Genomic DNA, 70,468 nt, shown 5'->3' with positions numbered 1-70,468 from the left:
TGAAAAAGAAATTCACAGAGGTAAGCCTCTCCCAGTTCTGGTGCAGCACTGTTATGAGTGAGTGTTCTTCCCTAGGCTCTCGAGCAGTAAAAATCCTCTTTGCATTCAGGGCTACCTATGAGTGTGGCTTCTCAGCTCTGATTTAGCTGAACACAAAACACAGAAACAGACTGGACACTGAGCATGACCTCAGAGTTAACTCCCATAAACTCCTCCAAACTCGGGTCTATGATCAGGTCAGAGATACACTTATGGTTGAAGTGAGCGCTGCTTAATTTTCTTCAGAGCACGATGTTTTCCAGTATTTACATGCTCATAAGATAATCAGAAGAAACATTCATTTTGCATACTTGAATCCTTTCAAAATGCACTTTTTTGTTTGATCTATTTTGAGTTTGTTGATATAACTGTTTTTTTCTCATTGGGCAGTGTTATTCTGTCAAAGATTCAGTGAGTGAGGATTTGCAGCCAAAGCTTCATAATTTGAGTTTTGTTGAAAATACTTCCCAGTAGTTGCACTTTATTTGTTGTATTTTGCATGAAACACCAACTGAGTCTGTTAAAAATGGTTGTTTCTGAAATGTTCTGATCAGCCTTATGATTGATGCTTGAATAAGTGACTGAATAGTTTAATTGGACATTGTTTGTTATATATTCAGAGTTGGTTGTCTGCTAAAGCTACACATTCTGAGTCTAGTTTAAACCACTTATCAACAGTTGGACTTTTTTTGTCCAAGTTAAAAATTGGCTTGTCAGTAAGGGGTGATGGTGGGTCCTGAAGCCAGACCAGTTGAGAAATGCGCTGTAGGATACCATAAGCAGCAGTACACTGAAACCAGCACTTTTGCCCTTCCAGCTATGACCACTTACCATCACAAAGCAGACCACCAAGACCATTACCTGCACAAAAACATGGTGTGTTTATTCACTTGGCTTTTTTTTAAGCTTGTAATGAACAACATATTAGGAATGTTCCCTTTGGGTGACTGTACCTAGATATAAATGCAATTTTGATTTTAAATATTTCTCAGCCTGTAACAGAGTCAAAGCTTCAGAGAGGGCATCAGTGCCATACAGAAAATATTTTTCTGCTGCAGGAAAAAAAGATGAGCCGACACCGAAAGTGAAACTTTATTTGAGAGAGGCCATTTAGGCAAGGGAAGAGAAACCAATCAACTTTTGCAAGATCCATAAAGTAGATTGGGCCAAACCACCCCACTGCAGATTGAAAAAAGAATGATGTTGCCCCAAAATGACCACTTATTTACTTCAGTTGCCAAGTTATAGAAAAGTCCCTCAAATTCAGCACACTATGGCCTCAAATGCAACTATGTCCGTTATGTTGGTTAAAACACATTGTTTATTTACTTTTTCTGTCAGATGATGGGTGTGAAGCGCCATTTCTTCAGCTAAGTGACGCACACGTTGCAAACTGGATTTTTCAAGGATTTTGGCAAGACTTTTGGACCGAGTGCGATGTTGTTCATTTATGTAGCCCTCTATCACAAATGAGTCACATAGGTCTTAAAACAGATCTGACAAATGCTGGACAAAAAACATTTCTAACACAGAGGAGCACATTTTAACATTCCAACCTGCCTACTCTATGCTGCCCAACAAATCCAGCAGAGTGACTTTTTTAAGATGGCAGGGAGGATGATAGCTCATCATAGGGCACTCTTTTCTCCTTGGCGGACCTCTTCTAACAAGTCTCAGCACCACAGTCTTGCATCAGTTGCCAGGTGGCTCCCCAGAGACAGCAACCATGATACTGAAAGACGTGGCATAGATACTAGAGCTAGCATGTTTAAATTACAATATGATGTATGTCCTCATATTAAAATTGACGGACATGCCTATTATTTTTACTTTGTCAGGCCTTCACTAGCTTAACGTCATGAGTAAGCTAGTGAGGCTTGTCAAGAAATTACAAAGGCAGCCTTTCAGGTGGTGCAGGAATTTATTAGAGTAGCTAAGGATCAATAAAGTTCTATCTATCTAAACCACAGTAAGCATGCATCCTTCCAGTGTTTCAGTTAAAAACAGACACCTCCATAGTGTCTAGCACTGGTTTTTGTGTCTTATTCCCAGCTTACACCACCCAATCTTTACTCCTTGATATGATTTTAAAGACTAACACAAAAAAAGAAACCCCTCTAAAATCTTCGTGTCGGTGCTCAAGCAAACCTCAACATTTTGGCCACTGTTGGAAGCCAGGCGAGATGCATCTGTCACTGCCAAAGTAATATGGGCCCAGAGAAGTCAGTTAAAAGAGTAAAAGGTTTGATGAACCAATGTAAGTGTACAGGAGACTCTGGGAATCCAGAAAAATAGTTAAATCACAGGGTTTGAGTCACTAAATTGAGTCACTCAGTTGTCTTATCTTTCAGGATTACTCCCATTTGAATATTTTGAAAGGACCAGGAGTCAATCAGTGGGGTTACATGAGTGCCATCAGATCAGATTAATGGCTAAATTACAATAAGACTGAGTTAGTCAGTTTATGTAGACACCTTAATCTGACAAAAAAATTGGATCGGGTTAGTCGCGAATATTAAATGTACATGATTACGCAATTATTAAATGTACACTAAACGTGCACATAGAATCCTTCTGTCAGGAACGTGCTGTTGAAGGGAGGACCCAGATACAGACAAAACTTGATTTATTAACAAAAAACGAGAACATAAGGCACGGCTGAGGCGGATACCAAGAATCTTAAACTGTGGAATAACTGTGGAATAACTGGAGGCTTGGAGGCTTGGAGCGAGGTGAGGACTGGGGAAACCTGGAAACTAAATACCAAGGGAGGTGATTGGTGATGGAGTGCAGCTGTGAACAAAAACAAGTGACTTGGGTGAACCTAACATGACAGGGGAAAAAACATAACCGGAAATTAACCTAAAACCTGAAAACAAGACAAGACAAAACAAAACTCAAAATGTGACGTGACAGTTCCATTGATTTCTTTTACAATTCTTGGTGGGATAGCTAGGGAGTATGCTGGATTAATCTGGATAATGATTCAACCTTGGTCAACATTGTTCTACCAAACTGAGTTAAAACCCTTTGCGGACAATTATTTAAAGCTTTTTTGCATTTATCAATAGTATTTTGAATATTCTTTTTTTCACCAATGTCTGCACATTTAGTTATCTAAATTCCTAGATATTTGATCACATTTTTTACAGGCATATCATACAGTGAAGAGTCAGAGCAACTATGGATATTCACATTTCTCCAGATTCAGGTGCAAAGCGGAGGCTTGAGAGAAAAACTTTGTTTCTAAGGCCAGAGGAATTTGTTTTTTGTTTTTTTAGAAAGATTGTTGCGTCATCAGCAAGCTGACTTATAATTAATTTGTGGTTATTTATGTCTAAACCTTTAATATCTGAATTTATAACAGTTATGGCTAGTAATTCTGTGGCTACAATAAATAAAAGAGGCAGCCCTGCCTGATGCCTCCATCTTCCCTGAATCTGGAACATGTACTTTCTGAGAGGGAAACAACTATTAATGTCAGTGTATAACACAGCAATCATATCAAGAAATGTGCTGCCAGACCCAAAGTGCTTAAATATGTTAATAATAGAAGAATGTTCGATTGAGTCGAACGCTTTGTGGAAGTCCAGGAACAACATGAAACCATCGTCCTTAATGAGGTGATTATAATCAATGAGATCCAGAACCAAACAGATATTATTATGGATAAGAAATCCTGATTGTATTGGGCTAATAACTTAGAGATGCTTGTTTTTAATCTTGTTGCCGAGCCTTTTGTAAAAAGCTTGTAGTCTGCATTTAAAAGTGTTATAGGTCTTAGGTTGCTTAAAATGTTCTAATCTTTTCCGGGTTTTGGAATCGATTTTATTGCCCCTTGTTTCATTGTTTCCATGAGTTTTTTTTTTTTACTTATACACTCAATTAAAGCTTGGAACAACATGAGTTTAATATGTTCCCAAAAATTTTTATAGAAACTTGTTGTTCTTCCATCTAGCCCCGGTGAGCGGTCAGATGGTACTTTTAATAGCACAATTCATAGTTACGTCTTCGTCACAGATTTCAACAGAAAGTTGTCATCAGAAAGTTGTCATCAGTTACGGGAATCAGATTATTAATTTTGTCAAAGAAGGTTGTGACATTTTGTTCTGAATATGAGGATTTATAAAGGTTACTGTAGAAATTAAAGATTTCATTTGAAATGCGTTTACGATTGATTATTAGACCACAAACGGAGTTATATTCTGGTCTGCGTTTTTCTAAATTGCAAAAGTCAGCTGTATTTTTTTTCTCCCCCTTCTATCCATCTGGCTCTGGACCTCACATAAGCACACTTGTCTTTATTCAAATACATCACATCTAGTTGGGACTGCAGGTTATTCTCTCTTTCTCTTCCTCAGTCCAGTCACACTCGCTATAAAGGTCTTTAACCACATTTGTTTCTTCTTCTCTGTTTACTTATTTAGTTTTTTACCAAATACAATTAAGGATTTTCTAATGCAAAACTTTAGATATTCCCATTTGGACATCGGTGTACGAATGGAGTCATCACTTTTAATATCCACAATTAGTGTTTTAATTAAGTCACAGTACTCCACATTTCTCAGCAGCTGAGTATTGAATTTCCAATATTCTTTAAATGTATTATTTTGAACTCTGTTTTTTTAGTCTCAGATTAATAGTACAATGATCACTCAAAGGACAATTTGTTACAGAGACAATGATCTCTGTAACATAGTTTGAAATTGAATCTGATACCAACCCGTAATCAATACGTGATTGTCAGAACCGGGCAGGACACAGATGCAGGATCTTTCAGTATAAGACAATTTATTAAATAAACCTCTTATGGGTCTCCTGACAGAGAAAACAAGGGGCTATTAAATCCTAATACACTATCCTCAATAATTAGGCTTGAGGCTAGTGTAACTATAAAACTTAATGAAAATCAAACTCACTCCACGCCAGGAGGAAAACAAACGACTATAAAAGATTATCTTTAAACTCTACGCACTCGTCTAACGAGGCGGAGCAAACAAATGACGCTCTCCCGAAAACGGAGGCATTATGAAACTTTACAGAAAAAACACTCTCCATCTAATGGAGGCTCTATGAAATTACAAATCACTAAACGTAACCGCTCCTTTAACGGAGGTGCTATGAAACATTATGAACAAAAGATCACTCCCAAATGGAGGAAACCAAAACAGACCATGAACTTTAAACCAATCTAAACTATGACTATGGTTCAAAACTTTACAAACAAAAGATCTCTCTGAAGGAGGAACGCTCAACTTCAAAGGACAAGGTAATCACGACTATGGAACACTGGAAATGGCTACGATGACGAACTCTCATAAGATTGAAGCGACACACTGGCACAAGACAAGGGAAACGCAGACTATTTGAACACACGGGGAGCCAAGGGGAACAGGTGGAAACACGGGAATCAGGGAAGACAATCAGACATTTGACACGGGAGGAAGGCCAAGAAACCTGACACGAGAGGGAAGTTAATATTTCAAAATAAAACTGGAAATGACGAGACAACACCTATTTCAAAACATAAAGTTTGTCATTTCTAATCTCACCATCGGTAAATTGTTTGACATCTTTGTTTAAGGTTCTTCTCAGAAAAATTCTCTCAAAATTAGGCTCAGAATCGCTGGATACGATTAACACAAAACATTTATTTCTTGCAAGAAAGAGACAAGTCCGCACAAGCTGTCAAGAAGCTGGCTCAGAGTTGTCTGACTAACAAAATGGTGCTATTGCTATTTATATTGTTTATGCTTGCTGGCCACACAATGTTATGGGAAAGGGATATTCAATGTTATGGGAAAAGGCATTACTAGCTATTTAATGTTATGGGAAGACGAGTTCAGACAGTAAAACCACTTTTGCTTGCTACATAGAGTTATGAGAACCAAAAGACAGGAGGAGGCCTCCCCACATCACAGAAACTGTGTAAACTAGTATAACTCCATAATTTTTCTAACACTTCCCTCCTCTTTATGCTTCTCTCCCTGTCTCCCGCTCACTCTTCTCTCCGTCTTGTCTCCCTGTCTCCCGCTCACTCGTCTTGTCTCTCTGTCTCTCACTCACTCATCTCTTCGTCTTCTCTCCCTGTCTCCCGCTCACTCGTCTCTGAGTCTTCTCTCCCCCTCACTCTTCTCTCCGTCTTGTCTCTGGCTCACTCTTCTCTCCGTCTTCTCTCCCTGTCTCCCGCTCACTCTTCTCTCCGTCTTCTCTCCCGCTCACTCGTCTCTCCGTCTTCTCTCCCTGTCTCCCGCTCACTCTTCTCTCCGTCTTCTCTCCCGCTCACTCGTCTCTCCGTCTTCTCTCCCTGTGTCCCGCTCACTCTTCTCTCCGTCTTCTCTCCCGCTCACTCGTCTCTCCGTCTTCTCTCCCTGTCTCCCGCTCACTCGTCTCTCCGTCTTCTCTCCCGCTCACTCGTCTCTCCATCTTCTCTCCCTGTCTCCCGCTCACTCGTCTCTCCGTCTTCTCTCCCGCTCAATCTTCTCTCCGTCTTGTCTCCCTGTCTCCCGCTCACTCTTCTCTCCGTCTTGTCTCCCGCTCACTCTTCTCTTCGTCTCGTCTCCCTGTCTCCCGCTCAATGGTCTCTCTGTCTTGTCTCCTTGTCTCCAGCTCACTCGTCTCTCCGTCTTCTCTCCCTGTCTCCCGCTCACTCTTAACTCCGTCTTGTCTCCGTGTCTCCCGCTCACTCGTCTCTCCGTCTTCTCTCCCGCTCACTCTTCTCTCCGTCTTCTCTCCCGCTCACTGTTCTCTCCGTCTCGTCTCCCTGTCTCCCGCTCACTGGTCTCTCCGTCTTGTCTCCCTGTCTCCCGCTCACTCGTCTCTCCGTCTTCTCTCCTGCTCACTCCTCTCTCCGTCTTCTCTCCCTGTCTCCCGCTCACTCTTCTCTCCGTCTTGTTTCCCTGTCTCCCGCTCACTCGCCTCTTCGTCTTCTCTCCCTGTCTCCCGCTCACTCGTCTCTCCGTCTTCTCTCCTGCTCACTCGTCTCTCCGTCTTCTCTCCCTGTCTCCCGCTCACTCGTCTCTCCGTCTTCTCTCCCTGTCTCCCGCTCACTCTTAACTCCGTCTTGTCTCCGTGTCTCCCGCTCACTCTTCTCTCCGTCTTCTCTCCCGCTCACTGGTCTCTCTTTCTTCTCTCCCTGTCTCCCTGTCTCCCGCTCACTCGTCTCTCCGTCTTCTCTCCCTGTCTCCCGCTCACTCGTCTCTCCGTCTTCTCTTCTGCTCACTCGTCTCTCCGTCTTGTCCCCGTGTCTCCCGCTCACTCTTCTCTCCGTCATCTCTCCCTTTCTCCCATTCACTCGTCTCTCCGTCTTGTCTCCCGCTCACTCGTCTCTCTGTCTTCTCTCCCGCTCACTCGTCCCTCCGTCTTGTCTCCCTGTCTCCCGCTCACTCGTCTCTCCGTCTTCTCTCCCTGTCTCCCGCTCACTCGTCTCTCCGTCTTCTCTTCTGCTCACTCGTCTCTCCGTCTTGTCCCCGTGTCTCCCGCTAACTCTTCTCTCCGTCATCTCTCCCTTCCTCCCACTCACTCGTCTCTCCGTCTTGTCTCCCGCTCACTCGTCTCTCTGTCTTCTCTACCGCTCACTCGTCCCTCCGTCTTGTCTCCCTGTCTCCCGCACACTCGTCTCTCCGTCTTCTCTCCCGCTCACTCGTCTCTCCGTCTTCTCTCCCTGTCTCCCGCTCACTCTTCTCTCCGTCTTGTTTCCCTGTCTCCCGCTCACTCGCCTCTCCGTCTTCTCTCCCTGTCTCCCGCTCACTCGTCTCTCCGTCATCTCTTCTGCTCACTCGTCTCTCCGTCTTCTCTCCTGCTCACTCGTCTCTCCGTCTTCTCTCCCTGTCTCCCGCTCACTCGTCTCTCCGTCTTCTCTCCCTGTCTCCCGCTCACTCTTAACTCCGTCTTGTCTCCGTGTCTCCCGCTCACTCTTCTCTCCGTCTTCTCTCCCGCTCACTGGTCTCTCTTTCTTCTCTCCCTGTCTCCCTGTCTCCCGCTCACTCGTCTCTCCGTCTTCTCTCCCTGTCTCCCGCTCACTCGTCTCTCCGTCTTCTCTTCTGCTCACTCGTCTCTCCGTCTTGTCCCCGTGTCTCCCGCTCACTCTTCTCTCCGTCATCTCTCCCTTTCTCCCATTCACTCGTCTCTCCGTCTTGTCTCCCGCTCACTCGTCTCTCTGTCTTCTCTCCCGCTCACTCGTCCCTCCGTCTTGTCTCCCTGTCTCCCGCTCACTCGTCTCTCCGTCTTCTCTCCCTGTCTCCCGCTCACTCGTCTCTCCGTCTTCTCTTCTGCTCACTCGTCTCTCCGTCTTGTCCCCGTGTCTCCCGCTAACTCTTCTCTCCGTCATCTCTCCCTTCCTCCCACTCACTCGTCTCTCCGTCTTGTCTCCCGCTCACTCGTCTCTCTGTCTTCTCTACCGCTCACTCGTCCCTCCGTCTTGTCTCCCTGTCTCCCGCTCACTCGTCTCTCCGTCTTCTCTCCCGCTCACCTGTCTCTCCGTCTTGTCTCCCTGTCTCCCGCTCACTCGTCTCTCCGTCTTCTCTCCCGCTCACTCTTCTCTCCGTCTTCTCTCCCGCTCACTCGTCTCTCCGTCATCTCTCCCTGTCTCCCGCTCACTCTTCTCTCCGTCTTGTCTCCCTGTCTCCCGCTCACTCGTTTCTCCGTCTTCTCTCCCTGTCTCCCGCTCACTCTTCTCTCCGTCTTGTCTCCCGCTCACTCTTCTCTCCGTCTTCTCTCCCGCTCACTCTTCTCTCCGTCTTGTCTCCCTGTCTCCCGCTCACTCGTCTCTCCCTGTCTCCCGCTCACTCTTCTCTCCGTCTTGTTTCCCGCTCACTCTTCTCTCCGTCTTGTCTCCCTGTCTCCCGCTCACTCTTCTCTCCGTCTTGTCTCCCGCTCACTCTTCTCTTCGTCTCGTCTCCCTGTCTCCCGCTCACTCGTCTCTCCGTCTTCTCTCCCTGTCTCCCGCTCACTCTTAACTCCGTCTTGTCTCCGTGTCTCCCGCTCACTCGTCTCTCCGTCTTCTCTCCCGCTCACTCTTCTCTCCGTCTTCTCTCCCGCTCACTGTTCTCTCCGTCTCGTCTCCCTGTCTCCCGCTCACTGGTCTCTCCGTCTTGTCTCCCTGTCTCCCGCTCACTCGTCTCTCCGTCTTCTCTCCTGCTCACTCCTCTCTCCGTCTTCTCTCCCTGTCTCCCGCTCACTCTTCTCTCCGTCTTGTTTCCCTGTCTCCCGCTCACTCGCCTCTCCGTCTTCTCTCCCTGTCTCCCGCTCACTCGTCTCTCCGTCTTCTCTCCTGCTCACTCGTCTCTCCGTCTTCTCTCCCTGTCTCCCGCTCACTCGTCTCTCCGTCTTCTCTCCCTGTCTCCCGCTCACTCTTAACTCCGTCTTGTCTCCGTGTCTCCCGCTCACTCTTCTCTCCGTCTTCTCTCCCGCTCACTGGTCTCTCTTTCTTCTCTCCCTGTCTCCCTGTCTCCCGCTCACTCGTCTCTCCGTCTTCTCTCCCTGTCTCCCGCTCACTCGTCTCTCCGTCTTCTCTTCTGCTCACTCGTCTCTCCGTCTTGTCCCCGTGTCTCCCGCTCACTCTTCTCTCCGTCATCTCTCCCTTTCTCCCATTCACTCGTCTCTCCGTCTTGTCTCCCGCTCACTCGTCTCTCTGTCTTCTCTCCCGCTCACTCGTCCCTCCGTCTTGTCTCCCTGTCTCCCGCTCACTCGTCTCTCCGTCTTCTCTCCCTGTCTCCCGCTCACTCGTCTCTCCGTCTTCTCTTCTGCTCACTCGTCTCTCCGTCTTGTCCCCGTGTCTCCCGCTAACTCTTCTCTCCGTCATCTCTCCCTTCCTCCCACTCACTCGTCTCTCCGTCTTGTCTCCCGCTCACTCGTCTCTCTGTCTTCTCTACCGCTCACTCGTCCCTCCGTCTTGTCTCCCTGTCTCCCGCACACTCGTCTCTCCGTCTTCTCTCCCGCTCACTCGTCTCTCCGTCTTCTCTCCCTGTCTCCCGCTCACTCTTCTCTCCGTCTTGTTTCCCTGTCTCCCGCTCACTCGCCTCTCCGTCTTCTCTCCCTGTCTCCCGCTCACTCGTCTCTCCGTCATCTCTTCTGCTCACTCGTCTCTCCGTCTTCTCTCCTGCTCACTCGTCTCTCCGTCTTCTCTCCCTGTCTCCCGCTCACTCGTCTCTCCGTCTTCTCTCCCTGTCTCCCGCTCACTCTTAACTCCGTCTTGTCTCCGTGTCTCCCGCTCACTCTTCTCTCCGTCTTCTCTCCCGCTCACTGGTCTCTCTTTCTTCTCTCCCTGTCTCCCTGTCTCCCGCTCACTCGTCTCTCCGTCTTCTCTCCCTGTCTCCCGCTCACTCGTCTCTCCGTCTTCTCTTCTGCTCACTCGTCTCTCCGTCTTGTCCCCGTGTCTCCCGCTCACTCTTCTCTCCGTCATCTCTCCCTTTCTCCCATTCACTCGTCTCTCCGTCTTGTCTCCCGCTCACTCGTCTCTCTGTCTTCTCTCCCGCTCACTCGTCCCTCCGTCTTGTCTCCCTGTCTCCCGCTCACTCGTCTCTCCGTCTTCTCTCCCTGTCTCCCGCTCACTCGTCTCTCCGTCTTCTCTTCTGCTCACTCGTCTCTCCGTCTTGTCCCCGTGTCTCCCGCTAACTCTTCTCTCCGTCATCTCTCCCTTCCTCCCACTCACTCGTCTCTCCGTCTTGTCTCCCGCTCACTCGTCTCTCTGTCTTCTCTACCGCTCACTCGTCCCTCCGTCTTGTCTCCCTGTCTCCCGCTCACTCGTCTCTCCGTCTTCTCTCCCGCTCACCTGTCTCTCCGTCTTGTCTCCCTGTCTCCCGCTCACTCGTCTCTCCGTCTTCTCTCCCGCTCACTCTTCTCTCCGTCTTCTCTCCCGCTCACTCGTCTCTCCGTCATCTCTCCCTGTCTCCCGCTCACTCTTCTCTCCGTCTTGTCTCCCTGTCTCCCGCTCACTCGTTTCTCCGTCTTCTCTCCCTGTCTCCCGCTCACTCTTCTCTCCGTCTTGTCTCCCGCTCACTCTTCTCTCCGTCTTCTCTCCCGCTCACTCTTCTCTCCGTCTTGTCTCCCTGTCTCCCGCTCACTCGTCTCTCCCTGTCTCCCGCTCACTCTTCTCTCCGTCTTGTTTCCCGCTCACTCTTCTCTCCGTCTCGTCTCCCTGTCTCCCGCTCACTGGTCTCTCCGTCTTGTCTCCCTGTCTACCGCTCACTCGTCTCTCCGTCTTCTCTCCTGCTCACTCGTCTCTCCGTCTTCTCTCCCTGTCTCCCGCTCACTCGTCTCTCCGTCTTCTCTCCCTGTCTCCCGCTCACTCTTAACTCCGTCTTGTCTCCGTGTCTCCCGCTCACTCTTCTCTCCGTCTTCTCTCCCACTCACTGGTCTCTCTTTCTTCTCTCCCTGTCTCCCAGTCTCCCGCTCACTCGTCTCTCCGTCTTCTCTCCCTGTCTCCCGCTCACTCGTCTCTCCGTCTTCTCTTCTGCTCACTCGTCTCTCCGTCTTGTCCCCGTGTCTCCCGCTAACTCTTCTCTCCGTCATCTCTCCCTTCCTCCCACTCACTCGTCTCTCCGTCTTGTCTCCCGCTCACTCGTCTCTCTGTCTTCTCTCCCGCTCACCTGTCTCTCCGTCTTGTCTCCCTGTCTCCCGCTCACTCGTCTCTCCGTCTTCTCTCCCGCTCACTCTTCTCTCCGTCTTCTCTCCCGCTCACTCGTCTCTCCGTCATCTCTCCCTGTCTCCTGCTCACTCGTCTCTCCGTCTTCTCTCCCTGTCTCCCGCTCACTCGTCTCTCCGTCTTCTCTCCCTGTCTCCCGCTCACTCTTAACTCCGTCTTGTCTCCGTGTCTCCCGCTCACTCTTCTCTCCGTCTTCTCTCCCACTCACTGGTCTCTCTTTCTTCTCTCCCTGTCTCCCTGTCTCCCGCTCACTCGTCTCTCCGTCTTCTCTCCCTGTCTCCCGCTCACTCGTCTCTCCGTCTTCTCTTCTGCTCACTCGTCTCTCCGTCTTGTCCCCGTGTCTCCCGCTAACTCTTCTCTCCGTCATCTCTCCCTTCCTCCCACTCACTCGTCTCTCCGTCTTGTCTCCCTCTCACTCGTCTCTCTGTCTTCTCTCCCGCTCACCTGTCTCTCCGTCTTGTCTCCCTGTCTCCCGCTCACTCGTCTCTCCGTCTTCTCTCCCGCTCACTCTTCTCTCCGTCTTCTCTCCCGCTCACTCGTCTCTCCGTCATCTCTCCCTGTCTCCCGCTCACTCTTCTCTCCGTCTTGTCTCCCTGTCTCCCGCTCACTCGTTTCTCCGTCTTCTCTCCCTGTCTCCCGCTCACTCTTCTCTCCGTCTTGTCTCCCGCTCACTCTTCTCTCCGTCTTCTCTCCCGCTCACTCTTCTCTCCGTCTTGTCTCCCTGTCTCCCGCTCACTCGTCTCTCCCTGTCTCCCGCTCACTCTTCTCTCCGTCTTGTTTCCCGCTCACTCTTCTCTCCGTCTCGTCTCCCTGTCTCCCGCTCACTGGTCTCTCCGTCTTGTCTCCCTGTCTCCCGCTCACTCGTCTCTCCGTCTTCTCTCCCGCTCACTCGTCTCTCCGTCTTCTCTCCCTGTCTCCCGCTCACTCGTCTCTCCGTCTTCTCTCCCTGTCTCCCGCTCACTCTTAACTCCGTCTTGTCTCCGTGTCTCCCGCTCACTCTTCTCTCCGTCTTCTCTCCCACTCACTGGTCTCTCTTTCTTCTCTCCCTGTCTCCCTGTCTCCCGCTCACTCGTCTCTCCGTCTTCTCTCCCTGTCTCCCGCTCACTCGTCTCTCCGTCTTCTCTTCTGCTCACTCGTCTCTCCGTCTTGTCCCCGTGTCTCCCGCTAACTCTTCTCTCCGTCATCTCTCCCTTCCTCCCACTCACTCGTCTCTCCGTCTTGTCTCCCTCTCACTCGTCTCTCTGTCTTCTCTCCCGCTCACCTGTCTCTCCGTCTTGTCTCCCTGTCTCCCGCTCACTCGTCTCTCCGTCTTCTCTCCCGCTCACTCTTCTCTCCGTCTTCTCTCCCGCTCACTCGTCTCTCCGTCATCTCTCCCTGTCTCCCGCTCACTCTTCTCTCCGTCTTGTCTCCCTGTCTCCCGCTCACTCGTTTCTCCGTCTTCTCTCCCTGTCTCCCGCTCACTCTTCTCTCCGTCTTGTCTCCCGCTCACTCGTCTCTCCGTCTTCTCTCCCGCTCACTCTTCTCTCCGTCTTCTCTCCCGCTCACTCGTCTCTCCGTCATCTCTCCCTGTCTCCCGCTCACTCTTCTCTCCGTCTTGTCTCCCTGTCTCCCGCTCACTCGTTTCTCCGTCTTCTCTCCCTGTCTCCCGCTCACTCTTCTCTCCGTCTTGTCTCCCGCTCACTCTTCTCTCCGTCTTCTCTCCCGCTCACTCTTCTCTCCGTCTTGTCTCCCTGTCTCCCGCTCACTCGTCTCTCCCTGTCTCCCGCTCACTCTTCTCTCCGTCTTGTTTCCCGCTCACTCTTCTCTCCGTCTCGTCTCCCTGTCTCCCGCTCACTGGTCTCTCCGTCTTGTCTCCCTGTCTCCCGCTCACTCGTCTCTCCGTCTTCTCTCCCGCTCACTCGTCTCTCCGTCTTCTCTCCCTGTCTCCCGCTCACTCTTAACTCCGTCTTGTCTCCGTGTCTCCCGCTCACTCTTCTCTCCGTCTTCTCTCCCGCTCACTGGTCTCTCTTTCTTCTCTCCCTGACTCCCTGTCTCCCGCTCACTCGTCTCTCCGTCTTCTCTCCCTGTCTCCCGCTCACTCGTCTCTCCGTCTTCTCTTCTGCTCACTCGTCTCTCCGTCTTGTCCCCGTGTCTCCCGCTAACTCTTCTCTCCGTCATCTCTCCCTTTCTCCCACTCACTCGTCTCTCCGTGTTGTCTCCCGCTCACTCGTCTCTCTGACTTCTCTCCCGCTCACTCGTCCCTCCGTCTTGTCTCCTTGTCTCCCGCTCACTCGTCTCTCCGTCTTCTCTCCCGCTCACCAGTCTCTCCGTCTTGTCTCCCTGTCTCCCGCTCACTCGTCTCTCCGTCTTCTCTCCCGCTCACTCTTCTCTCCGTCTTCTCTCCCGCTCACTCGTCTCTCCGTCATCTCTCCCTGTCTCCCGCTCACTCTTCTCTCTGTCTTGTCTCCCTGTCTCCCGCTCACTCGTCTCTCCGTCTTCTCTCCCTGTCTCCCGCTCACTCTTCTCTCCGTCTTGTCTCCCGCTCACTCTTCTCTCTGTCTTGTCTCCCTGTCTCCCGCTGACTTGTCTCTCCGTCTTGTCTCCCGCTCACTCGTCTCTCCGTCTTCTCTCCCGCTCAATCGTCTCTCCGTCTTCTCTCCCTGTCTCCCGCTCACTCTTCTCTCCGTCTTGTCTCCCGCTCACTCTTCTCTCTGTCTTGTCTCCCTGTCTCCCGCTGACTTGTCTCTCCGTCTTGTCTCCCGCTCACTCGTCTCTCCGTCTTCTCTCCCGCTCACTCTTCTCTCCGTCTTCTCTCCCGCTCACTCGTCTCTCCGTCATCTCTCCCTGTCTCCCGCTCACTCTTCTCTCCGTCTTGTCTCCCTGTCTCCCGCTCACTCGTTTCTCCGTCTTCTCTCCCTGTCTCCCGCTCACTCTTCTCTCCGTCTTCTCTCCCGCTCACTCTTCTCTCCGTCTTGTCTCCCTGTCTCCCGCTCACTCGTCTCTCCCTGTCTCCCGCTCACTCTTCTCTCCGTCTTCTCTCCCGCTCACTCTTCTCTCCGTCTTGTCTCCCTGTCTCCCGCTCACTGGTCTCTCCGTCTTGTCTCCCTGTCTCCCGCTCACTCGTCTCTCCGTCTTCTCTCCTGCTCACTCGTCTCTCCGTCTTCTCTCCCTGTCTCCCGCTCACTCGTCTCTCCGTCTTCTCTCCCTGTCTCCCGCTCACTCTTAACTCCGTCTTGTCTCCGTGTCTCCCGCTCACTCTTCTCTCCGTCTTCTCTCCCGCTCAATCGTCTCTCCGTCTTGTCTCCCGCTCACTCTTCTCTCTGTCTTGTCTCCCTGTCTCCCGCTGACTTGTCTCTCCGTCTTGTCTCCCGCTCACTCGTCTCTCCGTCTTCTCTCCCTCTCACTCGTCTTCTCTCCCCGTCTCCCTCTCACTGGTTTCTCTCCGTCTTCTCTCCCCGTCTCCCTCTCACTGGTCTTCTCTCCCCGTCTCCCGCTCACTCGTCTTCTCTCCCCGTCTCACTCTCACTCGTCTTCTCTCCCCGTCTCCCGCTCACTCGTCTTCTCTCCCCGTCTCACTCTCACTCGTCTTCTCTCCCCGTCTCCCGCTCACTCGTCTTCTCTCTCCGTCTCCCTCTCACTCGTCTTCTCTACCCGTCTCCCTCTCACTCGTCTTCTCTCCCCGTCTCCCTCTCACTGGTTTCTCTCCGTCTTCTCTCCCCGTCTCCCTCTCACTGGTCTTCTCTCCCCGTCTCCCGCTCACTCGTCTTCTCTCCCCGTCTCACTCTCACTCGTCTTCTCTCCCCGTCTGCCGCTCACTCGTCTTCTCTCCCCGTCTCCCTCTCACTGGTTTCTCTCCGTCTTCTCTCCCCGTCTCCCTCTCACTCGTCTTCTCTACCCGTCTCCCTCTCACTGGTTTCTCTCCGTCTTCTTTCCCCGTCTCCCTCTCACTCGTCTTCTCTACCCGTCTCCCTCTCACTCGACTTCTCTCCCCGTCTCCCTCTCACTCGACTTCTCTCCCCGTCTCCCTCTCACTGGTTTCTCTCCGTCTTCTCTCCCCGTCTCCCTCTCACTCGTCTTCTCTACCCGTCTCCCTCTCACTTGTCTTCTCTACCCGTCTCCCTCTCACTGGTCTTCTCTCCCCGTCTCCCGCTCACTCGTCTTCTCTCCCCGTCTCACTCTCACTCGTCTTCTCTCCCCGTCTCCCGCTCACTCGTCTTCTCTCCCCGTCTCCCTCTCACTGGTTTCTCTCCGTCTTCTCTCCCCGTCTCCCTCTCACTCGTCTTCTCTCCCCGTCTCCCTCTCACTGGTTTCTCTCCGTCTTCTCTACCCGTCTCCCTCTCACTCGACTTCTCTCCCCGTCTCCCTCTCACTCGACTTCTCTCCCCGTCTCCCTCTCACTGGTTTCTCTCCGTCTTCTCTCCCCGTCTCCCTCTCACTCGTCTTCTCTACCCGTCTCCCTCTCACTCGTCTTCTCTACCCGTCTCCCTCTCACTCGTCTTCTCTACCCGTCTCCCTCTCACTCATCTTCTCTACCCGTCTCCCTCTCACTTGTCTTCTCTCCCCGTCTCCCTCTCACTGGTTTCTCTCCGTCATCTCTCCCTGTCTCCCGCTCACTCGTCTTCTCTCCGTCTTCTCTCCCCATCTCACTCATCTTCTCTCCCCGTCTCACTCTCACTCGTCTTCTCTCATTCGTCTTCTCTCCATCTTCTCTCCCCGTCTCCCTCTCACTCGTCTTCTCTCCCCGTCTCCCGCTCACTCGTCTTCTCTCCCCGTCTCCCTCTCACTCGTCTTCTCTACCCGTCTCCCTCTCACTCGTCTTCTCTACCCGTCTCCCTCTCACTCGTCTTCTCTCCCCGTCTCCCGCTCACTCGTCTTCTCTCCCCGTCTCCCTCTCACTTGTCTTCTCTCCCCGTCTCCCTCTCACTGGTTTCTCTCCGTCTTCTCTCCCTGTCTCCCTCTTACTCGTCTTCTCTCCCCGTCTCCCTCTCACTCGTCTTCTCTCCCCGTCTTCCTCTCACTGGTTTCTCTCAGTCTTCTCTCCCTGTCTCCCGCTCACTCGTCTCTGAGTCTTCTCTCCCCCTCACTCTTCTCTCCGTCTTGTCTCTGGCTCACTCTTCTCTCCGTCTTCTCTCCCTGTCTCCCCCTCACTCTTCTCTCCGTCTTCTCTCCCGCTCACTCTTCTCTCCGTCTTCTCTCCCTGTCTCCCGCTCACTCGTCTCTCCGTCTTCTCTCCCGCTCACTCGTCTCTCCGTCTTCTCTCCCTGTCTCCCGCTCACTCTTCTCTCCGTCTTCTCTCCCGCTCACTCGTCTCTCCGTCTTCTCTCCCTGTGTCCCGCTCACTCTTCTCTCCGTCTTCTCTCCCGCTCACTCGTCTCTCCGTCTTCTCTCCCGCTCACTGGTCTCTCCGTCTTGTCTCCCCGTCTCCCGCTCACTCGTCTTCTCTCCCCGTCTCCCTCTCACTGGTTTCTCTCCGTCTTCTCTCCCCGTCTCCCTCTCACTCGTCTTCTCTACCCGTCTCCCTCTCACTGGTTTCTCTCCGTCTTCTTTCCCCGTCTCCCTCTCACTCGTCTTCTCTACCCGTCTCCCTCTCACTCGACTTCTCTCCCCGTCTCCCTCTCACTCGACTTCTCTCCCCGTCTCCCTCTCACTGGTTTCTCTCCGTCTTCTCTCCCCATCTCCCTCTCACTCGTCTTCTCTACCCGTCTCCTCTCACTCGTCTTCTCTACCCGTCTCCCTCTCACTCGTCTTCTCTACCCGTCTCCCTCTCACTCGTCTTCTCTCCCTGTCTCCCGCTCACTCGTCTTCTCTCCGTCTTCTCTCCACGTCTCCCTCTCACTCGTCTTCTCTCCCCGTCTCCCTCTCACTCGTCTTCTCTCCCCGTCTCCCTCTCACTCGTCTTCTCTCCCCATCTCACTCGTCTTCTCTCCCCGTCTCACTCTCACTCGTCTTCTCTCATTCGTCTTCTCTCCATCTTCTCTCCCCGTCTCCCTCTCACTCGTCTTCTCTCCCCGTCTCCCTCTCACTCGTCTTCTCTCCCCGTCTCCCTCTCACTCGTCTTCTCTACCCGTCTCCCTCTCACTCGTCTTCTCTACCCGTCTCCCTCTCACTCGTCTTCTCTCCCCGTCTCCCGCTCACTCGTCTTCTCTCCCCGTCTCCCTCTCACTTGTCTTCTCTCCCCGTCTCCCTCTCACTGGTTTCTCTCCGTCTTCTCTCCCTGTCTCCCTCTCACTCGTCTTCTCTCCCCGTCTCCCTCTCACTCGTCTTCTCTCCCCGTCTTCCTCTCACTCGTCTTCTCTCCCCGTCTCCCTCTCACTCGTCTTCTCTCCCCGTCTCCCTCTCACTCGTCTTCTCTCCCCGTCTCCCGCTCACTCGTCTTCTCTCCCCGTCACCCGCTCACTCATCTTCTCTCCCCGTCTCCCTCACTCGTCTTCTCTCCCCGTCTCCTGCTCACTCGTCTCCCTCTCACCCGTCTTCCCTCCCCGTCTCCCTCTCACTCGTCTTCTCTCCCTTTCTCCCGCTCACTCGTCTTCTCTCTCCGTCTCCCGCTCACTCGTCTTCTCTCCCCGTCTCCCGCTCACTCGTCTTTTCTCCCCGTCTCCCGCTCACTCGTCTTCACTCCCCGTCTCCCTCTCACTCGTCTTCTCTCTCTCGTCTTCCGCTCACTCGTCTTCACTCCCCGTCTCCCTCTCACTCGTCTTCTCTCTCTCGTCTTCTCTCCATCTTCTCTCCCCGTCTCCCTCTCACTTGTTTCTCTCCGTCTTCTCTCCATCTTCTCTCCCCGTCTCCCTCTCACTTGTTTCTCTCCGTCTTCTCTCCCCGTCTCCCTCTCACTCGTCTTCTCTCCCCGTCTCCCTCTCACTCGTCTTCACTCCCCGTCTCCCTCTCACTCGTCTTCTCTCTCTCGTCTTCTCTCCATCTTCTCTCCCCGTCTCCCTCTCACTTGTTTCTCTCCGTCTTCTCTCCATCTTCTCTCCCCGTCTCCCTCTCACTGGTTTCTCTCCGTCTTCTCTCCCCGTCTCCCTCTCACTCGTCTTCTCTCCCCGTCTCCCTCTCACTGGTTTCTCTCCGTCTTCTCTCCCCGTCTCCCTCTCACTCGTCTTCTCTCCCCGTCTCCCTCTCACTCGTCTTCTCTCTCTCGTCTTCTCTCCATCTTCTCTCCCCGTCTCCCTTTCACTTGTTTCTCTCCGTCTTCTCTCCATCTTCTCTCCCCGTCTCCCTCTCACTTGTTTCTCTCCGTCTTCTCTCCCCGTCTCCCTCTCACTCGTCTTCTCTCCCCGTCTCCCTCTCACTGGTTTCTCTCCGTCTTCTCTCCCCGTCTCCCTCTCACTCGTCTTCTCTCCCCGTCTCCCGCTCACTCGTCTTCTCTCCCCGTCTCACTCTCACTCGTCTTCTCTCCCCGTCTCCCTCTCACTCGTCTTCTCTACCCGTCTCCCTCTCACTCGTCTTCTCTCCCTGTCTCCCCCTCACTCGTCTTCTCTCCCTGTCTCCCCCTCACTCGTCTTCTCTCCGTCTTCTCTCCCCGTCTCCCTCTCACTCGTCTTCTCTACCCGTCTCCCTCTCACTCGTTTCTCCGTCTTCTCTCCCTGTCTCCCGCTCACTCTTCTCTCCGTCTTGTCTCCCGCTCACTCTTCTCTCCGTCTTCTCTCCCGCTCACTCTTCTCTCCGTCTTGTCTCCCTGTCTCCCGCTCACTCGTCTCTCCCTGTCTCCCGCTCACTCTTCTCTCCGTCTTGTTTCCCGCTCACTCTTCTCTCCGTCTCGTCTCCCTGTCTCCCGCTCACTGGTCTCTCCGTCTTGTCTCCCTGTCTCCCGCTCACTCGTCTCTCCGTCTTCTCTCCCGCTCACTCGTCTCTCCGTCTTCTCTCCCTGTCTCCCGCTCACTCTTAACTCCGTCTTGTCTCCGTGTCTCCCGCTCACTCTTCTCTCCGTCTTCTCTCCCGCTCACTGGTCTCTCTTTCTTCTCTCCCTGACTCCCTGTCTCCCGCTCACTCGTCTCTCCGTCTTCTCTCCCTGTCTCCCGCTCACTCGTCTCTCCGTCTTCTCTTCTGCTCACTCGTCTCTCCGTCTTGTCCCCGTGTCTCCCGCTAACTCTTCTCTCCGTCATCTCTCCCTTTCTCCCACTCACTCGTCTCTCCGTGTTGTCTCCCGCTCACTCGTCTCTCTGACTTCTCTCCCGCTCACTCGTCCCTCCGTCTTGTCTCCTTGTCTCCCGCTCACTCGTCTCTCCGTCTTCTCTCCCGCTCACCAGTCTCTCCGTCTTGTCTCCCTGTCTCCCGCTCACTCGTCTCTCCGTCTTCTCTCCCGCTCACTCTTCTCTCCGTCTTCTCTCCCGCTCACTCGTCTCTCCGTCATCTCTCCCTGTCTCCCGCTCACTCTTCTCTCTGTCTTGTCTCCCTGTCTCCCGCTCACTCGTCTCTCCGTCTTCTCTCCCTGTCTCCCGCTCACTCTTCTCTCCGTCTTGTCTCCCGCTCACTCTTCTCTCTGTCTTGTCTCCCTGTCTCCCGCTGACTTGTCTCTCCGTCTTGTCTCCCGCTCACTCGTCTCTCCGTCTTCTCTCCCGCTCAATCGTCTCTCCGTCTTCTCTCCCTGTCTCCCGCTCACTCTTCTCTCCGTCTTGTCTCCCGCTCACTCTTCTCTCTGTCTTGTCTCCCTGTCTCCCGCTGACTTGTCTCTCCGTCTTGTCTCCCGCTCACTCGTCTCTCCGTCTTCTCTCCCGCTCACTCTTCTCTCCGTCTTCTCTCCCGCTCACTCGTCTCTCCGTCATCTCTCCCTGTCTCCCGCTCACTCTTCTCTCCGTCTTGTCTCCCTGTCTCCCGCTCACTCGTTTCTCCGTCTTCTCTCCCTGTCTCCCGCTCACTCTTCTCTCCGTCTTCTCTCCCGCTCACTCTTCTCTCCGTCTTGTCTCCCTGTCTCCCGCTCACTCGTCTCTCCCTGTCTCCCGCTCACTCTTCTCTCCGTCTTCTCTCCCGCTCACTCTTCTCTCCGTCTTGTCTCCCTGTCTCCCGCTCACTGGTCTCTCCGTCTTGTCTCCCTGTCTCCCGCTCACTCGTCTCTCCGTCTTCTCTCCTGCTCACTCGTCTCTCCGTCTTCTCTCCCTGTCTCCCGCTCACTCGTCTCTCCGTCTTCTCTCCCTGTCTCCCGCTCACTCTTAACTCCGTCTTGTCTCCGTGTCTCCCGCTCACTCTTCTCTCCGTCTTCTCTCCCGCTCAATCGTCTCTCCGTCTTGTCTCCCGCTCACTCTTCTCTCTGTCTTGTCTCCCTGTCTCCCGCTGACTTGTCTCTCCGTCTTGTCTCCCGCTCACTCGTCTCTCCGTCTTCTCTCCCTCTCACTCGTCTTCTCTCCCCGTCTCCCTCTCACTGGTTTCTCTCCGTCTTCTCTCCCCGTCTCCCTCTCACTGGTCTTCTCTCCCCGTCTCCCGCTCACTCGTCTTCTCTCCCCGTCTCACTCTCACTCGTCTTCTCTCCCCGTCTCCCGCTCACTCGTCTTCTCTCCCCGTCTCACTCTCACTCGTCTTCTCTCCCCGTCTCCCGCTCACTCGTCTTCTCTCTCCGTCTCCCTCTCACTCGTCTTCTCTACCCGTCTCCCTCTCACTCGTCTTCTCTCCCCGTCTCCCTCTCACTGGTTTCTCTCCGTCTTCTCTCCCCGTCTCCCTCTCACTGGTCTTCTCTCCCCGTCTCCCGCTCACTCGTCTTCTCTCCCCGTCTCACTCTCACTCGTCTTCTCTCCCCGTCTGCCGCTCACTCGTCTTCTCTCCCCGTCTCCCTCTCACTGGTTTCTCTCCGTCTTCTCTCCCCGTCTCCCTCTCACTCGTCTTCTCTACCCGTCTCCCTCTCACTGGTTTCTCTCCGTCTTCTTTCCCCGTCTCCCTCTCATCGACTTCTCTCCCCGTCTCCCTCTCACTGGTTTCTCTCCGTCTTCTCTCCCCGTCTCCCTCTCACTCGTCTTCTCTACCCGTCTCCCTCTCACTTGTCTTCTCTACCCGTCTCCCTCTCACTGGTCTTCTCTCCCCGTCTCCCGCTCACTCGTCTTCTCTCCCCGTCTCACTCTCACTCGTCTTCTCTCCCCGTCTCCCGCTCACTCGTCTTCTCTCCCCGTCTCCCTCTCACTGGTTTCTCTCCGTCTTCTCTCCCCGTCTCCCTCTCACTCGTCTTCTCTCCCCGTCTCCCTCTCACTGGTTTCTCTCCGTCTTCTCTACCCGTCTCCCTCTCACTCGACTTCTCTCCCCGTCTCCCTCTCACTCGACTTCTCTCCCCGTCTCCCTCTCACTGGTTTCTCTCCGTCTTCTCTCCCCGTCTCCCTCTCACTCGTCTTCTCTACCCGTCTCCCTCTCACTCGTCTTCTCTACCCGTCTCCCTCTCACTCGTCTTCTCTACCCGTCTCCCTCTCACTCATCTTCTCTACCCGTCTCCCTCTCACTTGTCTTCTCTCCCCGTCTCCCTCTCACTGGTTTCTCTCCGTCATCTCTCCCTGTCTCCCGCTCACTCGTCTTCTCTCCGTCTTCTCTCCCCATCTCACTCATCTTCTCTCCCCGTCTCACTCTCACTCGTCTTCTCTCATTCGTCTTCTCTCCATCTTCTCTCCCCGTCTCCCTCTCACTCGTCTTCTCTCCCCGTCTCCCGCTCACTCGTCTTCTCTCCCCGTCTCCCTCTCACTCGTCTTCTCTACCCGTCTCCCTCTCACTCGTCTTCTCTACCCGTCTCCCTCTCACTCGTCTTCTCTCCCCGTCTCCCGCTCACTCGTCTTCTCTCCCCGTCTCCCTCTCACTTGTCTTCTCTCCCCGTCTCCCTCTCACTGGTTTCTCTCCGTCTTCTCTCCCTGTCTCCCTCTTACTCGTCTTCTCTCCCCGTCTCCCTCTCACTCGTCTTCTCTCCCCGTCTTCCTCTCACTGGTTTCTCTCAGTCTTCTCTCCCTGTCTCCCGCTCACTCGTCTCTGAGTCTTCTCTCCCCCTCACTCTTCTCTCCGTCTTGTCTCTGGCTCACTCTTCTCTCCGTCTTCTCTCCCTGTCTCCCCCTCACTCTTCTCTCCGTCTTCTCTCCCGCTCACTCTTCTCTCCGTCTTCTCTCCCTGTCTCCCGCTCACTCGTCTCTCCGTCTTCTCTCCCGCTCACTCGTCTCTCCGTCTTCTCTCCCTGTCTCCCGCTCACTCTTCTCTCCGTCTTCTCTCCCGCTCACTCGTCTCTCCGTCTTCTCTCCCTGTGTCCCGCTCACTCTTCTCTCCGTCTTCTCTCCCGCTCACTCGTCTCTCCGTCTTCTCTCCCGCTCACTGGTCTCTCCGTCTTGTCTCCCCGTCTCCCGCTCACTCGTCTTCTCTCCCCGTCTCCCTCTCACTGGTTTCTCTCCGTCTTCTCTCCCCGTCTCCCTCTCACTCGTCTTCTCTACCCGTCTCCCTCTCACTGGTTTCTCTCCGTCTTCTTTCCCCGTCTCCCTCTCACTCGTCTTCTCTACCCGTCTCCCTCTCACTCGACTTCTCTCCCCGTCTCCCTCTCACTCGACTTCTCTCCCCGTCTCCCTCTCACTGGTTTCTCTCCGTCTTCTCTCCCCATCTCCCTCTCACTCGTCTTCTCTACCCGTCTCCTCTCACTCGTCTTCTCTACCCGTCTCCCTCTCACTCGTCTTCTCTACCCGTCTCCCTCTCACTCGTCTTCTCTCCCTGTCTCCCGCTCACTCGTCTTCTCTCCGTCTTCTCTCCACGTCTCCCTCTCACTCGTCTTCTCTCCCCGTCTCCCTCTCACTCGTCTTCTCTCCCCGTCTCCCTCTCACTCGTCTTCTCTCCCCATCTCACTCGTCTTCTCTCCCCGTCTCACTCTCACTCGTCTTCTCTCATTCGTCTTCTCTCCATCTTCTCTCCCCGTCTCCCTCTCACTCGTCTTCTCTCCCCGTCTCCCTCTCACTCGTCTTCTCTCCCCGTCTCCCTCTCACTCGTCTTCTCTACCCGTCTCCCTCTCACTCGTCTTCTCTACCCGTCTCCCTCTCACTCGTCTTCTCTCCCCGTCTCCCGCTCACTCGTCTTCTCTCCCCGTCTCCCTCTCACTTGTCTTCTCTCCCCGTCTCCCTCTCACTGGTTTCTCTCCGTCTTCTCTCCCTGTCTCCCTCTCACTCGTCTTCTCTCCCCGTCTCCCTCTCACTCGTCTTCTCTCCCCGTCTTCCTCTCACTCGTCTTCTCTCCCCGTCTCCCTCTCACTCGTCTTCTCTCCCCGTCTCCCTCTCACTCGTCTTCTCTCCCCGTCTCCCGCTCACTCGTCTTCTCTCCCCGTCACCCGCTCACTCATCTTCTCTCCCCGTCTCCCTCACTCGTCTTCTCTCCCCGTCTCCTGCTCACTCGTCTCCCTCTCACCCGTCTTCCCTCCCCGTCTCCCTCTCACTCGTCTTCTCTCCCTTTCTCCCGCTCACTCGTCTTCTCTCTCCGTCTCCCGCTCACTCGTCTTCTCTCCCCGTCTCCCGCTCACTCGTCTTTTCTCCCCGTCTCCCGCTCACTCGTCTTCACTCCCCGTCTCCCTCTCACTCGTCTTCTCTCTCTCGTCTTCTCTCCATCTTCTCTCCCCGTCTCCCTCTCACTTGTTTCTCTCCGTCTTCTCTCCATCTTCTCTCCCCGTCTCCCTCTCACTTGTTTCTCTCCGTCTTCTCTCCCCGTCTCCCTCTCACTCGTCTTCTCTCCCCGTCTCCCTCTCACTCGTCTTCACTCCCCGTCTCCCTCTCACTCGTCTTCTCTCTCTCGTCTTCTCTCCATCTTCTCTCCCCGTCTCCCTCTCACTTGTTTCTCTCCGTCTTCTCTCCATCTTCTCTCCCCGTCTCCCTCTCACTGGTTTCTCTCCGTCTTCTCTCCCCGTCTCCCTCTCACTCGTCTTCTCTCCCCGTCTCCCTCTCACTGGTTTCTCTCCGTCTTCTCTCCCCGTCTCCCTCTCACTCGTCTTCTCTCCCCGTCTCCCTCTCACTCGTCTTCTCTCTCTCGTCTTCTCTCCATCTTCTCTCCCCGTCTCCCTTTCACTTGTTTCTCTCCGTCTTCTCTCCATCTTCTCTCCCCGTCTCCCTCTCACTTGTTTCTCTCCGTCTTCTCTCCCCGTCTCCCTCTCACTCGTCTTCTCTCCCCGTCTCCCTCTCACTGGTTTCTCTCCGTCTTCTCTCCCCGTCTCCCTCTCACTCGTCTTCTCTCCCCGTCTCCCGCTCACTCGTCTTCTCTCCCCGTCTCACTCTCACTCGTCTTCTCTCCCCGTCTCCCTCTCACTCGTCTTCTCTACCCGTCTCCCTCTCACTCGTCTTCTCTCCCTGTCTCCCCCTCACTCGTCTTCTCTCCCTGTCTCCCCCTCACTCGTCTTCTCTCCGTCTTCTCTCCCCGTCTCCCTCTCACTCGTCTTCTCTACCCGTCTCCCTCTCACTGGTTTCTCTCCGTCTTCTTTCCCCGTCTCCCTCTCACTCGTCTTCTCTACCCGTCTCCCTCTCACTCGACTTCTCTCCCCGTCTCCCTCTCACTCGACTTCTCTCCCCGTCTCCCTCTCACTGGTTTCTCTCCGTCTTCTCTCCCCGTCTCCCTCTCACTCGTCTTCTCTACCCGTCTCCCTCTCACTCGTCTTCTCTACCCGTCTCCCTCTCACTCGTCTTCTCTACCCGTCTCCCTCTCACTCGTCTTCTCTCCCTGTCTCCCGCTCACTCGTCTTCTCTCCGTCTTCTCTCCACGTCTCCCTCTCACTCGTCTTCTCTCCCCGTCTCCCTCTCACTCGTCTTCTCTCCCCGTCTCCCTCTCACTCGTCTTCTCTCCCCGTCACACTCTCACTCGTCTTCTCTCATTCGTCTTCTCTCCATCTTCTCTCCCCGTCTCCCTCTCACTCGTCTTCTCTCCCCGTCTCCCGCTCACTCGTCTTCTCTCCCCGTCTCCCGCTCACTCGTCTTCTCTCCCCGTCTCCCGCTCACTCGTCTTCTCTCCCCGTCTCCCTCTCACTCGTCTTCTCTCCCCGTCTCCCTCTCACTCGTCTTCTCTACCCGTCTCCCTCTCACTCGTCTTCTCTACCCGTCTCCCTCTCACTCGTCTTCTCTCCCCGTCTCCCTCTCACTTGTCTTCTCTCCCCGTCTCCCTCTCACTGGTTTCTCTCCGTCTTCTCTCCCTGTCTCCCTCTCACTCGTCTTCTCTCCCCGTCTCCCTCTCACTCGTCTTCTCTCCCCGTCTTCCTCTCACTCGTCTTCTCTCCCCGTCTCCCTCTCACTCGTCTTCTCTCCCCGTCTCCCTCTCACTCGTCTTCTCTCCCCGTCTCCCGCTCACTCGTCTTCTCTCCCCGTCTCCCGCTCACTCATCTTCTCTCCCCGTCTCCCTCACTCGTCTTCTCTCCCCGTCTCCCTCACTCATCTTCTCTCCCCGTCTCCTGCTCACTCGTCTCCCTCTCACCCGTCTTCCCTCCCCGTCTCCCTCTCACTCGTCTTCTCTCCCTTTCTCCCGCTCACTCGTCTTCTCTCTCCGTCTCCCGCTCACTCGTCTTCTCTCCCCGTCTCCCGCTCACTCGTCTTTTCTCCCCGTCTCCCGCTCACTCGTCTTCTCTCCCCGTCTCCCTCTCACTCGTCTTCACTCCCCGTCTCCCTCTCACTCGTCTTCTCTCTCTCGTCTTCTCTCCATCTTCTCTCCCCGTCTCCCTCTCACTTGTTTCTCTCCGTCTTCTCTCCATCTTCTCTCCCCGTCTCCCTCTCACTTGTTTCTCTCCGTCTTCTCTCCCCGTCTCCCTCTCACTCGTCTTCTCTCCCCGTCTCCCTCTCACTGGTTTCTCTCCGTCTTCTCTCCCCGTCTCCCTCTCACTCGTCTTCTCTCCCCGTCTCCCGCTCACTCGTCTTCTCTCCCCGTCTCCCTCTCACTCGTCTTCTCTACCCGTCTCCCTCTCACTCGTCTTCTCTCCCTGTCTCCCCCTCACTCGTCTTCTCTCCCCGTCTCCCTCTCACTCGTCTTCACTCCCCGTCTCCCTCTCACTCGTCTTCTCTCTCTCGTCTTCTCTCCATCTTCTCTCCCCGTCTCCCTCTCACTTGTTTCTCTCCGTCTTCTCTCCATCTTCTCTCCCCGTCTCCCTCTCACTTGTTTCTCTCCGTCTTCTCTCCATCTTCTCTCCCCGTCTCCCCCTCACTCGTCTTCTCTCCCTGTCTCCCCCTCACTCGTCTTCTCTCCGTCTTCTCTCCCCGTCTCCCTCTCACTCGTCTTCTCTCCCCGTCTCCCTCTCACTCGTCTTCTCTCCCCATCTCACTCGTCTTCTCTCCCCGTCTCACTCTCACTCGTCTTCTCTCCCCGTCTCCCGCTCACTCGTCTTCTCTCCCCGTCTCCCGCTCACTCGTCTTCTCTCCCCGTCACCCGCTCACTCATCTTCTCTCCCCGTCTCCCTCACTCGTCTTCTCTCCCCGTCTCCTGCTCACTCGTCTCCCTCTCACCCGTCTTCCCTCCCCGTCTCCCTCTCACTCGTCTTCTCTCCCCGTCTCCCTCTCACTCGTCTTCTCTCCCCATCTCACTCGTCTTCTCTCCCCGTCTCACTCTCACTCGTCTTCTCTCCCCGTCTCCCGCTCACTCGTCTTCTCTCCCCGTCACCCTCTCACTCATCTTCTCTCCCCGTCTCCCTCACTCGTCTTCTCTCCCCGTCTCCTGCTCACTCGTCTCCCTCTCACCCGTCTTCCCTCCCCGTCTCCCGCTCACTCGTCTTCTCTCTCCGTCTCCCGCTCACTCGTCTTCTCTCCCCGTCTCCCGCTCACTCGTCTTTTCTCCCCGTCTCCCGCTCACTCGTCTTCTCTCCCCGTCTCCCTCTCACTCGTCTTCACTCCCCGTCTCCCTCTCACTCGTCTTCTCTCTCTCGTCTTCTCTCCATCTTCTCTCCCCGTCTCCCTCTCACTTGTTTCTCTCCGTCTTCTCTCCATCTTCTCTCCCCGTCTCCCTCTCACTTGTTTCTCTCCGTCTTCTCTCCCCGTCTCCCTCTCACTCGTCTTCTCTCCCCGTCTCCCTCTCACTGGTTTCTCTCCGTCTTCTCTCCCCGTCTCCCTCTCACTCGTCTTCTCTCCCCGTCTCCCGCTCACTCGTCTTCTCTCCCCGTCTCCCTCTCACTCGTCTTCACTCCCCGTCTCCCTCTCACTCGTCTTCTCTCTCTCGTCTTCTCTCCATCTTCTCTCCCCGTCTCCCTCTCACTTGTTTCTCTCCGTCTTCTCTCCATCTTCTCTCCCCGTCTCCCTCTCACTTGTTTCTCTCCGTCTTCTCTCCCCGTCTCCCTCTCACTCGTCTTCTCTCCCCGTCTCCCTCTCACTGGTTTCTCTCCGTCTTCTCTCCCCGTCTCCCTCTCACTCGTCTTCTCTCCCCGTCTCCCGCTCACTCGTCTTCTCTCCCCGTCTCCCTCTCACTCGTCTTCTCTACCCGTCTCCCTCTCACTCGTCTTCTCTACCCGTCTCCCTCTCACTCGTCTTCTCTCCCTGTCTCCCCCTCACTCGTCTTCTCTCCCTGTCTCCCCCTCACTCGTCTTCTCTCCGTCTTCTCTCCCCGTCTCCCTCTCACTCGTCTTCTCTCCCCGTCTCCCTCTCACTCGTCTTCTCTCCCCATCTCACTCGTCTTCTCTCCCCGTCTCACTCTCACTCGTCTTCTCTCCATCTTCTCTCCCCGTCTCACTCGTCTTCTCTCCCCGTCTCCCGCTCACTCGTCTTCTCTCCCCGTCTCCCTCTCACTGGTTTCTCTCCGTCTTCTCTCCCCGTCTCCCTCTCACTCGCCTTCTCTCTCCGTCTCCCGCTCACTCGTCTTCTCTCCCCGTCTCCCTCTCCCTGGTTTCTCTCCGTCTTCTCTCCCCGTCTCCCTCTCACTCGTCTTCTCTACCCGTCTCCCTCTCACTCGTCTTCTCTCCCCATCTCACTCGTCTTCTCTCCCCGTCTCACTCTCACTCGTCTTCTCTCCCCGTCACCCGCTCACTCATCTTCTCTCCCCGTCTCCCTCACTCGTCTTCTCTCCCCGTCTCCTGCTCACTCGTCTCCCTCTCACCCGTCTTCCCTCCCCGTCTCCCTCTCACTCGTCTTCTCTCCCTTTCTCCCGCTCACTCGTCTTCTCTCTCCGTCTCCCGCTCACTCGTCTTCTCTCCCCGTCTCCCGCTCACTCGTCTTTTCTCCCCGTCTCCCGCTCACTCGTCTTCTCTCCCCGTCTCCCTCTCACTCGTCTTCACTCCCCGTCTCCCTCTCACTCGTCTTCTCTCTCTCGTCTTCTCTCCATCTTCTCTCCCCGTCTCCCTCTCACTTGTTTCTCTCCGTCTTCTCTCCATCTTCTCTCCCCGTCTCCCTCTCACTTGTTTCTCTCCGTCTTCTCTCCCCGTCTCCCTCTCACTCGTCTTCTCTCCCCGTCTCCCTCTCACTGGTTTCTCTCCGTCTTCTCTCCCCGTCTCCCTCTCACTCGTCTTCTCTCCCCGTCTCCCGCTCACTCGTCTTCTCTCCCCGTCTCCCTCTCACTCGTCTTCACTCCCCGTCTCCCTCTCACTCGTCTTCTCTCTCTCGTCTTCTCTCCATCTTCTCTCCCCGTCTCCCTCTCACTTGTTTCTCTCCGTCTTCTCTCCATCTTCTCTCCCCGTCTCCCTCTCACTTGTTTCTCTCCGTCTTCTCTCCCCGTCTCCCTCTCACTCGTCTTCTCTCCCCGTCTCCCTCTCACTGGTTTCTCTCCGTCTTCTCTCCCCGTCTCCCTCTCACTCGTCTTCTCTCCCCGTCTCCCGCTCACTCGTCTTCTCTCCCCGTCTCCCTCTCACTCGTCTTCACTCCCCGTCTCCCTCTCACTCGTCTTCTCTCTCTCGTCTTCTCTCCATCTTCTCTCCCCGTCTCCCTCTCACTTGTTTCTCTCCGTCTTCTCTCCATCTTCTCTCCCCGTCTCCCTCTCACTTGTTTCTCTCCGTCTTCTCTCCCCGTCTCCCTCTCACTCGTCTTCTCTCCCCGTCTCCCTCTCACTGGTTTCTCTCCGTCTTCTCTCCCCGTCTCCCTCTCACTCGTCTTCTCTCCCCGTCTCCCGCTCACTCGTCTTCTCTCCCCGTCTCCCTCTCACTCGTCTTCTCTACCCGTCTCCCTCTCACTCGTCTTCTCTCCCTGTCTCCCCCTCACTCGTCTTCTCTCCCTGTCTCCCCCTCACTCGTCTTCTCTCCGTCTTCTCTCCCCGTCTCCCTCTCACTCGTCTTCTCTCCCCGTCTCCCTCTCACTCGTCTTCTCTCCCCATCTCACTCGTCTTCTCTCCCCGTCTCACTCTCACTCGTCTTCTCTCCATCTTCTCTCCCCGTCTCACTCGTCTTCTCTCCCCGTCTCCCGCTCACTCGTCTTCTCTCCCCGTCTCCCTCTCACTGGTTTCTCTCCGTCTTCTCTCCCCGTCTCCCTCTCACTCGCCTTCTCTCTCCGTCTCCCGCTCACTCGTCTTCTCTCCCCGTCTCCCTCTCACTGGTTTCTCTCCGTCTTCTCTCCCCGTCTCCCTCTCACTCGTCTTCTCTACCCGTCTCCCTCTCACTCGTCTTCTCTCCCCGTCTCCCTCTCACTCGTCTTCTCTCCCCATCTCACTCGTCTTCTCTCCCCGTCTCACTCTCACTCGTCTTCTCTCACTCGTCTTCTCTCCATCTTCTCTCCCCGTCTCCCTCTCACTCGCCTTCTCTCTCCGTCTCCCGCTCACTCGTCTTCTCTCCCCGTCTCCCTCTCACTGGTTTCTCTCCGTCTTCTCTCCCCGTCTCCCTCTCACTCGTCTTCTCTCCCCGTCTCCCTCGTCTTCTCTCCCCGTCTCCCGCTCACTCGTCTTCTCTCCCCGTCTCCCTCTCAATCGTCTTCTCTCCCAGTCTCCGTCTCACTGGTTTCTCTCCGTCTTCTCTCCCCGTCTCCCTCTCACTGGTTTCTCTCCGTCTTCTCTCCCCGTCTCCCTCTCACTAGTCTTCTCTCCCCGTCTCCCGCTGTCTCCTCTCTCCCTGTCTGGTGTAAAACCATGATCTTGGATTTGGAAGATCTGACTTTCATCCCAGCTGCTTCTCACTCAGCTGTGAACCACTCCAGTGCAACTGAAGGTCATGGCTTGAAGAAGCTAACAGAACCACATCATGCAAAAAAAAACAAAAAAACAGATGCGACCCTGAAGTTCCCAAACCAGACACTCTCCATTCCCAAACTGCATCTCAGAAATCACGAAGAGGATTGGTGACAAGGGGCAGCCCTGGTGGAGTCCAACACGCACCATAATCAAGCTCGACCTTGTGCCAAGAACGGAGACAGAGCTTTAGTTTTGGTTATACAGGGGCAGAAAACCCACAAAAGCAACTTTGGAATGCAGCACCCCACCAGAGAACCCTTCTTGGGACACAGGTGTAAGCCTTCTCCAAGTGCACAAAACGTGTGTACACTGGACAGTCAAACTGCCATGACCCCCTGGCTTCTGATTGAGGCTGTTCCTCTTGAATCTGAGGTTCAACAATCAATTGGAGCTTCCTCACAAACACCCTGGAGTAAACTTACCGCCAGATACTGTGGGTTGCATACTCTTGAGGCTGCGCTTAAAATCTAGTCTGAAATAAAACCTCTTAGTGAGTCTATATAAGAATGTGCAAATCTACACCATGAACTTATCTATAATTTCACTGTGTGCAAAGTGTGTGAACCCTGGAACTTTACCTTGTCATGGGCTTCAAGAGTCATCCTACATAAGCTGTGGGGATCACCATGAGATATCATTATTTCTATTGCATTCATCTTAAAATCTCATTTGTGATAAATACACTAAAAGCTCATCTCTGTTCCACCAAATTGTATATTTAGAATTTCTCTGAGTAAAAAATTATCATGCCTTTATTTAAATTTATTGGGGATATGATTCTCCCTCTTCTACTTATTTCAACAAATAGGTTTTCATGAATATGCCAATTTGGCCACGTTAACATCTCCACCTATCAGCAGATATCAGCCTTCTCTTTCTCTGCTAAGCAATGGACAATTATATTGTCCATAAAATGTAATACATTTATACATTCGATGTGTTATGACCATGTCCAATAAAGCCAAGTTTAAAAAAAAAGAAGAAATTAAGCAATACATTTTTTAACCAGAGAGCAATTTTCAAGAAAGCTAGTTAAAGCTGTCAAGACAGTTGTATGCATATATGAGTATAAAAATAATATTTTCTATTCAGTTCAAGTAGAAAGCAGATTAACTTGGAGTTGCTGGCTAGCCCAGTGCTCGTGGAGACAGTCCATATCCCAGGATAAGCAGAACACAGCAGAGGCAAGGCTAAGGATGAAAACACAGCACTGAGCCACGCAAGCCGCCCAGAAGTGTTGGACTGGCCTGGGAGCCAGTCGGCTCTCACTCTGCTCTGCTTCTGATGTGCTCACTCTGCTGTTGTAGCTCCTGGAATAGCCTCGTTCCGAACCCCATCACCTTGATGCTCTCAGAGCTACTGGCTTCAAAAGTTAGCTCTCCTTTGACTGGGAGCAACAAAGCAAGCTTCCAAAGCAGTGCCATAGTACTGATGGCTGATTTTGCATGGAAGTTATCTCTTTGCACATAAAAACATTGTTTGGACATGTTACTATGATTAAAAGAGGGGACCTTTAACAATATGTTAAGCTCTTTTTTTAAAATGACAGGACAATAGTGCACATTTAAATGAATGCGTTTTCAGTCAAAGTTTAAACTCCCAAAGTCTGAGTAAAACAGCTGTCCTGCAGAAAATATTCAAACTTTTTTCACAAAGGGAGTGTCCAAACTATTCTTTTAAAACCACTTAAAGCATTCAGACTAGAAATCTTCACAGACCATTTTTTATTTCACAACAATCACAAACAGCATCTCAGTACAGTATTTGAGCTCAAACTAGTTGGTTGAAGGCTTTCAGAGTTTCCAGATGCTGTGAGATGTTGTTCACTTGCACTGTGGTGATCGATTCCAGCTGGCCCTCTCTCTGGTGTGGAGCCTGAAGTGGGTGTTGAGATGTGCAGACTGGTTGAAACATTTTCCACAGACATTGCAGTGGAAGGGCTTCTCTCCGGTGTGGATGCGGTGGTGCCTCTTCAGCATGCTGACAGTGGTGAAGCTCTTCCTGCACACTGCACAGCTGTATGGTTTCTCCTTGGTGTGCCAGCGCATGTGGACCTCCAGCTGGCAGGCAAAGCTGAAACCCTTGCCGCACTCTTTACAGCTGTGCCACCTCTGGATGCTTTGGCTTGGGTGAGAGGAGCATGACAGAGGCAGCTTCGGGGATCTCACGTTCTTGATTTGCAGTATGTGCGTGCTCTTTTTTCCATTCGAGCAAAGCAGGCCCTTCGACTGCTGGTCAGTTTTTGGAGGCCTGCTCCTCTTTGCAGTCGTGCCACAAGAATCGCTCTTAGATGCGCTGTACTCTGAGTGAAGCACCATGCGTGATGACAAGCTGCTGGATAGCTGCTGCTTCTCATTTTGCTCTCCAGCATTCTCTGTCTTTATCCCTATGGAGGTCAGTGGTGGTGGGGACTCACTCTGAGCTGCTTCTGGATGCACCTTCTGCAGTTCAACATGACTGCCATTGTCCTCCCGACAGTCTCCAGCTTTTTGTAAACAGTCTGTTTGGGTGGTTCTTAGTTTTGGTTCCTCTTTAACTTGTGGCAGCAGCTCAGCTCTGCTTCTCCATTCTGATTCACAGAGCTGACTGTCTTCTTGAGGCTGGACAGAGGGAGGCTCTGCAGAGGTGAAAAACATCACATCATCCTGGGAGCATTTCAAAGGGAATGTTATGGTGTCCTTTGTGACAAACTTCTGAATAAAAACGAATAAAATGTGCTGGGCACCTCTGACTGCTACAGATTGATATCATTTGCTCTGCTGATGCAACTTTGAATGATGAGCTGCTTCCTGATGTATCTTTTGATCTCTTTGAAATCTGCAGTTTCCTTTTCTTTCTCTTCTTGGAACTCTATAATCACATGTAAACCCAATCTCTCCGTTTGAGAGCACACGTTTATCCGAGCTAAAACACACTGACGGAACGAGATGAACCACACGTTTGTATCAAGTACTTAGAACAGATGTGGCTGGTGTGTTTGCAGCTGGATGCCAAATATGATATTGTTATAGCTGCTTTGGAAATGCACACATTAGTAGTGCGTCTTGACTAACACTGAATCCATCAAACCGTAAATACGTAAAAATCTTGCCGCACATTGCTACAAACAGGATCTGACCTGCAGATGATCATGGTTTAATGACACACATCTTTCTCCATGAGCAAAGCCTCTTCAAGGCTGCCGTGTTTTGGACGACATTTAGCGCGGCTGCCAGTGAAGATGGCGTGTGACGAACAGCAGCGGATGCTCACCTGACTGCAACAGAAGCCGCTGAATGGCGACGTTCAGGAGCCGTTTGAGCCGCTCGTTCTCCTCCTTGGAACGAAGGATTTCGCTCTGGTACCCCACCACCGTGTCCTTAACGGCCCCAAAAATCTCCTTTGCGGCCGCAGTCAGCCTGTCGTTCACGAACACGTTCAACAGCTCCAGCTTGGTCATGTTTCCAACAGCTGTGTCCAGAGGCGGAGCTCCGACTGTTTACATCCAGCACCGGAAGTACAAGCGGTCCGGGTTCTGTGTGAAACCAGACAGTTTACTGATAGTAGCGCCGCCTGCTGATCAGGAGGCTCTCACTGAATGGATTGACGTAATGTTTAGGATCAAATAAGGGTCAGAAAGATTTTGCACTTGTACAATGATGTTCACGTGTAAAGACGTTTTGAAGTTGTAAAAATAGTATAATAGGAATATTTTGTGTATGTCCATCCATCCATCATCTACCGCCTATCCGGGGTTCGGGTCGCGGGGGCTGCAGCTTGAGCAGAGAAACCCAGACGTCCCTGTCCCCGGCTCCAGCTCTTCCGGGGGGACCCCGAGGCGTTCCCAGGCCGGCCGAGAGACATAGTCTCTCCAACGTGTTCTGGGTCTTCCCCGGGGTCTCCTCCCAGTGGGACGGGCCCGGAACACCTCCCCAGGGAGGCGTCCAGGGGGCATCCTAACCAGATGCCACCTCATCTGGCTCCTCTCAATGCGGAGGAGCAGCGGTTCTACTCCGAGCCCCTCCCGGATTTTGTGTATGTGTAAAACTAAATCTGACGGATGCCCAAATTTCCCACCTTCAAGTGCGACCCTGAAGTTACAAGGTTTTTGTTTGTTTGTTTGTTTGTTTTTTTCTAAAGTGATCTTTATTGACAATTGTTCATTACAAAACAATCAATACATGAACAGAGCATGAACCAGTAACAGTGCAGTGATAGGGGGTCAGAGAATAAACAGCTTCAATTCAATTCAATTTTATTTATATAGCGCCAAATTACAACAATTGTCATCTCAAGCCACTTAAATAATATAGTCCAATTCAAGCCAATTGGAATTCAATTCATCCAGCAGAAGTGGGTCTTTTCTGGGTTTTGGTATTCAGGTTAACAGTCCTTGGCAGAGAGTGGGAGGAAGAGTTTGTTTATCAATGTTTTCCTTAAAACCACAAAGACGAAAGGGGGCTAGTTGTTCTGCAAAAGAGATGTAGAATTCAGAGGTTAGGCCATCAACTCCTAGAGATTTATTAAGTTTTAATTGTTTAATAGCAGAGAGGATTTCAGTGAGTGTTAAAGGACTGTCATAAGTTGTCTTTTGGTCCTGATTGAGGTTTGAGGGTTTCAGTTAAGTATGTAAAAAGTTCCCAGTTTCTAGAAAAAACAATTATCGACTAGTGCCTTGTTCCAGTAGTGTTTTATTAATATTTTGACTTTTTGGGTTACAGTGTCATTATCTAATATAGTGTTGTTAAGTTTCCAATATGAATTCCTGGCAACCTGTAAGGCGTTTGCCTCAAAAGAGATGCTAAGTGATACAGCCTTGTGATCAGTTAGTGGTGTTGTCATAATAACAGTAGTGACACTATTCTCATCTAGAGATTCTGAGACTAACCAATAGTCTATGTACACTGAAGTGTAGGTCTTATTATTCCATGTATACATTTTAGCATTAGAATCGTTTTTCATCCATATATCTACTAAATTAAATTTTTGCATGAATGTGGAGAGATTAGAGGCAGAAGACTTGTTAATAGTTGGAGGCCACCTGTCTAAGGAACCGTTGAAAGCAATGTTGAAATCTCCCCCAACTAAAAGTATAGCTTTAGGATATTTTGAGAGCCAGTGTAAAAAGCTATACTCTAAAACATCAAGTAATAGATCATTTCCTGGTTTTGTGTTGTATCCATAAAGGTTGGTAAGAATAATAATATTGTTGCTAAAACTAAGGATCAAAATCAAGTAATGGCCATTAGGGTCACTTTCTGAGAGCAGAATTGTATCATCAAAGTTTTTTTTTTTAAAGTAGTGACCCCTGCTGATCTTTCTGAGCCATGAGAAAACCATAGGTCATTTCCACATTGAGTTTTCCAGAAGGAGGGATAATTAACCACTGAATGTGACTCTTGAAAAAAACAAAAGCTGGATTTCTGCTGTTTTGCAAATAAAAATAAAGCTTTGCGTTTAACATTTTCTCTTAAACCCCTAACATTTAAAGAAAAAAACGAAAAAGACGTAAAGTATTAAGAACACAGTAAACAGATGTCACCTCTCAATATGTATTTTAGGTTTTAACTCTAAACAGAAACAAAAAAGAGGTTAAGTCTTGACCCTACATCTTATAACAATATATGTGAATCTTGAAGGACAACACCCATTTGCAGGAATATGCGTTTATAAACTTGAGTACTCAGGCACTATGGGTATAAAAGGAATTATGCATGTAATAAGAAATGTCCTTTTTTTTTCCTCCAAAAAGAAATTGTCACGATTTAAGTTCTGTTTCATGTCTTGTCGCGTCATTTCCTGTTTTATTTTGAAATCACTAACTTTCCTCTCGTTTCAGGTATGTTTTATGTTTATGTTATGTATTTAGCAGACGCTTTTATCCAAAGCGACTTACAAATGAAGACATAACAAGCTATATAAAAAGCTAACAATAAACTACATAGAAGGAACACACGAGTCCGACTCTGTCAGAGGTGACAGAGTAGAGATAGGGTGCAGGCATAGAAGGAAGTGCAGAACGATAAAGTGTAGAGATAGAGGGGGTAGGGAAGTACAAGGTAAGTGCTGGGATAGGAGATGCTCTCTGAAGAGCTGGGTTTTCAAGAGCTTCTTGAAGATAGACAGGGACGCCCCTGTTCTGGTAGCGCTCGGTAGGTCATTCCACCATCGTGGGACGACACATGAACAGAGTTTGGATTGTCTTAGGCGTGGTGTAGGAGCTGCTAGACGACAATCCTGGGACCAACGGAGGGACCCAGTTGGGACATAAGCCTTTGCAAGAGCATTCAAGTAGATGGGAGCCGTTCCATTAAGCACTTTGTAGCTAACATCAGTGACTTGAATTTGATGCGGACGGCTAAGGGCAGCCAGAGGAGTTCAATGAACAGAGGGGTGACGTGTTCTTTTAGGCTGATCGAAGACCAGACGCGCCGCCGCGTTCTGGACCATCTGCAGGGGTTTCATAGTATAGGCTGGAGACCAGTTAGGAGAGCATTGCAGTAGTCAAGGCGGGAGATGACCATGGCCTGCACCAGGTGTTGGGTGGCATGTTGGGTCAGGTATGGTCTGATCTTTCTTATGTTTAGCAAAGCAAAGCGGCATGAACGAGCAACCGAGGTAACGTGATCTTTGAAGGTTAGTTGGTCATCAATCATGACACCCAAGTTTCTAGCAACCTTTGATGGAGCAAGAGATAGGTATCTTGCCCTTCTTCCCTTGTCTTGTGCCAGTATGTTGTTTCTTCCATGAGCCTCACCCTCGTATATTTATTCCAAGTGTCCCAAGTTGTGATTTCCTTGTCCTTTGAAGTCGAGCAGTCCTCCTTCAGAGAGATCTTTTGTTGTAAGTTTTTCCATAGCCATAGTTTATTATAACAGGAAGTTTCATAGCCGGTTTCTGTTCCTCTGTTTATTTGGAGTGGATTTGTGTTATATTCTTAAAGATGTTTGTGCCGCCGTTAAAGGTGTGCTCACGTTTATCGAATTTGATTTAAATCCGCCTCAATAGGAGAGCGTGAGGTTATTTTGTTATCTTAAATAGCCTTTAGTTTTCCTCCAAGAGTGGAGAGGTTTAGTTTGATCATTTTTTCACAGCCGCACCATCCTCAGACATATTTACTGAGAAGAGTGCTCAGGTGTTTCACAGCCTCTTCTTTTGCTCTGTGTGGAGATCCTCAACCAACCTGCTTTTTATTATTATAACTAAACATTGTGACACTGAACTGACCCTGCATCTGTGTCTGGAGGCCTTGACAGAAATAAGTTTCAAATATAAACTTTGTAAAAAGGTTTGTACCTGATGACACAGTGCGTGCATTCAGAAGAGAGCAGATAACCAATATGCAGGTTCTAAAGGAATTTTACTACCAATAGAAACAGCAATACATAGGCCACTGTGGTTATGGAGGCAACGCTATGTCCATCCTTTGAGGAGCAGATGTTGCAGCGTGTTGTGACGGGGGAGAGCGAATCTCTTTCCCCTCTATGATTGCATAAACGCCAGCAAAATGGGCCTTTCATCCATTTTTTTTTCTCTTTGCAGTCTCAATAGTGGCCAAAGTTTCTTCCGTACTTCTTTGTCAGCACTAGTGAGATCCTCTGTGGACCTCAACTTTTTATCTTTGAGAAGGCTGCAGTCCTTAGCCGTTCTCCACACCAGGTCACGTGACAATCTGTTGGTGAACCGAATAATCGTTGTTCTCAGCCTCTTCTGTGTGTCATTGAAGCGACCCAAACAATGTCGATGTCCTCTTTGATCTTTGCGTGACTGGTCCCAACCACGGCATAGCATATGTCAGCAACCTCGGATGTTTTCCTGTTTGTTTTCCAAGATCCCATGAAGCCTCAAATTCCATCTTCGGTGATAACGCTCTGTTTCATTGAGTTTCATTTCGAACTCTGACATCCTCTGGACAATATTTTTAGGTTTAGAGGTTTACTGCCTTCACATCTGCTTCCAAGGTTTCCACCTCTGTGAATACAAAGTCAATTGACTTTTTCAAAGCATCGACGCTCACGGTGTTGACGTTTATCATGCTTTCCAGGTTATCAGAGCACTCGTTAATCAAGCTGGCAACGTTATTTTGTACTTGGGTGAGCATCAGGTCACTTTTCAGCCTTTTTCCATCCAGTTTAGAAGGAGTGCTCGGGTCGGATTCAGTGGACATAATTCAAGACGGAGCCGATGTAATCATGCTTACAGTTAGCGCTAGCGACAACAATAGCTTCTGTAGATGCTGCAGAATTTACAGCTGACACCCTACCTTTTAGCGGGGCTACCGTGATATTCTTTAGAGACATTGTCTTTCCTTTTAGTGCCGTGGTCGAGCCAGTGCATGGTGGTGGTTATTGCAGTCAGCGTTAAGCCAGTAACAAGTTAGCTATTAGTCAGAAGTTAGACGTAGGTCCCTGGGTTTGGAATAAACTGCAGAGTAGGTAATCTCTTTGAGTAAAGTCAAACAGGATGTATTATGCTACCATTACGAGTTGTTTCTGGTCAAGAGAAGTCCGTATAATAATTTAAAGAGGTGAACACTGAAAACCGTTCTCAGCCACAAAATCTTACGACTGCCTTGGCCGCCATCTTGGAGCCCTCTCCTGAAGTTACAAGTACAAATTTTGACCCTGTTTTGACGCCTGAGTGAATAGCCAATCAGCAGGTTGCTTACTGACAATCCACCCACGCGCCAACCAACCATCCAATCAAGGAGCAGCAATTTCTGCCGGTCGGGATGTGAGCACCAACGACACTCAGTGGGCAGACATTGGTACTGACGGAGGAAAAACAGGATGGAGTCAAACGCTTGTGCGGACTTGTGACTAAGAGTGAGGCCTTGTTGTTGTCAGGCTTCTTACAGCAAGACTCTTGTTTTCAGGCTCCGCACACGCTGTGAACTAGAGGGTGTAAGCTCCATAAAGATGTGCTGCACCGTTTCAAACGTATATCTGAGATGTCTTGGGAACTCTATGTTCAATGCATAAAGTAGGCCAAACAGGTAAGCAAGGGCAACGGGAAGGTCTGGATTGTGTGATCTGGACAGTTTGAAGCAAAGCCAGTGCACCATCATCCATGAACACGGTGAGCACTCCCATTTGGACCCCTTTTTGGACCCACATTTAATATAAACACTGTAAAGATAACACTTTAATTGAACACCCATTTCAGGGTGTAATTTAAAATTTTTGTATGTGTAAAAGGATATTATTCTGTATGTATGCACACAAGTCTGTCCCTGCTGGAAGTGATGTACATCAACCCCTGGAGCTACTTGAGCCATATCCTACCGTAGAAGGCAGTCTTGTGTCTCAGTCTGAGTAAACCTGTAGTGTACAGTTACTGTACTATACAGTTTTTTGCCTGTGATCCTGATTGCTATTCCTTTGTAGATGTGCTGTAGTTCAGAGACTACAAGTGTTAAAGAGGAACTATAATTTTTTGCCAAAACTTTGTTTCATTTTTACTTTAAAGGTTGAATATGTAGAATGTTTATCAAATACCGGTTATTTGTAACACTGCTCATTTTGTTTAATAAATGAGCTCCAGTTGACAGTTGTTAACCTCACTAACAGAGCCAACAGAGCTAACAAAGCTAACGTAGCTAACTGGTAAACAGACGGACATGTTCTGCAGTATGGGAGGCATATCTGATGCTGGTATTGGAATCGGAACAACTATAGTCTGGTCCGGTGTTATATCTTGATGACTCTGGCTGTTTAATTTTAACTTGGTAACAAGTTTTGAGTTGCTAACAGGCTACCTTGCTAACAAGACAACAACCACAAGTAGCGAGTGAGCTCTGTGTCTGTGTGCTCCCCAGTGCCCGCTCACACTCGGCTGTGCACCCATTTCTTTATTTAACAATGGTTAAGTTACTGGCTGTCATGTTCACGTTTTGTTCTGTCTTGTTTACAGGTTCCAGGATCATTTTTTATATTTTTTGGTTGTTTTTTTTTCCCTGTCACATTAAGTTTCACTCACGTCTGCTTCTCTTCCACAGCTGCACGTCATCACTAATCTCCTCCCCACAGTACCTAGTTTCCAGGTTCACTCATGTCATAGCAGAATCCTCACCTGAGCTCTCATGCCACGTTGTTCACAGGCTTGTCAGGTCATGTTATTGCCTCATGTCTTGCCACCTGGTTTTCATAGTCTTGTCTTGTTTTGCTTTGCTTTGTTTTTTCACAGTTAAGTTTTTGATATCTGGCTCAGCCGCATCCTTTGTTCTGCCTTGTGCTTTTTTGTTCTTGGAATAAACCTTGTTTGCTTCGAAGTTCTGCATCTGGGTCCTCCCTTCACACCAATGCTCTTGACACTAGCATATTTAAACAAGTCCTTCTCATTTAATTGATACATGATTTATGCATTGAAAGACCCCTCTTTAGCCGTGAGAGGGGTACTTCTCCGGATCCCAATGTTGAAGGGCCAATAAATATATAATAAAATTTTAAAAAAACTGTATACTGTAATGTTATGATAAAGTATAATCTACACGCGTGAACACTGACTTTTAGTACCATATTGAGCAAAATACTCACCTTGAGAGTAAAAATATCGAAGCTGAATTGTTGTGTTTCAGAGGCGCCAGCTACCCCTGGAAGGGGGAAAGGTGATGGGACCTTATTTTTTAATTAATGGCCAGACTTGCTGGATTCATGGTCTTACCAGTGGATTTATGGTAAGGGATCCCTTTGTGTTACTATTGTTGGCGAAAAATAGTGTGATTATGAAGACCTTTGGAAGAATTTGAGATTATTTAACAAACAACTGATAATCCAGTGAGGTTAAATTAAACTACATTTAAATAAGACATTTGCAAAAAATAGTGATTTGTAAAAAGTGAAGTGAGTATTGAACAGTATTATGTTCATCTGTAACCCACTCTTCCAGTGAAGTCCAGTATTAAAGTTAATACTCAGCTAATATCTGCAAGACCGGTTAAGTTTAACTAATACATGTGGGATACTTAACTAAGATCTGAAAAAAACGTTGCTATTTTTGCCAGAGTACCAGAGAGCAGTTGACTAAAAACTGTATAAGATTGCGATGAGGAACCCGCGATAAGAAAATACATGTAAGTAGGGGCATTGCTATTTTTTCGCAAGCAGATCTAAGTACCAGAGGGGAGTAGCCTTTAACTGAAAACTATATAGGCTAACTGTGTAAGATTACGATAAGGAACCCGCGATAAGTAAATCATAAAACCAGTGAAGTTAAAGGTGAACGAGTCCATAGTCTGTGTGAGAAGACGACAGGAATAAATCCATGCAGCACATTAAAATTATAATTTCTCTTAAGAAAGATGGAGATGAGGAACCGCTATAAGTAAATCCAGTTTGTTTTTGTTTGTTTAAATGTTTCAGCGAAATCCAGATGGTGTTAAATACTTAGATGGGAAAAGACATTTTTTGAAGGAGATTTGAACGTTGTGAAATTTGCAGAATTAGTGAAGGATATAGGGAAAGCAAAAGAAAAAAAACAGCCTCACACAGGCTCAGGCCTAGCTAGCTGAGGAACACTGGAAATGAGGGAAAAGGGAAAAGGAGCAACAAAAAGAAATGTTGTGTGTGTGATGAAGGAGTAAGCAAGAGCAGAGGAAGAGGCCGTAGAGGAAAAAGAGTAGGGGGATCAGACAGAGTTGGTGCATGCTTTGTGTGTGGAAAGATGGGACATTGGTCAAAGGAGTGCAGGCGCAGCAGGAAAGACAGACAGTCAGTCTCAGGAAACATGTCAGTTATGAGTAAGTGAAAAGAAAACAGTTTTTCAATGCAAATAGCATAGTGGAGAGATAAAAAGCAATAAAATGTACAAAGTAAATCCAGTTAAGAACAGTTAGTAAAGTTTGTGAATTAAGATTTAACAACTCTCTTAAAGTTCAGGACATCTCAGTTAAACAAGCAGAGTTAAAATATTTGCTCCTTTCACAGGAAAAACTGTCTGAGCAAAATGTGTTTTACAAGCTGAGATTTTTATAATTTCCATACCAAACCTGCCATTCTTAGGCAAAGTTCTAGAAAAAGTTGTATACCAACAGCTTTCTGACTTTCTCCTGTCTAACAATGCTTTTGATACTTTCCCCTCACAGTCTTGATTTTATGTGTTTAACTGAGAGATGAAACGACAAGACCGAGAGTGGGAGGGGGTCTTTGTGCCATATTCAGGGACAATATACCCACTCACAAAATAAAACATTTAGTTTTTTCCTTAATTCGAGCATGTGTCATTTAAAATGGAGATAAAACGATCTTAAATACTTTGTATCACCGCAGAATGATTTTATTGATGATTTTACTGAATTTCTTTAAATTGTGTGCACTGCTGTTGACTGTTTAGTCATAACAGGGGACTTGAAGGTGTACATAGATGTAGCCCATAATGAGCAAGCTAAAGAACTCACTTCTTTCCTTGAAATGTTTGGTCTAACTCAGCGTGTGACTGAACTCTGTGTTATAATGATGATGATCTGTGGAGCTCTTACACATCAAGTCTTTTAAATGCTTTGAATACCATTGCTCCTGCCAAGGTTAGAATGGTTAAAAGTGGGCAAAGGGCGCCATGGAGAAAAGAAGAGTCGGTCAGGGCACAGAAAAGGAAGTGCCAGAGAGCCGAACGGAAATGGTGCAAGTCAAAGCTTCAGGTTCATGATGAGATTTACAGAGAAAAGTTATGTGTGTTCAACCAGACTTTGCGTAGAACAAGGGAGAGTTATTTTTCTGAAATCATCAAAAACTGCAGTAAAGAAACAGATTAGCAAGCCCTCCAGTTTCACTGCCTTTAGAACTCATTTCTACATCAACATATAATGACTTTGCAATTTTCTTTAATGACAAAGTTCAAGGCATTAAAAATGCAATAATTTCCACCTGAAGCAGGTCTGAGACCAGACAGTCAAACCTTTCAGGTGCAGATGGTTTTCAAGCCAAACTGAAACATTTTCTAAATTTGAGTTTAGCTCTTCTGCAAAAACATCACAAGTTTATCAGAAAAATGGAGAATTTAACATATCGATGGCTTCATCACTTCTGATTGATTAACTTCCCTAAACTTAAAGGAACTGATATCATATTCATCAGAGATTACAGCATTTATCTCATATCTCATCAGCAGCAAAGTGCTTTACAGAAAGGGTTAAAGTGAGTATTAGGATATTAACAAAAACACAGAAATAAAATATGCTACGGGAGTCAGATATCAACAACCGCTTTCTTAAAGAGAAATTTAAAGACAGCTGCAGTGAATCAGAGTCACAACAAGTCAGGTTTGTTTTTATGGTGCATTTAAAACCAGCCACAGTGACCAGTATTAGCAGTTTATACGTCTGCAGTCTACTTAACTAAATTAAGTAGAAAGCTTGTACATGTGTGCATTCAACAGGTGCCAAACTGAATAGATCAAATGCAGAGAGTAATTTTGTGTGACTTGTAACACTTGTAACATCACATTAAAAAGTCATTTTAATCTTAATGCCTTTGAAAAACAGAGGGATGACAACATCACAGGTAAATCTATAAAGACTTGATTTTAGCATTATTAGGTGCTATTCAACTGCTAGATAAAGTAGCAATTTATAAATGTGCTGCACACATTACGAACACTGATCCTGGAAATGGTAATAGAAAAGCAGATGAAGAAGAAAAAAAGCTGCTCAGTTACCAGCAGAAAACCTCCTCTCCAAAGAGGAAGCTCATACAGGAATATACCAAGTGTTATGTGAAATGCAGAAAGAAGCCATACAAACAGAAAGACAGATGTGGCAGAATAAATGTGCCATTTACTGTGCACAGTCAAATTTATATGAGTGACCTGAAGGAAACCCATACTGCCAAAAAGCTTCTTTTGATATGCTGCAGTATTGAGCCATGGACCATGTCATGTCTCTAAAGGAGGGATTGTAGCAATAATGAACAAGGTTTTTACAGCGTATGGTTTTATTAATTACTAAAACAATAATAATAATAAATAAATAAATAATTTTTTGTCCAACAGGTAAAATATATGCAAAACATAATCTACAGGGCAATCTAAGTGAGAATATGAGGGTAATTCCCTAAACCAACGTACCCTTTTCAACACATTTGTATGGATTTCATTGAACTAAATAAATGTGAAGGGAAACAGTTCTACTTGATGATAATAGATGTTTTTACCAAATGAGTTGAAGTATTTCCATGTGCATAGGGCAGATGCACTCTCAACACTGGTGAATGAAATATTTCCTAGATTTGGAATTCCTGAAAAAATCTACAGTGATAATGGGACGCACTTTGTAAACAATGTCATCTTCCTGATGACAAAGAATTTAAGAACAGACCTCAGACCACTGTGCATATCATCCACAATCAGCAGGTTTGGTGGAGAGACACAATGGAATAATTAAGTCAAGGTGACAACTTTACTGTTTACCACTAGTAGTCCTAAACATGCATATTATTCCAACTAGCACAGGATTAACTTCATTTGAGATAATGTATGACCATTTGTACTCCCACAGTTAGAACCATTCACCGGACATGATGAAGAAGTAGAAGAAACCTTAGCAGAATACATGGTGAACATTAGTTAGTCCTACCTTCTGCTCCACCTGCACACCGTAATTATCACCACCTGCCTCATGTTATTCGTTTCCTCCTTCAATATATATCCTCCTGGTTCTCTTTTTGCTCTGTGCTAGTTCATTGAAGTCTTCAGCTATGGTTTCTGGCATTCAGTTAGTTCCATCCATCTGTTCAGTCAGTCCACTGGTTCTTTTTTTTTATTTATCTTTTTTTATTATTAATAAATTAATAAATCTTTTCATCATCTTACTGTCTGTCGTCATCTCCTCCCTCTGGAAGACCTGCATTTGGGTCCTCGCCACAATAAAACTCAAACCGAGATACTAAAAGTGCTTTATAGAGCCGAAGCAACATTTAAAATATGTACATACACATATAAATCCACACATGAAAGAATAATAACACAAAAGAATCACTAAAAAAATTAAAACTGAAGATAAAAGCAAAAAGCAGAGATACCCAGACCTTCCTCTCCCAAGCCTGTTTTTCCAGGGGACACTGAGATGCTCCAAATCTAGCAAGAGATCTTCTGTCTCCCCTGGGAGGCTTCTGGGCATCATAACAGCATGCCCAAACCACCCCAACTGGCTTCTTTCAGTGCAAAGGACAAGCAACTTTACTCTGAGACCCTCCCTGATGATCGAGCACCTCAACCTCTCTCTGAAGGTAAGCCTAAGCAGGAAGCTAATCTCTGCATCTTTTATTCATGACATTGTTTCAGTCACAATTGATAGCTCATGACCTTTGTTAAGAGTTTGAACATAGATTGGCCAGTAATCGGTAGTTTTGCCTTCCAGTTTAACTCTCTCTTCATCAAGTAAGACCAGTAAAATGACTGCATCACAGCTGGTGCAGCCCCAATTTGATCTCCCACTCTTTCCTACAACCTCTCATGAACAAGACCCTAAAATCCTATATCTAGAGTCTTACATTAAAAGTTATCCAAGGCAGCAGCAAGTAACTGATTAGTTTCCTCAGTTTTCCTAGACTAATTAAGCTTGTTGCCATTGACACAACAACGGAAATGTATGTTATCTTTCCATATGAGAAAAAGAACGAAGCTGCCCAAAACCCCGTGGAACACCATAATTAACTCTTTGCTTGTAATGGTGTGTTGACTCTATCATATCATTATGATTATATAATCACAGTCTGACTTCCCTTCTGAGGTGAGGCTATAACAGGCTCTCCAGCACTTTCACAGTGTGAGATGTTAGGGCGGCTATAGTCAGTCGTCACTAAAGGTACACCAATGTACAATATGTAGTTTCAAGCCTCTTTAACAAGATGTTGAGCTTTCTTTCCAAGTTAAGTTCATAGCTTTCTTCATTGATGGAGCAATGGAATTGGGAGTAAAATTTGGGAACTGCTATCCAGTGTTCATATAGGAGGATTCAGGGAACAATGTTAATATTTCCGTGATTCTGATAACAGCACCATCAGAAAGACACCTATGTTAATGTTCTTTCTTTTCTTTTCTTTTTTTTAAAACCAGATTGCACTTAGCCCTTTGGTTTAAAATGTTGTTAAAACTTGATCGGACAAAAGACTGTTATGAGGAAAAAACGCAAATGCTGTATCTCAATGTCGTTGATCTATTGATCTATAAATCTATTTTATGATATGCAATGAGATTGTTTAACAATAAAGATGTGTAAGAAAGAGATACAAATTCTCTTTAATTATCTTTGAAGTTGGCTGCAAGTAATATTGAGGTTGAATATTCAAACTAATCCCCTCTGTAGAATTTCCACTTTCATGCCTGGTGGCCAAGCCATGGCTCCACCAGGATGCCACCTTCACATGGGCGCACCATCTGTGGGGTGGAAATTCAAGGTGGGGTGTATTGTGAGCTGGGCAACTGGCAAAGGTGGGCCCTGGGATTCCCAGCATCGCAAACTGGCTCTGGGTATGTGGAATGTCACCTTGCCGGTGGGGAATGAGCTTGAGCTGGTCAGTTAGGTGGAGCAGTATTAACTTGATCTACTGTAGGTGGGCTGACCACCACGCATAGCATGGGCACTTAAACCAAACTGGAGAGGGGCTAGACTCTCTCATACTCCAGATTTACTCTGGGGGAGAGGCATTTGGTGGGTTTGGGGATACTCTAAAAGCCCCTGGCTGACTTCTTCCCAATGAGGGTTGCCTAGGCGCAGCTTCAAGTCACAGGGTGTTCTGGGTGTTCTGTGTTCACAATGTTCTGACTGTGGTATGTGCATATGTACCAAACAACAGCTGAGATGACCTGGCCTCCTTAAAGTTTCTGAGTAATTTCCTAAAGGGTGCGCCACCTGGGGATTCCATTGTTGTCCCGGAGGACTTCAATGTCCATCTGGGCAATGACAGAGTGACCTGGAGGAATATCATTGGTAGGGACAGCCTCCCCAATATGAACACAACCAGAGTTTTGTTTCTGTACTTCTGTGCTAGTCCTGGATTGTCCATTTCAAACACAATGATATAAGTACTCTGTACCAGGCCACCTTAAATCAGAGGTCAATGATCGACTTTGTAGTTGTATCATCAGATCTATGGCGATGTGTTTTGAACACTTGGATGAAGAGGGGCAAATTTATCAACTGATCACCATCTGGATCCTTTAACGAGGAAGAATGCCAGCCAGACCAGGTAAGCTCAAACGGATAGTGAAAGTGAATAGGAAACATCTGGCAGGGGACCCTGCCTATGCGGTGATGGAAGTCGTCAAGCTGAAGGACGAAGAAGAACACCTTTCAGGCTTGGTTGTGTGGTTATGTGACCAAAAACTAAATCTATGGCAAGGGAGGAATTTCCCACACCATCCAGGATTTGCTTGTCCTGGATGGCGAACAGCTGGATATTTTGTTAAGTGCTGGAAAGAATACTTTGAGGATTTCCTCAATTTGGCCAGCATTTCCAGAGGCAGAGGCAGGGTCTGAGGACTTGAGGAAAGACTCATTGGCAGAGGATGCCAAGGTAGTTAAAAAGGTAAGCGAGGGGTGGATTCAATTTGCTTAGAGATACTAAAGGCACTGGAAATTGTGGGGCTGTCTTGGCTGACATGACTCTTCAATGTTGAACGGGGGTCTGAAACAACACCAGTTAAGTGGCAGATCAGAGCAGTGGTTCCCATTTTTTAGTAGGGAGACTGGAGAGTGTGTTCAAACTACAGGGGATCACAATTATTTGCTTACTCAGGAAAGTTTGCTCCAGAGTGTTGGAAAGGAGGCTTCAAGAAATGTCGAGCTTCAGATTTAGAAGAAGCAGTATGATTTCTGCCAAGGTTGTGGAACAGTGGACTAGCTCTTCACCCTTGGAGAGTTATGGAGGGGTCATGGGACTTGACCATCAATTCTTCAAGTGTTTATTTGGACTTGGAGAGAGCTGATGACATGTACCCCAAGGGATTATGTGGAGGACGCTGAGGGAGTATGGGGTACCAGTTTTACTTCTGCAGGCTATTCCATCCCTGTAATACCAAAGCTCGAACTGTGACTGCATTCTTGGTTCAGTCAAGTTAGTCGATACTGCATGTTGGACACTGCCAAGGCTGACTGCTATCACTGATCCTGTTTATGATTTTCATGGCCAGGGTCTAGAGGTATAGCTGGGGAGAGGGCACGTCAGAGTTACATCTCTTTTTGCAGATGTTGTAGTTCTGTTGTCTTCTTCAATCATGACCTTTAGCTACACTGGAGCCGTTTGCAGCTGAATGTGAGGTGACCAGGATGAGGGTCAGCCCCTCCAAATTCAAGCTGCGAGGCGAAACTTTTTATTTACTGGTCCATCTTTCCAACCCACACCTATGGTCACGAGATTTGGGTAGTGACTGTAAAATAGTTGTGGATACAGTCGAATGAAATTATGTTCCTTTTGGTGGGTGGCTGGGCTTAACCTTAGAGAAAGGGTGGCTTGACCATCCAGAAGGAGCTGTAAAGCAACTGTCTGTTAAAAATTCTCAGTGATGCATCTCAATTTTGTTTTGGCTTCAGAAATTCATATATTTCTGGTGTTTATTAAAGGTTTTACCAATGACAAACATCTATGTGCAAATCGGAAAACAACGAATTACCTCAAATAATATTTGTAAAAAGTTACTGGTCATTAAAATTTTTATTTTTATTTACACAGAACATTGTACAAGTTACTTTGAAGAGTGAGCTCATGAAAAAGGGTCAGAACAGAGCAAACGCACATTAAGAAACTTTGATCTTTTACCAAAGCACACGATAAACTGAAAAGAGAAAAATATCTACTGAAGACAGCATCTGAAAAGATTTTAAATCTGAGAAAGAACATTAAAAAAAAATACAAATAGTCCCTGAGGCGTTCATTTATTAAGTTTGGAGAGTATAGACACATTTATTCCATACTAGTTGTTTAAAAGTATGTCAAAATAAACAGACCTGGGTAAGAACACATTTCAATTGAACAATATAAAACATAAAATTGAAAAAAAAAAATAGAGAACAGTGTCAAGGAGAGGATGCCCTCCATGAAGCATATACACCTGATGGACTCCTCGGGTGCCAGTTTGCTGTCATGTCCACAGGAGCCTTGAGGATGGGACATTTTAACATGATAACCAGCTGAGCAACAACAGTCCCATCCACTCCCACATACACAAAACCTTAGGCACAAATACTGTAAGTGCAGTAGTATCCATTATTTCTATACTGAGCTTGTTATTCCCTATGCAGACACAGTATACAGATATGACTTCTCAAAAATGACATCCTCCAGGTTTTCTCAACAAACTGAAAACACCATGTCTGAAAACAGCACGTGCTTTTTAAAAATTTTTTTTTTTTCATTTTTAGGGCCTGATGAGTTGGACAACGATCATAAAAAGACATGATAAAGAAAAGCAAAGACAAAATACTGGACTAAAAGATGATCACCTGGGCAGAAAATTAAATAGGCTTGTATATGAGAGAAGGTGACTAAAATGTAAATAACAAACATCGAACTTAAAGCTTAAACTTAGTTCAGAGTTATAGAACTAAATGTCATTTCAAAACTCAATGGTAGATGGTGGGTGTAAATATAAAGTCATGACAGCAGGTAGTAAGAGTGAGACGAGGTGGCCTGATGACCGGAGCCCTCAGCTGTCAATCATTTCTGACAGTTCCTGCAGCAGGTCATCCTCTCCTATTTCTGGATCCACGTCGTCCTCTAAGTGATCGTCAGTAAACTGGTTGATCAGTTCCTCAAAGTCATCCACGGCGGAGGTGGAGGCAGAGGCGTCGGTGTTGGAGGTAGAGGCTGTGCGGGATGCTGTTACACTGAGTCTTCGTGATTTGGACTGAGCAGGAGTTTTCAGGACGGGACTGAAATGGACAGAAACTGACACGTCAGTGGGCAACACTGAGGGAAGTCAAATATAAATACCAATGTTCTCTCTCATGACAAATTTAGAAATGGGATGAAATACCGGCATATGAGCAGACATGATCTCGTCCACTTCAGCTTTAAAATTAAGCTCTCTGTAGCTCCTTACCTTTGGGGAACTGCACAGGCCTCTCTGGCAGCAGCAACACTGACAGCTGGCTTGGTTTCTTGGACTGAACTCTGTTTAAAGACGGGGACAGTCTGAAGGTCCTCTCTCACTGGGCTGGAGCTCGATCCCAAATCCAGCAAAGCAGTGGGACTATGAGGTACAGTAGAGCTCAGCTGAGACTCTGCGTTCAAGGATGGGAATACCTGACAAACAAAACATGCTGGACGTCACTGACAGCACATTTTAGATTCCCCATCAAACATGTTTTTTTTTCAAATACAGATGACATGCAAACTCAAGAAACCCGATTAATCAGAGAAAAATCTAAGAGCAACGTGGTCGCTGGATGTATTTAACACAAAATATCAGACAGTAAAAATGAAGAGAGAGCATGAGAGGACAACACTACATCAGAAATGTGAGCAATGGAAGTGTTTCAGAGAACATTTGAAAAATAGTAAAACTATATGATGATGAAGTGAAGTGTGTGTGAAACGTACCGCTCTGTCTCTGCATGTGGGCTCCTCCTGCACTGCTGAGGTGCTGTTCAGAGGTTTAACAGCAGCAACAGCAGATCGCTCTGCTCCCCTCTTCTTCTGGCCCGGCTTCACCTGCACCGCAGGTTTCATGACTGATGGTTTCACATTCAGTTTAGGCCTCACTGAAAAGAGAGTTGACTGAAAGTTTAAGTGCTCCATCATGGAAAAAAAAGTGCTTTCTCTTTCTAATTGTGCATTTATGGCAACATTAGCAATCCATTACCTTTAGACTCGACCGTATGTTCTGGGGAACTCGTCTGATTATTGCCCAGTGAATGAGCTGTAGGGGACCCAGAAGTTTCTCTGGCTGGTCTGGCTGTTGGCTGTGCAGTGGAGCTCCTTGTGCTTTTGTGTGGAACCTCCCTGGAGCTGATCTGGGACTCTGCCTGTTGTAGAGAAGAGCTCTGCTTCACTGGGACGGAGGCCGCTGTTGTCAAGGCAGTAGCTGCTGTATCAGGAGTGCTATTCAGAGTTTCTTTGGATGTTGGAGAAATTAGTTTATGAACATGGACTTTGGGGCGTGTTGTGGAGGAAGATGAGTAAGAGTCTAATGGGGTGAGCTTGATTTTAGGAGTGATCTTCCTCTTCAAAGGGCCACTGATAGTCTGCTTCTGAGACGCTTCCGCTGAGCTTGTAGCCTGCTCCTCAATTTCCTCTTTTCGAAGGCGTTTCTCTTGCATGATCTCCTCAAAGGTCTTGACCTTCACTTTGTTACTGATCTAGAGAGACAGGAAAGATGCCATCCCTTTCAGTGAGCAGAGTAAGAACCAACCACAGCTGGTGTTGACGTACATACAACCCATACCTCTGGTGCAGCAGCTGGAGAGTTCCCTGGCTTCTCCCACACTTCAGCACTCTTCTCTGTTGTGATTTTGCCTGCTGTGTTGGACGTGAAATTCCAGTCAGAGGCAAAAAAAACATGTTGACAAGATTCAAATTGTACTTCAATCGTAAAAACATCTGCAGCATCAGAGGTGACAATAACTCTGCAGCATGTTTCTTGTGCTAACACACAGGTACCCAAGCAGTGAAAAGTGCAGTCTTACTTTGGGTTGCCAGCTTCTTGGGACGCTGTAGTCGAGGTTTCTTGGAACTGCTCTCCTCTGTATCTGAGCTCTTCTTGTCTTCAGCCTCCTTGGCCTGCTGCACCTGTAGCCTCACTGCCTTCTCCCTGCGGATCTCTTCAAGGGTCTTTACTCGAACTTTAACTTTGCCCTTATTTGTGTCTTTAGAACCAAGCCGGCCAATGTCTGACTCCCCTTGACTCTTGCCTGGAGTTTTCTCCACTAAGAGCTCGGGTTTCTTTTGACTGGGATTCTGCTCCTGTTCCTCCTCCTGCCGTTTCTTCTTAGCCCAGATGGTTTTGACATGGCTGATGGAGGTGTCTCTCACAGAGATGGCTCTCTTGATACCCTTTGTGGCTTCGGCGGGGTTGGTCTTAGACATTTCTGGAGTAACAACTATAAGGGAATCTTTCCGACTCTGAGACTTTGCTGCCTTCTCTTGTTTGATCTCCTCTAGACTTTTGATGTGTATCTGCTCAGGAACATTAACAGACACCACACTGTTCTCAGCTGCAACACAATAAATAAAGTTTTCATTTACACATGGAGCATCCACAGACCAACTCTAAGCAACATCTGAATTTTCACACTTCTTACCTGGGAGTGAGGGTGCAACTGGGGCAGACAGCAGCCCAAGTCTTTCCTTTACAGGTTTCAGCGCTGGAGAAACACAAGAAAGACAAGTCTGAACACATCCTGATTATTTCTAAAGAGAGATTTCCAAGGTAGGACATCACTCTTCCCACTTTACAACACCATACATCAGCATGGTTTTAGCAACAGGCAGTGGATTCCTGTGATACAACACTCACCTTTCTGAGAAGGTACCAATGTTTGTTCTACATCCACAACTCTTCCCAGACGCTCAGCCAGACTCTTCCTCAATGAGACACCTTCCCCACTTTTTAAATCTACAAAAAGAACACGTGATGAGCTTCTCACTATCAATATCTGTGGCATTTGGAATCTGCAACAAGAGCTACCGTTGTTGGGAATCTTTCGTCCTAGTCTTTCAGCCACACTTCCTCTTGGTCTCCCAGCCTCTTCAACAACAAGTGGGCCTAGTTTTAAAGACAGCGGCTTGTTAATGCTTTACCTTAAAGCAGACGTCTGAGGTTAGGAGCTCATTAACATTTTACAGTATTTCTTTTTAAGGTTTCAAGCAGGGACTACCATCATTAGACAGAATATGGAGCAAAACAAAATGCTTCAACTTGACCACGAGCAGTAAATTGTTGCTATGCGCCGGCCTTATCGGCAGTCAGTCTGTGCAGCTCCCTTTTTTGTTTGTCATTTATATAATTATATGTCATTTTTAGTTTCTATCTAAACTTTTTTAGTGATCTTCTTTTGACTTACATTTGCTATTTGCTACATTTGCTTTTTCTGGTTCAGTTTCGTCATGAGTGCAACGAAACTGTCACATAAATAGAAACTGTCTGCTGCTGGGCTCAGTACCACAGACTTCTCTTCTTTGTGGTGTAAATGCTGCTAGAATAATGATCATTTTACAGGACTGATTATTTTGGCCTGGCAGGGGGTGTTGTTGAGCTACACCCATGCACACTGAACTGTTTTTCATTCACCTCTGGACTCTAAGAGCACTGGCCGTGAAAACGCCAGGATGTTTTCTTTTTCTCCACTAGCAGAGGGTTCACCACTCTGGATAGGGTATCCCGCCCTCTTCATGCTGGCCTTCAGGGCCTTCCTAAGCCGGATCTCCTCCAAGGTGCTCACTCCAAAATTTAGTGAATCACCTGTGAAGACACGACATTATTGCACATAGAACATGGGGAATTTGGGAGGATCACAGCTATAGTTTGTGTGCACAGCCTCACCTGATCGAGCCAACTTCCTTGGCGAAGGGCCAACTTTGCCATCCTCCCCCTCCTCTGAGAACTGGTCTGCAAACAGACAGATATAAGTGGTAACAATAAAAGGGGACGTCTTGAAGTGATAACTCGTTAAGACCAAGAAGTTCTATTGAGATTAAATCCAGCTCACCATCTTCATCCTCATCATCATCAGCTGGATTGATCACTACTGGCGGGTGGGTGGGGCTGGGTACTGGTTCCTGAGTTTCTGTCTTGATGACTCCTCTGAGCTGAGGATTGGATGTGGTGGGAAGAGGAGCAGTTGGTGGTGGAGCTGGTTCCTCGTTTTTCTGCTCCTCAGTCTTGATCTGACCTGGCAGAATTACAGCCGTTATCAGTCATCATCATGACGGTCTTTAAATTCTTGAGTTTGTAGAAACAAAGTTCACTCACTTTTATCTGGTGGGACAAAGATGCCTTCTATGTAGCGGGGCCTCTCGTGAAAGAAAGCACAGTGTGGCTTCTGGCAGCCGGCTGGCTGATTCTCCCAATAACAGGGGATCTCCTTACGGTTTTTCTGTTTCCAGAATAATGAGATTAATAACATAAAATAGTGTGAGCAGATGAGATGGCTAAACAATGGCCACATGTCCAAAAAATCTTTTCAGTTTCTATAATTCTCATTCTACTCTCACTCTTTAAAATGGATCACGGTATTGTTTCTCAAACTTAACAAGCTATGACTGCTGTTATGGACAGCAGAGGTTTGTGCTACAAGCCACATGGTACATTGCAGATTTTAAGATATCTACTATTTAAGGAAAAAGGAAGTTTGCCTGCCCCACCCAACGGGTCCAGAGGCAGGAGTGGAGCTCCTGACCCTGATTCACAGGAAGACTTTTCTCTACCCTTCTTTCATGGCCATTCAAGACAAACACTTGAGGGACAAGTTTGTGAGCGCTGTTTGAATTAAAATTGATGCTTCAGTTTTGCTTACAGTGATCTCCATGTGGCGAAACTTGCAGACGGTACGGAAGCAGCGTCCTTCCTGCCACAGGTTGCAAATGCTCTCATTGCCCATGGCTGCCTCACAGTGTCTGAATGGGCAGCTGTCGCCCTGCACAATTTATCAAGCAGTTAGGCTGATACCATTTGACCTATTTACGGGTAATTTCTAAAATGTTAGTACATGGTAGGTTTGTGCACAAACTGCTTACTTTGGAGCAGGTAGAATAGTAATAAAAGTAGCAGTCATCTCCATGGTTAGTCATAGTAATGCTGGTATGCAGCTTTAATTGCGGTGGTGACCCAGCGGCTGGTTCTCTTCAGGGCCAACAGGACTCCCCCTGAGGACACACAGCACAGAAAAACTGCAGAATAAATGGACCTCTCTTACTTTAGTTCACTGGGAAATCTTCAAATGTTTCCACACGTGTACATCAAATACTAAGAGGCCTGTCTGTAGTTCTTTAGTTACATAATGTATCTACAAGCAGTCTACATTAAGAGTTCTTACTGGAATTAAGCATGAGGTCACTTCAATCTGCAGAGACAGCATAAAGGTCTAAGAAGCTGTTGGATTGTAGAGTTATTCCTGTCTGAAATAAATCATGCAGTCAGACAACCCACAGAGCTATAGTAACTCCTCAGCAGTTCCTGAAAACAAAATCTCTACATTTATCTTAATTCCTAAGAGAAAAAGCCCAGACACACAGGGCATGTTTGGGGTCAGTGGCAGGCCTCATCAATCAGTCAAGATTTCTCAGTGGGAGGGACATATAGTATAAAGATTTCAATTAAAAAGGTCTGTAAACCCTCAAGCAGGTCATTTTCAAAATTTCAGCTTTGACACAGCTCCATCTTTACCTGACGTGGCTGAGATGTTGTCTCCCTCTTGAGTGCACTGCTGGTTTGGTGTCTCCGCAATAGTATGGAGTCCTGAAGGAACACTTGATCCATGAGATAAAAGAAAAAGTGGGGTGGATCGCCCAGAGAAACTTGTCTTCCTATGACATCTCTTTCTGAGACTCTCTGAGACATCTTTATCTCCGCCAGACTTCTAAATAGTACCGATAGTGGATGCAACAGGGTCCTTTGTACTTTTTTTTTTTTTAATTGAAGTGACTAATGAAAGAAACAAACAGGGGGACATAGACATTCTGACAAGGAAAAAAATACTTAAACTAATGAGACAAAAAGTGGCAAAAAGAGGGTTGATGTGTGGAAAAAAATTCCTTGGGTTCTTCTTGGACTTGTGAGCAACCTTGGTAACATTTTTGGGTGATGGCAGTAGAAAAAAATGGGCAGGGTACCCAGGCTTTTAGGGATTTTCAGCTGTTGTTTAACAATACTGAAGAGGAAAAAAACATCTTCTGCATTCTCTTAGGGACAAACTATCCATATCCAGGGATCCCCAAAGAGGGCCAAGAGGGTAGTTTTAAACCTACAAATCAATCAAAGAACACTCCCAAGAAACTGAAAAGGGTTAATCAGAAACAGAAAGACAGCAAACACAGCAGAGACATTTCAACAGATGATCATCAACAAGAGACAAATATGCTCTCAATATGGACTCTCCTGGTGCTCAAATATACATCAGCTTGCTTCACAGTCCCTCTCTGACACCATCTCTAACCCATGTTACAGTGATTCACGTCTTAAATTCAGAGCAAATAACTATTAAATTGAGCGTTTCTGGAAGACTAGGTGTGGGTTGTCTGTGCAGGGGGGCCTTCACTCCACTGTGATGATCAACCTGAACAAATATTCTGGTGTTCATTTTAATAAGCAATGAAAACACGTTCAAAATAAGTCACTTACACTAAAACAGCGAATCGCCAAGTAGCAAATTCACGATACGTGCATATCAAAAAATTCCTTTTCGGCTCCGAAAATATTCATCAAACAAGCACATTAACTGAGCTAGTTTAACAGAATAGACTTTTCTTACCGAATAACACCGATATTACTGTATGTGTAGCGAAAACTTAACAACCAAGACAGGAAGGACAACAAATCACATACTTACTGTAAAATAATTAAGGTGCTCAATGCTAGCTGGGACAACCTACGAGCGATTCCACACAGCGATGGAAAAAAACACCGTGTAAAAATCATTCATTTATGTCGTTATTTATGTAAAAGTTAGGCTATCAAAGGAATCTAGATGTTAAACACACCCAATGTGTTGTACTGTCAACACTTTATTTCAGCATAGGCAACACAACAGAGGCCGCGACCTTCTCTCAAGATAAATTATAAGATGGCTGTTAATTTAGTTATTACCTTTGTATTTACTTTGGAACTATAACACTACGATATCAGAACCATATATATTTTTTAAACTCTGTAAATTGTCTTAATTACCAATTTGAGATTTAAACAGAATTTATAAAGTTGTGAAAGACAGTAGCCGTCGTCCCGGGTCGTTGGATGCCGCAGCCGCACCAAGACCAAAGCAAAATGGCGGCGGCAGCATAACATGACGAGGGTAAGCCGAGAGAGACGTTGCGTTTGCGTTCAATGGAAAGATCGTACATTTGATCATTCTACTGTTCTGTAAACTGTACGCCGGTGTAGTGCCATGCCATTCAACTACAATCGAAACAATAACCCTGATGATAAATTGATACCAGATAAAGTTATACCATACCAGTATACCACATGATGATTGATTATATTAGGATCCCTCTAGTCCATAAGTGATATTTTACATTTAGCTGATGTTTCTGATGTGACAAATGTTATATTGGCAGATATAACGACTTTGAGAATACTTACTCCACACGACTGTTTTGTTGTTGGGAATCATTCGCAAGAGTGAACTAAAGTTAGCAGAAAGGCCGTTTGCCTAGTGGGGTGCAACATGTCGAAATGCCATAAGAGAGGAGTGTGAGATACTACTTTCTTGTGTCTCACAACGCTGTACAGCACGAGTTATTCTTAATAAGATTGTTGTACGTAAGAATTTCTTAGGGTACTCTTGTCTTTGCTCTCCTCTTGGCATTGCAGGGCTTTGTAGTGGTAGGAGCTGGGCTTGCTGGCTTTGAGGTGCTGGTGGAATTTGATGGCCCTTTCTTGTATTCGAATTAAAAGGGGAAATTGTCCTAATTCAGCTCGACATCCATTGTTGGGGGTGTTCTTTTGGACTCTGAGAATGCGCCTACAGATCTGAGTATGCACACACTCACCCACACTCAGTTACTCACACTCACTCACAGTTACTCACTCACACTCACTCCCCACACAGTTACTCACTCACTCACACAATTACTCACTCAATCACACAGTTACTCACTCACTCAAAGTTACTCACTTACTCAGTTACTCACTCACACTCAGTTACTCACACTCATGTCTCACACAGTTACTCACTCACTCACAGTTACTCATTCAATCACACTCACATTCAGTGACTCAAACTCACTCTTCACACAGTTACTCACTCACTCACACAATTACTCACTCACTCACACAGTTACTCACTCACTCACACTCAGTTACTCACACTCACTCACTCACAGTTACTCACAGTTTCACACTCACATTCAGTGACTCAAACTCACTCTTCACACAGTTGCTCACTCACTCACACGGTTACTCACTAACTCAAAGATACTCACTCACTCAGTTACTCATTCACACAGTTACTCACACTCACTCACAGTTACAAACTCACACTCACTCAATTACTCACACTCACACACAGTTACAAACTCACGCTCACTCAATTATTCACACTCACTCACAGTTACAAACTCACACTCAGTTATTCAAACTCAGTTACTCACACTCACTCAGTCACACCCACTCACTCACTCACAGTTACAAACTCACACTCACTCAATTACTCACACTCACTCACAGTTACAAACTCACACTCAGTTATTCAAACTCAGTTACTCACACTCACTCAGTCACACCCACTCACTCACTCATAGTTACTAACTCAAAGTTACTCACTCAATCACACGTATACTCACTCACACTCACACCCAGTTACTTTACTCACTCACACTCAGTTACTCACTCCTCACACAGTTACTCACTCAATCACAGTTACCCACTTACAATCACTCACAATCAGTTACTCACTTACACTCACTCAGACTCAATTACTCACACTCACTCACTCACACTCAGTTACTCACACTCAAGTTACTCACACTCAAGTTACTCACAGTCATTCACTCACTCACTCAGAGTTGCTCACTCACTCACTCACACACAGTTACTCACTCACTCACTCACAATTACTCAATCATACTCACTCACACTCAGTTACTCACTTACACTCACTCACAATCAGTTACTCACTTACACTCACTCACAATCAGTCACTCACTTACACTCACTGACAATCAGTTACCCACTCACACTCAGTTACCCACACTCACTCACTCACACTCAGTTACTCAAACTCACTCAATCAGTAACTCACTCACACTCAGTTACTCACACTCAAGTTACTCACAGTCATTCACTCACTCACTCAGAGTTGCTCACTCACTCAAAGGTACTTACACACAGTTACTCACTCACTCACTCACTCACACTCAGTTACTCACAATTACTCACTCACTCACAATTACTCACTCACATTCAGTTACTCATACTTACTTACTCACTCACTCACACTCAGTTACTCACTCACACAGTTACTCACTTACACTCACTCACACTCAGTTACTCACACTTACTCACTCACTCTCACTACGTTACTCACACTCACTCCTCAAACAGTTACTGACTCACACAGTTACTCATTTACACTCACTCACAATCAGTCACTCACTTACACTCACTGACAATCAGTTACCCACTCACACTCAGGTACTCACACTTACTCACTCACTCTCACTCAGTTACTCAGTCTCACTCACCCACACTCAGTTACTCAAACTCACTCAATCAGTAACTCACTCACACTCAGTTACTCACACTCACTCCTCACACAGTTACTCACTCACACAGTTAATCACTTACACTCACTGACAATCAGTTACTCACTCACACTCAGTTACTCACAATTACTCACTCACTCTCACTACGTTACTCACACTCACTCCTCAAACAGTTACTCAGTTACACTCACTCACAATCAGTCACTCACTTACACTCACTGACAATCAGTTACCCACTCACACTCAGGTACTCACACTTACTCACTCTCACTCAGTTACTCAGTCTCACTCACCCACACTCAGTTACTCAAACTCACTCAATCAGTAACTCACTCACACTCAGTTACTCACACTCACTCCACACACAGTTACTCACTCACACAGTTACTCACTCACAGTTACTCATTCAATCACACTCACATTCAGTGACTCAAACTCACTCTTCACACAGTTACTCACTCACTCACACAATTACTCACTCACTCACACAGTTACTCACTCACTCACACTCAGTTACTCACACTCACTCACTCACAGTTACTCACAGTTTCACACTCACATTCAGTGACTCAAACTCACTCTTCACACAGTTGCTCACTCACTCACACGGTTACTCACTAACTCAAAGATACTCACTCACTCAGTTACTCATTCACACAGTTACTCACACTCACTCACAGTTACAAACTCACACTCACTCAATTATTCACACTCACACACAGTTACAAACTCACGCTCACTCAATTATTCACACTCACTCACAGTTACAAACTCACACTCAGTTATTCAAACTCAGTTACTCACACTCACTCAGTCACACCCACTCACTCACTCACAGTTACAAACTCACACTCACTCAATTACTCACACTCACTCACAGTTACAAACTCACACTCAGTTATTCAAACTCAGTTACTCACACTCACTCAGTCACACCCACTCACTCACTCATAGTTACTAACTCAAAGTTACTCACTCAATCACACGTATACTCACTCACACTCACACCCAGTTACTTTACTCACTCACACTCAGTTACTCACTCCTCACACAGTTACTCACTCAATCACAGTTACCCACTTACAATCACTCACAATCAGTTACTCACTTACACTCACTCAGACTCAATTACTCACACTCACTCACTCACACTCAGTTACTCACACTCAAGTTACTCACACTCAAGTTACTCACAGTCATTCACTCACTCACTCAGAGTTGCTCACTCACTCACTCACACACAGTTACTCACTCACTCACTCACAATTACTCAATCATACTCACTCACACTCAGTTACTCACTTACACTCACTCACAATCAGTTACTCACTTACACTCACTCACAATCAGTCACTCACTTACACTCACTGACAATCAGTTACCCACTCACACTCAGTTACCCACACTCACTCACTCACACTCAGTTACTCAAACTCACTCAATCAGTAACTCACTCACACTCAGTTACTCACACTCAAGTTACTCACAGTCATTCACTCACTCACTCAGAGTTGCTCACTCACTCAAAGGTACTTACACACAGTTACTCACTCACTCACTCACTCACACTCAGTTACTCACAATTACTCACTCACTCACAATTACTCACTCACATTCAGTTACTCATACTTACTTACTCACTCACTCACACTCAGTTACTCACTCACACAGTTACTCACTTACACTCACTCACACTCAGTTACTCACACTTACTCACTCACTCTCACTACGTTACTCACACTCACTCCTCAAACAGTTACTGACTCACACAGTTACTCATTTACACTCACTCACAATCAGTCACTCACTTACACTCACTGACAATCAGTTACCCACTCACACTCAGGTACTCACACTTACTCACTCACTCTCACTCAGTTACTCAGTCTCACTCACCCACACTCAGTTACTCAAACTCACTCAATCAGTAACTCACTCACACTCAGTTACTCACACTCACTCCTCACACAGTTACTCACTCACACAGTTAATCACTTACACTCACTGACAATCAGTTACTCACTCACACTCAGTTACTCACAATTACTCACTCACTCTCACTACGTTACTCACACTCACTCCTCAAACAGTTACTCAGTTACACTCACTCACAATCAGTCACTCACTTACACTCACTGACAATCAGTTACCCACTCACACTCAGGTACTCACACTTACTCACTCTCACTCAGTTACTCAGTCTCACTCACCCACACTCAGTTACTCAAACTCACTCAATCAGTAACTCACTCACACTCAGTTACTCACACTCACTCCACACACAGTTACTCACTCACACAGTTACTCACTTACACTCACTGACAATCAGTTACTCACTCACACTCAGTTACTCACAATTACTCACTCACTCTAACCACGTTACTCACACTCACTCCTCAAACAGTTACTCACTCACACAGTTACTCAGTTACACTCACTCACAATCAGTCACTCACTTACACTCACTGACAATCAGTTACCCACTCACACTCAGGTACTCACACTTACTCACTCAGTTACTCAGTCTCACTCACCCACACTCAGTTACTCAAACTCACTATATCAATTACTCACTCACACTTAGTTACTCAAACTCACTCCTCACACAGTTACTCACTCACTCAAACTCACTGACGATCAGTTACTCACTCACTCACACTCAGTTACTCACACTTACTCCTCACACAGTTACTCACTCACACAGTTAATCACTTACACTCACTGACAATCAGTAACTCACTCACACTCAGTTACTCACACTCACTCCTCACACAGTTACTCACTCACACAGTTAATCACTTACACTCACTGACAATCAGTTACTCACTCACACTCAGTTACTCACAATTACTCACTCACTCTCACTACGTTACTCACACTCACTCCTCAAACAGTTACTCAGTTACACTCACTCACAATCAGTCACTCACTTACACTCACTGACAATCAGTTACCCACTCACACTCAGGTACTCACACTTACTCACTCACTCTCACTCAGTTACTCAGTCTCACTCACCCACACTCAGTTACTCAAACTCACTCAATCAGTAACTCACTCACACTCAGTTACTCACACTCACTCCACACACAGTTACTCACTCACACAGTTACTCACTTACACTCACTGACAATCAGTTACTCACTCACACTCAGTTACTCACAATTACTCACTCACTCTAACCACGTTACTCACACTCACTCCTCAAACAGTTACTCACTCACAATCAGTCACTCACTTACACTCACTGACAATCAGTTACCCACTCACACTCAGGTACTCACACTTACTCACTCAGTTACTCAGTCTCACTCACCCACACTCAGTTACTCAAACTCACTATATCAATTACTCACTCACACTTAGTTACTCAAACTCACTCCTCACACAGTTACTCACTCACTCAAACTCACTGACGATCAGTTACTCACTCACTCACTCAGTTACTCACTCACACTCAGTTACTAACACTCACTCACTCAGTAACTCACTCACACTCAGTTACTAACACTTACTCACTCACTCTCAGTTACTCAGTCTCACTCACTATCACTCACTCACTCTCAGTTACTCAGTCTCACTCACTCAGTTACTCACTCACACTCAGTTACTCAAACTCACTCATTCAGTAACTCACTCACACTCAGTTACTCACACTTACTCACTCAGTTACTCACTCACAGTTACTCACTCACACTCAGTTACTCAAACTCACTCATTCAGTAACTCACTCACACTCAGTTACTCACACTTACTCACTCAGTTACTCACTCACAGTTACTCAGTTGCTCACACTAGAGTTACTCACAATCACTCACTCACAGTTACTCACACAGAGTTACTCACTCATACTCAGTTACTCACACTTACCCACACTCAGTTACTCAGTTACTCACTCACTCACTCACCCTCAGTTACTCACATTTACTCACTTAGTCACGCTCAGTTACTCACTCACTCATAGTTGCTCACTCACACTCAGTTGCTCACTCACACTCAGTTACTCACTTAGTCACACTCAGTTACTCACACTCACTCAGTTACTCACATTTACTCACTCACTCACTTAGTCACACTCAGTTACTCACTCACTCACAGTTGCTCACTCATACTCAGTTACTCACAGTCACTCAGTTACTCACAGTCACTCAGTTACTCGCATTTACTCACTCACTCACTTAGTCACACTCAGTTGCTCACTCATACTCAGTTACTCACAGTCACTCAGTTACTCGCATTTACTCACTCACTCACTTAGTCACACTCAGTTACTCACTCACTCATAGTTGCTCACTCACACTCAGTTACCCACACTCACTCAGTTACTCACTCACACTTACTCACTAACTCACACTTACTCACTCACTCCTCAAACAGTTACTCACTCAATCAGTTACTCACTTATACTCACTGACAATCAGTTACTCACTCACACTCAGGTACTCACACTTACTCAATCAGTAACTCACTCACACTAAGTTACTCACACTCAGTTACTCAGTCTCACTCACTCAGTTACTCACTCACACTCAGTTACTCAAACTCACTCAATCAGTAACCCATTCACACTCCGTTACTCACACTTACTCACTCACTCACACTCAGTTACTCAAACTCACTCATTCAGTAACTCACTCACACTCAGTTACTCACACTTACTCACTCAGTTACTTACTCACAGTTACTCAGTTGCTCACACTACAGTTACTCACAATCACTCACTCACAGTTACTCACACAGAGTTACTCACTCATACTCAGTTACTCACACTTACCCACACTCAGTTACTCAGTTACTCACTCACTCACTCACCCTCAGTTACTCACTTAGTCACACTCAGTTACTCACTCACTCATAGTTGCTAACTCACACTCAGTTACTCACACTCACTCAGTTACTCACATTTACTCACTCACTCACTTAGTCACACTCAGTTACTCACTCACTCACAGTTGCTCACTCATACTCAGTTACTCACAGTCACTCAGTTACTCGCATTTACTCACTTACTCACTTAGTCACACTCAGTTGCTCACTCACTCACTCACAGTTACTCACAATTATTCACTCACTCACACTCACTCACACTCAGTTACTCACTCACACTAAGTTACTCACACTCACTCAGAGTTACTCACTCCCTCAAAGTTACTCACTCAATTACTCACACTCAGTTACTCACACAGTTGCTCACTCACTCACACAGTTACTCACTCACACAGAGTTACTCACTCATACTCGGTTACTCACTCACACTCAGTTACTCACTCACACTAAGTTACTCACACTCACTCACTCACACAGTTGCTCACTCACTCAGAGTTACTCACTCACTCCCTCAAAGTTACTCACTCACACACAGTTACTAACACTCACTCAATTACTCACACTCAGTTACTCACACAGTTGCTCACTCACACAGTTACTCACTCACACAGTTACTCACTCATACTCAGTTACTCACTCATACTCAGTTACTCACACTTACTCGCACTCAGTTACTCACTCACAGTTATTCACTCACTCACACTTACTCACACTTACTCAATCACTCACTCACACTCAGTTACACACTCACACTAAGTTACTCACACTCACTCACTCACACAGTTGCTCACTCAGTCAGAGTTGCTCACTCACTCCCTCAAAGTTACTCACTCACACACAGTTACTCACACTCACTCAGTTACTCACACTCAGTTACTCTCACTCACTCACTCACACTAAGTTACTCACATTCACGCAGTCACTCTCACTCACACTAAGTTACTCACGCTTACTCACTCACTCACTCACTCACTCAGAGCTACTCACTCACTCCCTCAAAGTTACTCACTCACACACAGTTAGTCACACTCACTCAGTTAATCTCACAGTTGCTCAATACACAGTTACTCTCACTCACTCACTCACACAGTTGCTCACTCACTCACACACAGTTACTCACACTTAGTTACTCTCACTCATACTCAGTTACTCACTCACACTCAGTTACTCACTCACACTAAGTTACTCACTCATACTCAGTTACTCACACTTACTCACTCACACACACTCAGTTATGTCACATGTACATAAAATCATTTGAGAAATTAAACAGGGGGAAAAAGAGAGCAAAGTGAGGAAAGGTGTGACAGATGAGGTCCCCCAGCTGTCTAAGCCTATAGCAGCTTAACTATGGGATGTTTCAGGATTACCTGAGCCATCACTAACTATAAGCTTTATCAAAAAGGAAAGTTTTAAGCCTGATCTTAAAAGTGGAAAGGATGTCTGCTTCCCGGACTGGCAGCTTATTCCACAGAGAGGGGCCTGATAACTGAAGGCTCTACCTCCTATTCTACTTTTAGAAACTCTGGGAACAACAAGGAAACCTGCAGCCTGAGAGCAAAGTGCTCTGTTAGGAAAATATCTTACAATGAGATCTTTAAGATATGATGGAGTTCGGTCATTAAGAGCTTTATATGTGAGGAGAAGAATCTTAAATTCTATTCTGAATTTAACAGGGAGCCAATGAAGAGAAGCTAAAACTGGAGAAACATGATCTTTCCTGTTAGTTCTCATCAGAACTCTGGCTGCAGCATTTTGGATCAGCTGGAGGCTTTTCAGAGAATATGTGGGACAGCCCAATAATAAGGAATTACAGTAGTCCAATCTTGAAGTAACAAATGCATGAACTAGTTTCTCTGCATCACCCTGAGACAGGATGTTCCTGATTTTAGCAATATTACGAAGCTGAAAGAAGGCAGTCCTAGAAACCAGTTTTATATGTGCGTCAAATGATAAATTCTGGTCAAAAATAACTCCAAGGTTCCTCACTGTAGAACTAGAAGCCAAGGAAATACCATCTATATAACTAGACAATTTCTCCCTGAAGCGCTCAGGTCCAAAGAAAACAACTTAATTTTTTTCTGAATTTAAAAGCAGACAGTTCTGAGTCATCCAGGTCTTTATGTCTTTAAGACAGGCTTGTAGTCTGACCAACCTATTGGTTTCATCTGGTTTCATAGATAAGTACAGCTGAGTATCATCAGCATAACAATGGAAATTTATGCCATGCTGTCTGATAATGTTACCTAATGGAAGCATGTATAAAGTAAAAAGAATCGGTCCAAGCACAGAACCCTGAGGAACTCCATGACTTACTCCAACGTGTGAGGAAGATTCTTCATTTACAAGAACAAACTGGAATCTATCAGATAAATATGACTTAAACCAGCCTAATGCAGTTCCTTTAATCCCAATAACATCTTCAAGTCTCTGTAACAGAATGCTGTGATCGATCGTATCAAATGCAGCACTGAGATCCAACAGGACAAGCACAGAAACAAGTCCGCTATCAGAGGCTAAGAGGAGATCATTGGTAACTTTCACCAGTGCTGTTTCTCTGAATAACTCTTCAAACAGATTATTTCTATGTAAATGATCACAAAGTTGAACTGCAACTATTTTTTCAAGAACTTTAGACAATAAAGGGAGATTGGATATAGGTCGATAATTAGCCAACACTTCTGAATCAAGAGTAGGTTTTTTAAGTAAAGGTTTAATTACAGCAACCTTAAAAGTCTGAGGTACATATCCTGTCAACAAAGACCGATTGATCAAATCCAATATGGAATTGTCAATTAAGGGGAAAACCTCCTTGAACAGTCTGGTTGGGATTGGGTCTAACATACAAGTTGATGGTTTAGAAGAGACTATTGCTGTTGTTAGCTCAGAAAGATCAACGGGACAGAAGCTGTCTAAATACAAATCAGGTTCTAAAGATACTTCTAAAGCTGCTCTACTTGATGATACATCAGTGATAATAGTGGGAATGATTCCATAAATTTTCTCTCTGATAGAAACAATTTTATTGATGAAGAATCTCATGAAATCATCACTGCTGAGAGTTAAAGGAATACATGGCTCAACAGAGCTTGGACTCTTTGTCAGCCTGGCAACAGTGCTGAAAAGAAACCTGGGATTATTCTTATTCTCTTCTATCAATGATGAATAATAAGCAGTTCTAGCTTTACGAAGTGCTTTCTTATATGTTATTAAACTATCTTTCCAGACTAATTGAGACTCTTCTAAATTAGAGCAATGCCACTGTCTCTCCAGCTTTCTTGCAGTCTGCTTTAAAGCAGCTGTGAATTATAACAAGGAGCCAACCTCTTCTGACTGATTACCTTCCTTTTCAGAGGGGCAACATTGTCCAGTGTTGTACGCATTGAAGCTATAGTGCTGTCAACAAGAGAGTCAAGTTCTACTGAAGTAAAATTTAGGTAGCCGTCCTCTGTCATATCTGCACATGGCAGTGAAGAAAAGGATGATGAAATCAACTCTTTAAATCTGGTTACAGCATTCTCTGACAGACACCTTCTATATGTAAAATTCTTCTCAGAAGCCATATAGTCAAGTAATGTAAATTCAAAAGTTATTAAAAAATGGACAGACAAGACAGGGTTATGAGGGAACACTGTTAACTGTTCACTCTCAATGCCATAAGTCAGCACAAGGTCAAGGGTGTGATTAAGGCAGTGAGTAGGTCTGTGAACACTTTGAGAAAATCCAATAGAGTCTAACATAGAATTAAAGTTAATATTTAGGCTGTCATTTTCAACATCTACATGAATATTAAAGTCACCCACTACAAAGACTTTATCTGTACTCAGCACTAACGGGGATAAAAACTGAGAATTCAGACAGAAACTCAGAATAAGGGCCAGGTGGACGATACACAACAACAAACACAAGAGGTTTTTGTGATTTCCACTTTGGGTGGGAAAAACTGAGAATCAGAGATTCAAAAGCGCTAAAACTAATCTTGGGTCTAGGACTGATTAGCAACCCTGATCTGAAGATAGCTGCCACTCCTCCTCCTCTGCCTGTGGTTCGAGGAACATGAATTTAAATAGTCAGAGGGAGTTGATTCATTAATGCTAACATGATCCTCCTGCTGCAGCCAGGTTTCTGTAAGACAAAATATATCAATATGATGATCACAGATCAAATCATTCACTAACAGAGACTTTGAAATGAGAGATCTAGTATTCAGGGAACCACATTTAATAGTTTGATGTTTTTGTTCAGTTAAAGTTTTTGTTTTAAATTTTTTTTGCACAAGAGGATTTGCTCCTTTTGTGTTTTTAATGGGGGGGGGGGGGGGGGGGGGGGCAGCATCAGGTGGGAAGCCGCAGAGTGTGTAAGACTACAACTCTGCATCCTGGTCTCAACCCTGGGTTGTCATGTTTTTGGATGACTAATAAATTTGTCCATGTTTCTAGAAATGAGAGCCGCTCCTTCCAAAGTGGGATGGATGCCGTCTCTCCTCATCAGACCAGGTTTTCTCCAGAAAGATTGCCAATTATCTATGTAACCCACGTTGTTTGCTGGACACCATCTAGACAACCAGCGATTGAATGAGGACATACGGCTAAACATGTCATCACTGGTCAGATTTGGCAGGAGTCCACAGAAAATTACAGTGTCCAACATTGTTTTGGCAAAATTACATACCCATGCAACATTAATTTTAGTGACCTCCGATTGGCGTAACCGGGTGTCATTACCGCCGACGTGAATAACTATTTTACCGTATTTACGCTTATCCTTAGCCAACAGTTTTAAACAGGATTCTATGTCGCCCGCTCTGGCCCCTGGAATACATTTGACTATGGTCGCTGGTGTCGCTAATGCCACGTTTCTGACTATAGAGCTGCCAATTACCAGCATTTTGTCCTCAGTGGGTGTGTTGCTGAGTGGGAAAAATCTATTTGAAACGTGGACAGGTTGATGGTGAACCACCGGCTTGACTTTAGGACTATGACTCCTCTTCCTGACAGTCACCCAGCCACTCTTAAGTCCCGGCTGCTCGGGATCTGCTTGGGGACGACTGTTTAATTTCTCAATTGATTTTATGTACATGTGACATTATTGTGGTTATTAACTTGTGTTTCCCTGTTCCAACAGGTATCCATTGAATGGCGTTATGGTGTTTTTCCCCCCTTTTTTCCCTCTTTTCTGTCTTCTCAAACCCCAGCTGGTTGAGGCGGATGGCCACCCTTCCTGGTTCTGGTTCTTCCAGAGGTTTCTTCCTGTTAAAAGGGAGTCGTTCCTTTCCACAGTCGCCACAGGCACGCTCAGGACGGGAGATTGGACTGAAGACAAGTTTCGGTGCAATCTGTTGGTTTCCTTAGCTCGGATATTATTTTTTGAATTAGCTCTATGTGAATTAATTGGATTATGATTACAATGAATTGAATTCCATTTGGCTTGAATTGGACTATATTACTTAAGTGCCTTGAGATGACAATTGTTGTAATCTGGCGCTATATAAATAAAATTGAATTGAATTGAATTGAATTGAATTAACAGAGCTAGCTACGCTAGGTGGCTCCGCACTGACTAAAGGGGCCTGGCTCGCTATCGGGTGGTTTTCAACAGTGCAGAGCCGAGCTTCCAATTCAGATAACCT

General features: G+C 47.3%; 2 protein-coding genes across 4 annotated transcripts; both read right to left on the bottom strand.

Annotated features, from left to right (window-relative positions):
• Nucleotides 1–32,353: 32,353 nt before the first annotated feature.
• LOC140304237 (uncharacterized) lies at nt 32,354–34,177 on the bottom strand. The gene is made up of 2 exons (XM_072383217.1): nt 33,935–34,177; nt 32,354–33,299 (listed from the first exon to the last, which is right to left on the bottom strand). The coding sequence occupies exons 1-2, from the start codon at nt 34,119–34,121 to the stop codon at nt 32,506–32,508; spliced, it is 981 nt and encodes a 326-aa protein (XP_072239318.1). The 5' UTR covers nt 34,122–34,177; the 3' UTR covers nt 32,354–32,505.
• A 15,108-nt stretch (nt 34,178–49,285) lies between these two features.
• Nucleotides 49,286–57,571, bottom strand: zc3h11a (zinc finger CCCH-type containing 11A). Of its 3 annotated transcripts, none has more exons than XM_072382967.1 (17): nt 57,138–57,571; nt 55,976–56,047; nt 55,327–55,455; nt 55,107–55,226; nt 54,563–54,686; nt 54,300–54,482; nt 54,134–54,199; nt 53,882–54,052; nt 53,279–53,356; nt 53,108–53,206; nt 52,893–52,955; nt 52,278–52,805; nt 52,037–52,110; nt 51,455–51,950; nt 51,193–51,353; nt 50,693–50,895; nt 49,286–50,522 (listed from the first exon to the last, which is right to left on the bottom strand). In XM_072382967.1, the coding sequence occupies exons 3-17, from the start codon at nt 55,378–55,380 to the stop codon at nt 50,297–50,299; spliced, it is 2,646 nt and encodes an 881-aa protein (XP_072239068.1). In that variant the 5' UTR covers nt 55,381–55,455; nt 55,976–56,047; nt 57,138–57,571; the 3' UTR covers nt 49,286–50,296. The 3 variants fall into 3 exon arrangements, with proteins under 3 accessions (XP_072239068.1, XP_072239069.1, XP_072239067.1); XM_072382968.1 differs by having other exon boundaries at nt 57,476–57,494; XM_072382966.1 differs by having other exon boundaries at nt 55,976–57,176; nt 57,476–57,493.
• Nucleotides 57,572–70,468: the final 12,897 nt, after the last annotated feature.

This window comes from Leuresthes tenuis, unplaced genomic scaffold (assembly GCF_036924035.1).
Source record: "Leuresthes tenuis unplaced genomic scaffold, fLeuTen1.0.hap1 SCAF_3, whole genome shotgun sequence".
NCBI lineage: Eukaryota > Metazoa > Chordata > Actinopteri > Atheriniformes > Atherinopsidae > Leuresthes > Leuresthes tenuis.
The sequence above is the reverse complement of the archived record's forward strand: the minus strand, read 5'-3'. Positions and strand labels throughout refer to the sequence as shown.

What these genes read in the sequence shown, in the direction of transcription:
- LOC140304237 (XM_072383217.1), bottom strand. Translation starts at nt 34,121, where the DNA reads ATGACCAAGCTGGAGCTGTTGAACGTGTTCGTGAACGACAGGCTGACT. An exon ending in GCGGCTTCTGTTGCAGTCAG is followed by an intron (nt 33,300 to 33,934) that starts GTGAGCATCCGC and finishes TCACCTCTGCAG; the next exon opens with AGCCTCCCTCTGTCCAGCCT.
- zc3h11a (XM_072382967.1), bottom strand. Translation starts at nt 55,380, where the DNA reads ATGACTAACCATGGAGATGACTGCTACTTTTATTACTATTCTACCTGC. An exon ending in ACGAAAGATTCCCAACAACG is followed by an intron (nt 53,207 to 53,278) that starts GTAGCTCTTGTT and finishes TTCTTTTTGTAG; the next exon opens with ATTTAAAAAGTGGGGAAGGT. An exon ending in CAAGAAGCTGGCAACCCAAA is followed by an intron (nt 52,111 to 52,277) that starts GTAAGACTGCAC and finishes CGTCCAACACAG; the next exon opens with CAGGCAAAATCACAACAGAG.